Raw genomic sequence first — 72,089 nt, 5'->3', positions numbered from 1 at the left:
GCATGTCTCATCGGCCTACAAGCAGCCATCACACTTGGCATCAAGAGACTGAGGGTCCACGGCGATTCCTCACTCATCATCAATCAGGTATCCGGATCATGGAAAATCCAATCTGACAGCTTGGCTCCCTACCGAGCAAAGATCAATCAAGAGGTCGAGTTCTTCGACCAAGTCGACTACTTCCACTTGCCACGAGAGGAAAATCAATTTGCTGATGCCATGGCAAAACTCACCGCGCTCGTCAACATACCTGACGACATGACATCAATGCCCCTATGTGTCGAGAGAAGGAGCGAGCCAGCCCACATTTGTGCTGTTATCAACGACGAGGAAAGCCATGATGAACCTTGGTACCAAGCCATCCTCAATTACAAAACCAAAAACGAATTCCCTCCCAACTCTGATCAAAGAGGACAAAAAGCCATCCGTTTACTTGCATCACAATTCGTGATAAACCAGAATCAACTATACAAAAGAACACCCCAAGGAATTCTCCTCCTTTGCATTGATCATCACAAAGCCAAAAAAGTCATGGGAGAGGTTCACGACGGAGAATGTGGCCCTCACATGAGTACAATGATGCTTACACGGAAAATCATGCGGCTAGGTTACTACTGGACCACCATGGAAGCTGATTGCCGTAACTACGTCAAACATTGCCACAATTGCCAAATCTTCGCCAACATACAACACATACCACCATCCCTTTTATACACCATGACATCACCCTGGCCATTCTCAACCTGGGGCATCGACATCATCGGGAAAGTCAACCCGATAGGCACCAAGGGGCATTGCTTCGTCCTCGTCGCCATCGACTACTTTACCAAATGGGTAGAAGCACAGTCATATGCAGTCTTGACCGCCAAACATGTTGCCAAGTTCATTCAAAACAACATCATTTGCCGATATGGGGTACCCCCTGAAATCATCAGCGATCAAGGCTCTCACTTCCGGGCGGAAACTCAAGCTTTGATGGACAAGTAAAAGATCAAGCGACATCGATCATTCCCCTACCATCCCCAAACCAACGGAGCGGTGGAGGCAGCGAACAAAACTCTTGTCACCATTATCAAGAAAATGCAAGACAACTATCGCGATTGGCCGAGCAAACTCCCATTCGCACTCTGGGGATACCGAACCTCCATTCGAACACCGACAGGCGCCACACCCTTCTACCTAACATACGGTATGGAGGCGGTTCAACCGGTAGAGTTAGAGGTCCCATCTCTACGCATCCTACTGGAGAGTCAAGTCCCTGAGGCGGAATGGACCCGTCGAAGGTACGAACAACTCACTCTTCTAGACGAACGGCGACTCAACGCCTTGCACAACGTTCAGCTATACCAACGACGTATACATCGGGCATTCAACAAGAAGGTTAAACTCAGAAACATCCAGGAGGGCGACTTGGTCCTCAAGTCAGTTCGAGCTCCATTACCCGTCGATCCGAGGGGAAAATTCAAACCCAACTGGCCGGGCCATACCTGGTCAAGAAAATACTTTCGGGGGGCGCCGTGAGACTGAGTGACCTAGATGGGGAAGACTTTACAAACCCGACCAACCTAGACCAACTCAAGAAATACTACCCTTGAACCATAACAACCAACGACCTAGCCTATTTTTACAACTAGCAACGACCTCAACCCTTTTCAAGTCAAGTTCCTCAACGTGTTCTGATTTGAAATTGCATGTTTTTATCGAGTCTAAGCTACGACACCTTGCCCGTTTCGAATGTCCTTTGATCTGTTAAAGGCAACGTCCATTTGCACCAAAACAACCCCTGAACTACGAGCGTGGTTTGATTTCACCCCTTCAGGTGAATACGTAGGCAGTCCCTCTTATGCCTGAGGGATACAACCACAAAACCTAATTAAAATTCACAAAACATTTCGAACTACGATCATGGTTTGATTTCACCTCTCCCGGTGAATACGTAGGCAGTCCTTTCTTACACAAGAAGGATACAACCATTCCCACAATAAAAAACAACCATCCCCATACAAAAATCCCCACATACAAAAATCCCTATCAAAAAAGGAGAAAAGGGAAAACCATTCCCTTTCCCACAAAAATACAAAAATGAGCTTTTCTCCCTTTCCACAAAATACCACTTTCCCAAGTGCAAATGTTTGAGACGATTCAAATTGAATTGCCTTCACCAAATGGATGGAAGAAACAAGCGTTCGCAATTGTCGACACGAGCAATCCTCTTATTTAATTAATAATGGGAGGGCTTATAATTTCAACAAATAAAGCTCGACGAGTATACAACTTGTCAAAGCTAAGGTGTCAACTAACACACCTCACATAATAAAACTAGCACAACACACACAATAACTAGCTCGTACAACATAATAAAAACTCACAACAATAATACAATATAATAATAAAGTGGGTAATGGAGGTCTTCACTCTTCCATTCTACCCTTGCCTTTTCCCTCGGGGTACATCTTCCCCTTGTTCTTCTTGTTGGCCCGCCTAGCATGGCTTTCCTCCCCGGAACGGATCCTCAACTGATCCAAGACGGCGACAGCCTCCGGTCTAGCACAAGACCCTATATTCGACCCAAGACGAGCCAAGGCACGACCCACCATATTCTTGGGGCCGGAACTCCTCCTCTTCGGTGGTCTCATCACATCGGGAGTAGCTTCATCAACATACTCCTCAAAGAAGGCACGGTTGGCCTTGCCAACCTCTCGATACTTCAAATCGACAACGTCGTCCTTACGAAATTTGGATCTCTCTTCCAAGGACGGAGCACGTGACCACTTGACATAAGCGGGAGTCACCCATGTCGTGGCAGCGGGGTTTGGCACCTCCCAAAGTGGCCGAATGGCCCACCATCTTTCGAAGAACTCCACAAGCTCGGAGTTCCGGAAAATATTCTCTTGGACAAGAGTATCTTGAGCGGGCACCTTTTGTTGACGCCCCATTTGCCTCATGAGCCTTTCGGGATAAATGAAGGAAACAACCTTCAAGCCCACCACCATCAGAGAACGAGGACTAGCACCCGAAGCGGGCGACCCCGTGAAGGACCTCAAGTGCCACCACGGCACCACCCAACGGATATGAGGACCACCCTCCTCCGCCAATCTTGCGGCCCAATAGGCCTCGGTGGAAGCAAAACTATCCGGGTACAACTTCTTTCTCATGGTAAGGTGACGAAAGGAATAAGAAGAAGAATCAACCGGAGGCTCTACATACCATAGCCTCTCCAATAGCCACACTTGAAGGATCCTCGGGAACCGAAAGAGGGAGCTTCTCCGCAAGAACCTTCCTTGTCCAAGGCTTGGATAATCTCTCCAAGCACCAACCATGATGGATCTCTACCATGCTCCATTTGCTCAATCACGTGGATAAGGGTCATGCTACCATGGCATCTCGGCCCCTCCTTCTTCAAGACATCAACAAAGAGGTACACATGGACAAGGCAAAATGCAAGAGCCCTTCTCCTAGCCACCTCCGAGACATTTAACATCTAATCGGTTTGAAAAGATGTTGATAAGAGCCAACATATCCACACCATGTGGAGCAAGATGAAAGTTGATTTGGCTTGTTGACAAGCCCAACATGGAACAAAATTTCTCCTTGTAGGACAACCGAGTCGGAGGAAGCACCGGAACACAACCCAGCCACCCACCAATGGCTCCAACTTCTTCGGCAAGAGGACAAAGCACGCCTTTCGGGAACACGAAAACATGATGTTTCGAATCCCAAAACCGAGAACATGCTTCGAGAAATGAAGGTTGCACCTTGACTTGACGAAGCACCAACAATTGACCAACTCCCATGCAAGCGAGTTGATACTTTTCGGGAGGCGACAAATCCCGGCACCATTGTCGCAATGCGTTCTCAAAAGCATCCATGAAATATTTTTGTGGAAGAAGAAGAGCTTTTGTAGAGATGTTTTTGTGTTTCGGATGATGAAACAATGAAGCACAAACGTCCCTATTTATACAAAAATGATCAGCGCATTTTTCAGAAAAAGGGGAGAGCTGGCTTCCATCGCCAGGCTGCTCGCGCCTCTTTGGATCTTCCCCAGGATTCCTGCTGTTGACTTGTCTCTTTCAACTTGTGCTTTCTCCTGACACCTCAAACCTCCCGCCAGGAAGCTCGCACCTCTTCGGGATGATTCAGGATATTTTGTGTTTCCTCACACTCACATTTCCTTGTTTTCGCGTTTTACGAAATCCGACACGGTTTCCACGGCGCAGCTTTAAACATACGGATTTTTCTTTCTTTTTTTAAGGGGGGAAGGGCTAGTCGCCCCGATCCGCGATGGATCGTTTCCATGTCAGTCGAAATTCCGAAATTTTTTCGCTTTTTCGCAATTTTCCATTAAAAATCAAAATCGAAGATTGATAACACGATATCAATTTTCCTCAAAATTCAAGCACTCACAAATTCGAGTCTTGACCTCAAAAATCAAAAATCAAAAATCAAATATACTCGCAAAAATCCTTTTCTAAAATTCTTTCCTGACGGCTTGAGTTTGAATTTTTCGAGTCAATTTCAATAATTTCGACGCAATTTAATTCACAACATGAGTTAATTGCTCAAATTTTCAAGTCAATTCCTTTTGAATTCCGAACGTGACGATTTGTCACGGAATTTTCAAAATTCATTTCAAATTTCAAGTTTAACTACAAGTCATCTTGGTTAATTTTGGTTTTCAATCAAATGGTTCTACGTGTTTGCGTTTACGTATATGTGTTATCTGTTGCTTGTTTTCTACACTAACGACGCAGGAACTAGTGCAAAGCAAAAGGAGAGTTAACAGCCGACAGCGCTCCTCCGAAACACAACACAAAAAGCCAAAAATCACAAAATGAACCACAATCCAAAAACACATATATACAAACCGCCTGACGCAAAATGTAAATATGTACAGACAAGAGTCCAAGACACGGACAAACTACAATAACTACTCAGCATCTCCCGTCGGACCGGTCCTGGTCTCACTAGGGGTCGCCGTCAATGCAGACACCACCACCTGCTCAGGCTCCCTCTCCGGAGAACTCTCCAGCGTCTCCTCCTCCATCACGATGCGAACCTCCTCCGCCGTAGCCAACTGAGCCCTGAGGGAGGCAATCTCCGCGTCTCGACTCCGCAGCTCGTCCTCATGACGCCTCAAGTCCTGGTCCCGACAGATGATCCCCAGCTCCTGGCCCGCGATCATCGACCTGGCTGCCTCCAACTCAGCACGGACCCTAGCAAGCTCCGCCGGATTCGCAGCGCCCTACAAAACACAATAACAGATCTTCAAGATCTAAAAACATGAAATACAACACCAAACACAAAAAACAGCACACAAAAGTACCTGAGAAAGCCGAGCCTCCCTCGCAGCCAGGTCACCAGTAATAGCCCTCCTGCGGTTAGCCATCCGCCACAAGTCCTGGTGACCAACAGTCGTCACCTACAAAACAAAAATGTCCTTCAATACAATGTAAGGCAAAGTATAATGGGAGAAAGTGTTCAAGTCAGGAACTCACCCTCAGAACAATCAACTTCCCCTCCATGCCGGCATTGGTCACCTCGGCCGCCGCAGGTTTCGGTATGCGCAACTGAAGCTCCTCACCACCCGGCCCCTGAAAAGTGGTCTCCGTCGGGAAAGCTGGGGGCTGAGTCCTTATCAGCGGGTCGACTCCCTACCATTTGGATGCACATCAAAGATGACAAACCATCCTATCAAGAGAGGCAATAAAAACAAAAGAAAAGAGGAAAACATACCTCGATCGGGTACCAAGCAAGCCTCGATAACCGGAAGGTGTCGTAGTCGACGTCCCGCAAAGAATGACTCCTCCTTACCTCCCGACCGTGAAGGTGCTCCTCAACCTCATCAGGGGTCGACTCTTGGAACAACACCCTAGGCGGGTCAACCGGCACGACGAAAGTCTCGGTGAAGCACAGGCGAACTAAACGCTCGTCCAGGTACCAAACCGGCTCAATCGCCGTCTCCAAGTACAGGCGCAGGGAGCTGCGAGGCCGCAAACGCTCCCTGATGGCAGCAGGTACACCCGTGTAGTGCTCCCAAGGCCGCCCAACAAACTGCGTTCAAAACAAAGCTATTCAGCTAACTGGGGGCTTCATAAGCTACCTAGTCACCCTATCTCTATAAAGGAGAAGGGGGAAGGGAATAAGAACTTATATCAGCAACCCGAAGCTTGTTCACGCGACGCCTGCAGTCCTCGTAAGTCGACTTAATCGACTTCTTCCGAGCCACCGTCCAACCCCTCACAGCAGGGTAAGCCGAGGGAACACCGTCTGTAGTCCCCGGACGCAGAGGGGTGAAGTAAGCATACAACCAAGCCTGTAATCAAACACAACAAACACAAATAAGCCAATTTCCCAAAAATTGCCAAAACCAAAATCAAAATCAAAAAAAAAAAAAAAAATCGTACCTCAAAGATGAGGCCGGGACCAACCAAAGCAGGAGCACTACCCGCTCCCACTCTCTCCGGACGCACCGCCGCGTGCAAGTACCGGGTGACACTCGCCAAAGCCGGCGTAACCTGGTCAAACCGACCCAAAGTGTCAAGGTCGGTGAGGAGAGGAAGCACCTTGGTCGACAAGCGCTCACCTTTGTCGCCAAAGTACGTGGCACCCAAGAAGTACCACAACCACAGCCACGCCTCCTTCGTGTCGGCCTCAACCTCCGCCTCCGGGCTCGCCAACGATGCCGGAGCAACGGCGCCGGAGCAACACCTGCCAACATACGAGCTCGCGATCAAGTACGGAGTGACGTCGGAAGGCTCCGGCAAAGCATTACCGATCAAAGCAATGACCGCAGGAGAGGACACTCTCTCCGGCGTCTCGGTAAACTCAATGGACAACTCGCCACAGGGAAGGCCGGATACCATGGCAAAGTCCTCTAAGGTCACACCAACCTCCCCAAACTTCATGTGGAACGACGACGTCGTATCCCAGTACCGATCCAACATAGCGCGGATCAAACACAGGTTCGCCCTGATCGAAGACCTGTGAATGTCCCGCAAAGCGGCCACCAACGGCCCAAAAGCCGACCTTTCTATCAACGCCCTCGTCCCGGCTCGGAGAACGTCGTAGAAACCCAAGCAAGTGGAAAAGCCCGATAAAGTCCTCATGGTGCCAATCTCCCGAAATCAAAAACGGACAACGTCAGAATGCCTATTTATGCCCGACACTTCAAAAGTGACAAAATTCAATCGGGGAACACGACTCACCAAGCCCTTGTGAGCACGGTAGGAAAGGTGTCGGTCTAGTCGAAACAACAACTGGCTGCCGTCAAAACCCTCGGCCCAGTCAGGCGCCGCCCGTAAAAGCAACCCCCGCGGGGCCGTAACTCGCCTGGCTCTCAACTCGCGACGTCAGCATCGTCCTCGGCTGTCTCCGCTCTCCGCCTCTTATGGCCACGAGACTCAACGTGGTGGGTAGGGCCCAGCTCAACGACCCTGGCCACGTCCCGCAACGACCGTCTAGTCGCCCGAGGACGAGGCTCCCTCGAAGAAACCCTCCTCCCAGAGGTACCAGCCTCAGACCCACTCTGAGCTCTCCCAGTGACAGTGGCCCCAACAACGGACGCCTCATGCTCCTCGACGGCCCCTGAGGCCCCAGCAGTCCGCTCAGGAGGTCTTTCCTCCTCGGTGACGTCCTCCACGACCGCGGCAGGCGTGCTAACCGGAGTGCTATCCGGGCCCGTCCCGAACAACTCCTCAAAAGTCGCAGCCATGGACTCGGCCTGCCCCGAACACTCTCCTACAAACAAAAAAAACGTCAGCCAAATTTCGGCATTACGACGGCATGAAATGGATAAATCCAAACAAAAAAACCTGCAATGCAAAACAAGGGCAATCCCGCCCAAAATCCAACCAAACAAAATTCACAGCAAACAACACAAAAAACGACTCGCCCCTCTTTTCAAGCAAAAGACTAGTCAAAACCAAAAAACGGCACTTCAAGACCCCTACAGGGTCCGCCTACAAACCAAAATACAGTCCCGACGCAATGGGGTATTTTTCTACGACCCAAAAAGGCAATTCATACGCTAATTTGAGCCCAAACCGGTCAAAAGTTCAAAACGACCGCAAAAAGGCAAACGTGATTTTATCACGCCTCAAGGCGATCTAAATTACCAATAAGGTCCATTTCAAGGCAAACTGACTCAATTCAAGCCCAAACAGACGCTTATTTTGTCAGACGTAAGACCGTCACAAAAGGCAAAAATCCAATTTTGCCCACAATATCCAACGAAGGTCCATAAATGGCGAATACAGGTTTTCCCAACTACAATGCAACCTAGTGGGACCCACTACCCAAGAAAATAAACTTGGCATTGTGAAATGAGACGGTTTCTCGCCTCACTCACGTTTTTCGAGCATAGGGAGCGGGAACAGGGACTAAAATGCAAGCTAAAAGCACCCCTATACTCCTAAACAGGTTTCTAACCTAATGCAAACATCAATTTCACTCGAAATAGGCTCAATCAAAAACGCCCAATTCGATTTTCTAGGGTAAAATTCGCCCTAATTCAATCAAGCTAAGGATCAACAATTTTAAATGGAATCAAGAGGAAATATATACCTTGAGATGACATTGTTGATGATGGCACGAGTGGAAGCTAGCAAAGGTCCATCAAATGGCAATTTTTGCGGGTTTTGTGTCGAAAGGAAGAAGATGAAGTGAGGTTGATATGCGGACCAACCTCGCGTCTTTTACAGAAAAATAGGGAAGCCTCTTTGGTTCGCCAGGTGGCTCGCGCCTAAACCAGGCCTCCCCTTTGCTCTTTCAGCGGATTTTGGGCTTTAGCCCAATTTCCCGTGATAAACTTCAAGTTTTCTTTGACGATATTGGAAATCGTCATTTCCTCAAAGACAAACAAAAGCAAATAGTGAAAATTTGGATTTTCGCTATTTTCAAAAATTTCCAAGCAAACGGCGATCAAAACCGCCAATTTCAAAAATAATGGTGAAATCAAAATTCACCATTTTCCTTCAAAATTTCAAAAATAATAGCGAAAATTCAAAAACCGCTATTTCTCCAAATTTTAAGCGACGGCAATTAAAACCGTCATTTTCAAAATAATAGTTGGAAATTGAATTCACTATTCTCATCAAATGTCAACGGCGGCACATAAACCGTCATTTCAATCAATAGTGAAGATTCCATATTCACTATTCCCATAAAATGTCAACGGCGGCACATAAACCGTCATTTCAATCAATAGTGAAGATTCCAAATTCACTATTCTCATCAAATGTCAATGGCGGCACATAAACCGTCACTTCAATTAATAGTGAAGATTCCAAATTCACTATTTCTTACAAATGTCAATGGCGGCATATAAACCGTCACTTCAAACGCAATAACAAACTCAAATTTGCTATTTTCCTTCAAAATTAAAACAAACGGCGATCAAAACCGCCACTTCAAGTTCAAAGAGGAACGACGAATGGTGAAGATGCCAAATTCACTATTCTTTCAAATACCAGCAAGGGGCTTCCTCGCGGAACCCGCTCATTCCAAAAACAGTGATAGTGAAAATCCATACTCACTATTTCCTCAGCGGCATCACGAGTTCGCTACTTTCAAAACAAGCCCATTTGACGCGGCTATTCCCATGGTCCATTAACCGACCGTACCATTGGCTGGCGAGCCTTTGTCCGCAACCTTTCAAGGACAGATCCTGAAAATGCCTCGGGTACATTTCCTTACAATGGCTGGCGAGCCTTTGCCCGCAACCTTCCAAGGGCAGATCCCGAAGATGCCTCGGGTACATTTCCTTATCATTGGCTGGCTACCCTTTGTCCGCAACCCTTCAAGGACACATCCCGAAGATGCCTCGGGTACATTTCCTTACCATGGCTGGTGAGCCTTTGTCCGCAATCCTTCAAGGACACATCCCGAAGATGCCTCGGGTACATTTCCTTACCATTGGCTGGCGAGCCTTTGTCCGAAATCTTTCAAAGACAGATCCCGAAGATGCCTCGGGTACATTTCCTTGTCTTGGCTGGCGAGCCTTTGTCCGCAACCTTTCAAGGACAGATCCCGAAAATGCCTCGGGTACATTTCCATACCATTGGCTGGCGAGCCTTTTCTGCAACCTTTCAAGGACAGATCCCGAAGATGCCTCGGGTACATTTCCTTGTCACAGCTGGCGAGCCTTTGTCCGCAACCGTCCAAGGACAGATCCCGAAGATGCCTCGGGTAGATTTCCTTGCCAATGGCTGGCGAGCCTTTATCCGCAAACATGCGAAGACATATCCGAAGATGCCTCAGGTATGACTCCTTCTTATGGCTGGCGAGCCTTTGTACGTAGTCTAACGGACTTTAAACGACCCGCACGGATAGTTGACAGACTCTAAACTGTTCCCGATGATAGGTCCTCGGCTCGTACCCTCGAGTCGCCTTGGCGTCGCCCTTCCCGACGGCAGGTCCTTGGCCCGAATCCTTTCGAGCCGCCTCGATGTCGCTTGGGTCTCCAGGTTGTAATCTTCGATTGACCTTGGGGCTCTACTTTGACTTTTGCCCTGTCCAAGCCTCAGTTAAAGTGGGGGCTCTGTAGATACCCAGTATCTGATGAGACTCCAAGAAACACCCGATGATTATCATACTACAACATGTTTTGGAATCGCGACGTCTGATCGACAGTTTGTGTACAACTTTACGTCGGAAAACTTAAAACGATTTCGAAAATAAAACATTTCAAAATATTTCAAAAATACCTGGAGTATTTAATGTACGACGACGGGGTCGCAATGACACTAACTAGAGTTAAAACCGACACCGGACCAAAAACCGACTCAAAAATTCAAATCCCGACTCCAACAACGAGTCAAACCGAGTCAACCACAAAAAACCAAACTTTCCAAACCTTCTACCTTAAGTTTTCCCGGATTCATGTTGGTCAAGTACCAAACATGTGACTACAAAACCTAGGATAGAACAAATCATGATTGCGTTTGTTGTGAAAGTGACAACACAACTCGAAGAACCGCGACGTGGCTCGCGCCTCTTTGAGCAGCCCAAGTGGCCACGTCGCTCAAAACTCACACAACCACTCATTCTCCTATAAATACCCTTCAAATGTCACCCATTTGATAGTTACGCGAGTGTCCGCCCCCTCTTTTCCCCCTTAAAATACTCGACTCGACTTCTTAAGTCACAATCCGACGCGTATTTACGACCTACCGATCGTAAACACGAGCCTTACACATTGTTTGGTACCGTCATCGTGCATTAAATCACTTGACCGACCATTTCGACCACTATACCATCACTAAACTTTTAAAACACTCTTTTTACTTACCAAAACGGTTTTAAACCGAGTTTTTTCCGATCAAACGAGTTGTTACACTTACGTCGGTCACTCGCCATAACCAAACATGTAAGTATGAGGGTGTAAAAATCCTCTTTTATTATGTTTTCATTTGTTTCATGACTCTAACATGCTAAAACATGCATAACATGAACCAAAACATGGAATAAACGAGCCAAAACTGATTTTTGGTCTGAGGCAGAAGCCCCTTAGGTCGCCAACTAGCCTGCGCCTAAATGGGGTATTCAGACCAGAGATCAACCGTGTTTGTTCTCGTCATTTCCCTTAATCCATTTCTCATATTTGTAATCGGTTTTCACCATTTCAAGTATTTTCGAACCATTGTTACTTTATTTCACATGGTTTAACCATAAAGCATTTATCACCCTTGGTTCCTCATACCATGACGGTTAAATTCGTGTTTCGGTGATAATATTTGGTTAGTGACATTTAGAAGGTATTTTAAATACTTCTATTTCATTTATTTACATTTTCAAACAAACATATTAGTCATTAACACAAAGTCATCCTTGGTTCTACATACCATGCCGGATTTTAACACGGGTACGATGACGAGTATCGACTAATAACATTCAAATGGACTTAAAACAATTAGTCCATAATAATTTTCAAAACTATTCATGTCAAGTTTGTCAAATCGAACCTGACACCGAATATTATCAAAATAATGATGATTATTCGAGTCGAGTTCTTCAAATCAACAAATGCGGTCTAAACGACCCCTTCAAATCAAACCGGGTTCAAATAACCATTTTCAACACGTTTCATAACGTTTTCTAAAAGGTCAGAACACGGCACATAAACCATGGGCTAACCCACGCCTAAACAGGCTCCCCATTTCTCATTTTCAAAACCAGAGGGAGACCCCTTACACCGCCGGCTGGCTCGCGCCTCATATAGCCGTCAGGTACAGGGCCTGTTCCCTTCCAGCATTAGTCTAGGACGATCCCGACTCCGGTTAGCCCGGATATAGGACGGATTAGATGACTATTCAAAACCACACTTGCAAAATGCCTTACTAAGACAAATGGATCATGTTATGCACCCTAAACCTAATACGGTAAATGGATGTTTAATTTCCGTCTTGCATGCAAATCAACCATTAATTCAACTCGACATCTTATACTTGATACTTGGATTAAATCAACCGACTTAGAAAGCTCTCATATGTTAGGTTTAAATCATTGGATGCGCATTCATGCATTTAAACCGTTTTATCAACTTTTGCATTCAACCAACCAAGATCGATCAGTAGAGGCCGCTAAGCGCGGGCGGGATTGGGTGTCTGATTAAAGGGCTTCCCAATACGTACCTTCACCTCTTACTCATAAACTTTGGATAATGGACGACCTTATCCAGGGCGTACGAGAGTCATTCTAGAGATAAGATGCTAAAGAGGGACGATTTCCTTATCTTTAGTACCTATGTCAAACGCTGCTTTGTGCTTCGATTTGACCGAGGTATAAAGTGGATTTCGAACGGGTTCCAGGCATCCCACAAATACTTGGTGGCGACTCCGAACATCTCTAATCGTTTCGAGACCCTAAACGAGACGAAACCGACCGATCTAAAAACGATCCGGTCGAAAGCATCTTTACGCCGCCGAGTGTGGCTTTCAAAAAGACCGCTGTATGTCCACAGATCGAAGTGGGCTTGGAGGTGGGCCATGTCCACAAAGTGCACAACCGACGATAACTATGGACAACAATAAAAATATAAATGAGTTTTTTTTTTCCGTATAATTATACAATTACTTGTGACTATTTACAAAAGTAGTATTATAAATTGCACCTTCGAGTAATATAGAGTCTCCAAATTTTATGAAATACTATTAAAGTAATACGAAAATCTTACCCATAATTTATGTTTACGTATAATACTTTACTATAAGATCAATTTGATCTAAAATAGAAATTTAGTAATCCAATACAAAATTGATAACAGAGTGTGCAACAATTCTAGCACTATACCACTACTATATGGCTACATTCTTTTTTTTTTTCTTTTTTTTGATGACGAGGGGGTTGAATCCCCCCCGGGCCCCTGTATTCCTGCACCACCACATGGACCATGTTAGCCACCCCCTTCGGGGGCTGCAGTGGCCAAGTGATCATCCCCCTAGCTGGTAGTCGAACCAGGGACCTCTCAACTCCTGCATTTCTGCAAGCTTAAGGTTTAACTCGGTTACCACTGGACTAACACCACTTGGTTTTATGGCTACATTCGTATATGATGTTTCTTTATCCCTAAGCACAAATTGATAATACCAACGACATCTTCATGAATCTTTAATTTTGATAATTTAATTTAATGAAATAAAATCAAATCTGAAACTGCATTGTGACAAATTCAATGCGATTAATGGTTTAAAAGCAAAGTAAAATACACGAGACTTTATTAGTTATCATGGTTCTATTGATATGGTTAAGTATAAAATTGGTCAAGATTGAATGTATATGTTAAAAATTACTCCTTTGACTCCATCGTTTACCTTTGATTGATGTATAAAGTACTAAATTATAAGTTAGAACGTAGAGGCGGTGACTTGTGAGATAGAGCATCGTAGTGGGATGCAAATTTATGGGGTTGAGTAGAGAACTAACGATATTTGAATAAGATTGGGCATGAAGAAGGGTTATGGTCCTTATGGAGAAATAACTTTGGCATTTACTTTACCCATTGATAAAAGGATAAAATAAACACTAACTATTGCATGACACAAGCAAGTCTCAGTCCCACAGTGATACAGTTCTATTTTGCAAAAGGACAACTTTTATAAAAATATATGTTACTAAATTCATTAATTATAGGGAGTATTACATAAAGTGAAATAGCTAATTTCATTTTTCAACGCTATTTGCAATTAGTTGATCGAAAAAAATAATTCTCATACATGGTTAGAACTCCACACAAACAAATAGCATATAATTGTGATCTTGAATATATTTTCTTAATTTACATTGTACAGGACCGTGGATTACAAATAGGCTCGTGCATCGCACGGGCATTAAATCTAGTATATATATATAAAAGAGGCTTTTTTAAGGCAATTCTAGAGACTCCAAGTTTTTTAAAACACTCTAATTATAATAATAATATTGATCTAAAAAAATAACAGAATTTTTAAATATTAATCTAAAAAGATAACTTTTCTTTCATGAAAACTTTATCTCTTAAATTACCAATCACAGTTTTTTTTTATCTTTATATTATGTTAGCTGAATTAACGAAACTACTGCTTTCTACGATTGAAAACTATATATATATATATGCTATGTATTGTTCCCCACTTCCTCTTCGCCAATGACCTAGCACATATTTTGTATTCGTACAGCACATCAATTAATATTAATATGAATGCATGAGAGGTAATAGTTTTTTAAGACTAACCGAAGTTATTAGTAACGGAATTACGAGTAAGACGAGAGTCGCCAACAACTTGATCAAGGTGTAGATACCCAGTATCTGCTGAGACTCCAACAAACACCCGATGATTATCGGACTACAACATGTTTTGGGATCGCAGCGTTTGATCGACAGTTTGTGTACAACTTTACGTCGGAAAACTTAAAACGATTTCGAAAACAAAACATTTCAAAACATTTCAAAAATACCTAGAGTGTTTAATGCACGACGACGGGGTCGCAATGACGCTAACTAGAGTCAAAACCGACACCGGACCAAAAACCGACTCAAAAATTCAAAACTCGACTCCAACAACGAGTCAAACCGAGTCAAACACAAAAACCAAAATATCTCAAGCCTTCTATACTAAGTTTTCCCGGATTCATGTTGGTCAAGTACCAAACATGTGACTACAAAACCTAGGATAGAACAAATCATGATTGCGTTTGTTGTGATAGTGACAACACAACTCGAAGTGCCGCGACGTGGCTCGCGCCTTTTTGAGCAGCCCAGGTGGCCACGTCGCTCAAAACTCACACAACCACTCATTCTCCTATAAATACCCCTCAAATGCCACCCATTTGAGATTTACGCGAGTGTCCACCCCCTCTTTTCTCCCTTAAAATTCTCGACTCGACTTCTAAAGTCACAATCCGACGCGTGTTTACGACCTACCGATCGTAAACACGAGCCTTACACATTGTTTGGTACCGTCATCGTACATTAAACCACTTGTCCGACCACTTTGACCACTACACCATCACTAAACTTTTAAGAACACTCTTTTACTTACCAAAATGGTTTTAAACCGAGTTTTTTCCGATCAAACAAGTTGTTACACTTACGTCGGTCACTCGCCATAACCAAACATGTAAGTATGAGGGTGTAAAAATCCTCTTTTATTACGTTTTCATTTGTTTCATGACTTTAACATGCTAAAACATGCATAACATGAACCAAAACATGGAATAAATGAGCCAAAACTGATTTTTGGTCTGAGGCAGAAGCCCCTTAGGTCGCCAACAGGCTCGCGCCTAAATGGGGTACTCAGACCAGAGATCAACCGTGTTTGGTCTCGTCATTTCCCTTAACCCATTTTTCATATTTGTAATCGGTTTTTACCATTTCAAGTATTTTCGAAACCTTTTGTTTCATTTCACATGTTTTAACCATAAAGCATTTTTCACCCTTGGTTCTTCATACCATGACGGTTAAATCCGTGTTTCGGTGATAATATTTGGTTAATGACATTTAAGAGGTATTTTAAAGCCTTTTATTTCATTTCTTTACATTTTTCAAACAAACATATCAGTCACCAACACAAAGTCATCCTTGGTTCTATATATCATGCCGGATTTTAACCCGGGTACGATGATGAGTACCGACTAATTACATTCAAAATGGACTTAAAACAATTAGTCCATAATCATTTTCAAAACTATTCATGTCAAGCTTGTCAAAACCGAACCCGACACCGAATATTATCAAATAATGATGATTATTCGAGTCTAGTTCTTCAAATCGACAAATGCGGTCTAAACGACCCTTTCAAAATCAAACCAGGTTCAAATACCCATTTTCAACACATTTCATAACGTTTTATAAACAAGAACACGGCATACAGCCGTTGGCTAACCCGCGCCTCAAGCAGGCCTTTTCTTTCTCATTTTCAAAACCAGAGGGAGGCCTCTACACCGCCGGCTGGCTCGCACCTCTTATAGCCGTCTGGTACAGGGCCTGTTCCCTTCCAGCATTAGTCTAGGACGATCCCGACTCCGGTTAACCCGGATATAGGACGGATCAGATGACTATTTAAACCACATTTTCAAAATGCCTTACTAAGACAAATGGATCATGTTATGCACCCTAAACCTAATACGGTAAATGGATGTTTAATTTCCGTCTTGCATGCAAATCAATCATTAATCCAACTCGACATCTTATACTTGATACTTGGATTAAATCAACCGATTTAGAAAGCTCTCATATGTTAGGTTTAAATTATTGGATGCGCATTCATGCATTTAAACAGTTTTATCAACTTTTGCATTCAACCAACCAAGATCGATCAGTAGAGGCCGCTAAACGCGGGCGGGATTGGGTGTCTGATTAAAGGGCTTCCCAATACGTACCTTCACCTCTTACTCAAAAACTTTGGATAGTGGACGACCTTATCCAGGGCGTACGAGAGTCATTCTAGAGATAGGATGCTAAAGAGGGACGATTTCCTTATCTTTAGTACCTATGTCAAAACGCTGCTTTGTGCTTCGATTTGACCGAGGTATAAAGTGGAATTCGAACGGGTTCCAGGCATCTCATAAATGCTTGGTGGCGACTCCGAATATCTCTAATCGTTTCGAGACCCTTACCAAGACGAAACCGACCGATCTAAAAACGATCCGGTCGAAAGCATTTTTACGCCGCCGAGCGTGGCTTTCAAAAAGACCGCTGCATGTCCGCAGATCGAACCGGACCTGCAGGTGGGCCATGTCCACAGATTGACGACTCCGCTGGGGAAAACTAGGACACTTACGTCTTTGTGATCCCTAGATGGTGAGACTCGAACGAGGTCTTGGTTGGAATGCATGAATTGATATTACGGACACGGTCAGGTTCCTTGTCCGGGCCTACAACCTAACCCTTTTCGACCAATTGGCTCGTCCCGTCGGCGTGAGTTTTCTCATCCCCGCGTTTCGAATCCCGATTGAGTCAAGCATACCATTGACGTTACACATTTCTGTTTCATCAAAGAGCTTTCATCACTTTCGAGCACGAGGCTAGAGCACCCTCCTTACACATTTTGTTTGGATTGGTATCCCTCTCGCAAATCGGGGTTTGATTGCTTGGTGTGTAACCCACCCTTTTAAGCCAAAACCCGTGTCAGCATGATGCATAATATAATGAAACTGTGACTGATTATGTGCTACTTGATCATAAGTCCTTCCGTGTCATTTTCGAACTTTCAAATCACCTTTTACGCCGTTATAATGGCCGTTTCAAACCTCGGTCTTTCGCCGACCGATGCACGCCTTTCTAGGCCGTCGTAATGACGATTTTCAAACCCAGTTTTGTATAACCATTTGAACACGCCTTTCTAGGCCGTCGTAATGACGATTTTCAAACTCGGTTTTGTATAACCATTTCAACACGCCTTTCTAGGCCGTCGTAATGACGATTTTCAAACTCGGTTTTGTATAACCATTTCAACACGCCTTTCTAGGCCGTCGTAATGACGATTTTCAAACTCGGTTTTGTATAACCATTTCAACACGCCTTTCTAGGCCGTCGTAATGATGATTTTCAAACTCGGTTTTGAATAACCATTTCAACACGCCTTTCTAGGCCGTCGTAATGACGATTTTCAAACCCGGTTTTGTATAACCATTTCAACACGCCTTTCTAGGCCGTCGTAATGACGATTTTCAAACTCGCTTTTGTATAACCATTTTAACACGCCTTTTTAGGCCGTCGTAATGACTATTTTCAAACCCGGTTTTGTATAACCATTTCAAAATCACCTTTTTACGCCGTTATAATCGCCGCATCTAGACACGGATTTTAAACCGTTTCGCGCCGACAATGGCTCTTTCAAAACCCGAGAAAAGCACACACCCTTTTCTCTAAACACTTTCGGGATCCCGAGGACCGTACACCGTCCCCGAGACCTCTTCAAACATTTCAAATTCGATTTTCAAAACATACAATTTTGAATTTCAAAACCGTCTTGGGAAACAATGCACTGTTCTCCGAGCCGACTCAAACTCAAACCGTCTTTTGCAAATAAACTTAAGACAACCCTTTTCAACTGATCGACTTGCGGAGATTTCTATCTTCGGAAGCCGCCCACTAAAGCGACAAATGAATCTTTGTGAAAATTTCTATTTTCGAAAACTTCAGCCCACCATTCTAATTCCGCCTCGTGTCTATCGAGTAAAAGCAAACGTACTTATGCGTCTTTACTTATGAGTCGTCTCACCACGAGACCCGTCCAATGGCGTCACGCCGTCATGTTGGACTCGTGTCAAAGGTTCGGTCAAACACCGTCACGTCAAAAATCGAGTCAGCACCGAGGGACCACACACGGTCACCCTCGTCTTGTTGAGTCCGATCTTGGTCTCGTCCTCTATGTTGTCTGCGTTCAGTCTTGGAACCGTGTCGGATTGAGTTGTAATGTGAGCCATTTTTCTGCCTCAGAGCCATGGCCCCGTCTTCAGCTTTGTCCAACAACAATAATGATAACAACAGAGATGTCACAACCGATCGCCTAGCCCGCTTACCGCTCTTAAGGTCACCCTGGATCGCGTCGAGACCCGTACGACGCCCGGAGAACAAGGAAATTGGGGAACATTATACCCCACCTCGACGAGACCGAGAAGAGGTGAAACTTCGGAAGAACAACTCCTAGCCCCGGGTAACAACATCCACCTTGAAAATAACCGAAGGTTCGAACTCGTTGGGGACCAACACGACAACTTCACCCTAACTGATGTGCCTAAGTTCAAGGGAGTGGAGGACCCACTCAACCACATCCGTGCTTTCAAAGACTACATGGCTATTAAGGGGGTCAAATAGGAACTTTTTACCAGGATCTTCCCATCCTCTTTGGAGCCGATTCCTCGCCAATGGTACTACTCCTTGGACCCGAAAAACCTTACCACCTGGGATGAGATCGCAGTTGAGTTTGCCAAACAGTACGCCGACAATGTCGAGATCCAGGCCAACACCCGAACTCTCGAGGTATTAACCCAAAACGACAAGGAGGGGTTCACTGAGTTCCTAACCCGTTGGAGGAGGGTGAGTACTCAGTTGGTTAGTAAGCCGAGTGAATCAACTCTAGTGGAGAAATTTGTCAACAACCTCCGCCCGGTTTATGCCAACCTGCTGAGGTATCAAAATATCAAAACTTTTCAAGATCTGCAGATTCTGGGGACACGTATTGAGGACGACCTCCGAAAGGGTGTCTTAGAAAAGACCACAGACAAGGGTTATCAAGGATCCACCTCAACCGGATCTCGCCCTTACGGTCAGACAAACAAGATTGATGAGGTTAACCTCGTCGAACCATCTACCAAGAAAATTGAACGCCCCCAGAGAGTGTTCACCAACATAGGGTTAACTTATGCAAGTGCCCTGAAAAGGCTCATGGACCAAGGGAAGCTACAACCGATCGGGCCCACCCCGGACGCGGCCGACGCCAAGAAATCCCGATTTTGGAATCCCAACGCCTACTGCCAGTATCATCGAGGGAAAGGGCATGATACCAAAAATTGCTTCAAACTCAAGCACGTCATTCAAGACATGATTGAGAAGGGAGATTTGCCTATACCCCCACCAACTAAGCCGAACAACAAGACGAATCCTCTGGGAATTCACGCCATCTCTGACGATGAGCCGACCCTAGACTGCTCTCATCTCATCTTGCCAATTGACGACGAGGTGAATGTTCTGGAAAAGGACCCTTCGAGACGGAGTGTTCGTATTCGATCTTTGCCATTTTGCTCACTATGTTTAAGCAAGTTGAGGAGGCCATTGCCGAGCTTTCGAGAGAATCACCCGACTCGACGACGCCTACCGTCGACTCATCTTCAATCTCCCACCCACGTCCGAGGGAGAATTCCCCAAGCATTCAAAACTACCCACCCCAGGATGGATTGCTCCCGCGACCATTCTGGCATAGACCCCACGAAAATCACCTTCAAAATAACCACCTTCACGAGAATTACCCTCAAAATAACTACCCCCACAAAAATCGCCCTCACAAAAATATTCCCCACAAGAACTACCCACCGAGGAATACCCCTCCAAGGTATCCTCGAGACCCTGAAATTAACGGCATATGGCGGGATGATGTTGAGGATGTCTATGTCGTCCCAGGAAAGGAGAAGCGGACGAAGGAAATCGGACATCTCACCCGGTCCGGACGTCCCTATCAGAATCCGAGCAACCCAGCGGTCGTTCCAACAACGAATGACCAAATCGTCCCGGAAGCGGACACTCAACCAAAGGCTCCTGAGAACTCAATACTGAAACAACTTCAGAAAGCAAAGGCCGAGATTTCAATTTGGCAACTGATCGCAACGTCTTTTGAGCATCGGCAGGCCTGCGCCGCAGCCTTGAGAAAATTAATCGTGCCCTCCACCTCTTCCCTAGAAGAAATAGTGGCACACATGACAAGAGACGCCCGATCCGAGCAACCCGGTCGTCTTCTCCAACGAGGATATCCCCTGTTCGAGCCAACCATAACCTCGGCCCCGTACATCACTGTGCAATGCCTCCAAAAGAATGTACCAATGGTCCTTGTGGATGACGGTTCCGCCGTGAATGTCATCCCTCTCAAAACTGCCCACAGGCTGGGTATTAAGGAATCTAATTTAATCCCAACGAATCAAGGAGTACGCGCCTACGACGGCACTCGTCGCAAGGTCGCTGGGCTTCTCACTTTAGCCGTCGCAACTAGGCCACTGGAAAGACAAACCAGTTTCCAAGTGGTCCTCATCGACGCATCCTTCAACATGCTCCTGGGACGTCCCTGGATTCACGCCGTCAAGGCGGTCACCTCAACGCTCCACCAAAAGATCAGGGTCCCCTTCAACGGGAAAACGATCACGATCCCCGCTTCCCCAATCAAAACTGTCATGAGAAGAGGGGTAGCCTCCCAAGCCATTGAGGAGGACGACAATGAAATGTGGGGTTTCCAAGCCGTGAACGCCATAACTGATGAACTAACAACCTCTGAATATGACCCGTTCGCCAACCTCACGATCAACCGTATCATGATACGTCAGGGTTATTTTCCGGGTTTGCCACTCAATCCGCTAAAGGACCCATTGCCTCCCTTGAAACAGGCTAAGGTCCCCAACATTCCCTTTGGGCTGGGATACGAACCTACTGACAAAGACATCCAGGAGATGAACCTCCTAATCCGTAAACGCAAGAAGCACGGGGTTATCCTCCGTCCCTACCACCTGACTCTCAACGGATACTTTGTCCCCGAGGGAGAGTCTCAACTCTACCACGGCTTTCCAGAGCCTATCTATGACTCTGTGGCCAGGGCTAGATACCCGGGAGTAGAAGTCTTCCAGGACTGCTACTTCATACCCGACAACATCGAAGCCTCGTCAACTGAGTCCAAACCGTCACCGTGCCTCGACGGACAAGCTGTCACACTACTCTTGGGGAAGATAACATCAAACGCCTCGACTATGAGGACATCATCAACATCGCCCTGAAAGACAATCAATTTGATCCAACCGCCTTGATCTTTGATACTGACCCGGAGAAAGCCACCCAGGGCTGGAGGAAAACCATCAAGTAGACCGATCGCCAAGGCCGCATTCTCAAGATCACAACTGGAGAAGGCCCTATGTTCAAGGAGGGAAGTGATGAAGGATCCGAGTCTGAGTCCGAGTCGGAGTTAGAGTCTGTTATAGCTCCTAACTCTCCAGATGTCCCAGTCAAGGTCCCCTTCCCACTGTTTTATCACAAAGTCGTGGCTGATTTAGAGGCTGAGTCTACTAGGGTCACCCCCACTCCAATGAAAGGTGACAACCTGGAGCCTGTTCCAGGGGCCAGTTCCTCTGTCGTGTCGCCTCTGACTGACCACGAGATGTCTGTCGTCTCCAAGCTTTTCGCTCGTGTCAACTTAATGAACGCTAAGTTTGCTTATGACTCGTCTCACTTTAACTACAATGCAATTCTGAATGATTATGAGGAATTTGACTTGAGTGACTACCCACCTCACTTAGCCAAAGAACTTGAAAAACGGGAAACCAGAACCCCCATCATTGAGGAAATCGAGCCTATTAACGTAGGAACCGACAATACACCTCAAGAACTTAGGATAGGGACAACCCTGGACTCCTCGGAAAGACAGCAGTTCATTGACCTCCTCCACGAATACAATGACGTGTTCACCTGGTCTTACAGAGACATGCCTGGAATTGACAGAGAAATTGCAGAGCACCGGATACCCATCAAACCCGGGGCTAAACATGTGAAACAGAAGCTACGCCGGATGCGACCTGAGTGGGCCCTAAAAATCAAAGAAGAGGTGGACAAACAGTTCAAGGCTGGGTTCATCAAAGTGTCTGAATACTCTGACTGGGTAGCCAACATTTTGCCGGTACCAAAGAAAGACGGACGAATTCGGGTTTGCGTCGACTTCAGGGATCTGAACAAGGCAAGTCCAAAAGACGACTTCCCTTTGCCACATGTTGACATTCTTGTAGACAACACTGCCGAACATGCTCTCCTATCATTCATGGACGGGTATGCCGGGTACAACCAGATTAAAATGGCTGAGGAAGACATGCACAAAACTGCGTTCACTACACAGTGGGGTACATATTGCTACACGGTCATGTCTTTCGGCCTCATCAACGCCGGAGCAACCTATCAAAGAACCGCTACCACTCTCCTACATGATATGATGCACAAGGAGGTAGAGGTATATGTCGATGACATGATCGTCAAATCAAAAGAACGGGACGGCCACATCAATTCCCTCCTAAATTCTTCGCTCGTCTTCGGAAATATAACATGAGACTAAATCCTCCGAAGTGTGCATTCGGGGTCACCTCCGGAAAACTCTTGGGACATGTCACAAGAAAAGAGGCATTGAGATTGATCCAACCAAAATCAAAGCCCTTCAACAAATACCTCGGCCTAAGAACGGAAGGAGATTCGGGGATTTCTCGGTCGGGTCCAAGACATCACCGGTTCATCGCCAAGCTCACTATGATTTGTGAACCGATATTCAAGAAGTTTCGCGCCTCCGATCACACCGATTGGGACGACGATCGTCGAGAAGCGTTCGACAGATAAAGGAAATCCTATCCAAACCTCCCGTCCTCATGCCACCTCAACAGGGATTCCTCTATCCTTATACCCGACCGTAACCAACACACCATGGGAGCAATGCTAGCACAAACAGTTGGCAACGAAGCGCGAGCCATCTATTACATCAAAGAAAAAGTTCATTGAGTACGAGACGAGGTATACCCAACTGGAAAAGACATGCCTTGCCCTAGTTTGGTCAACAAAGAAGCTGCGGCATTACATGCTCAGCTACTCGGTCCACATCTACTCCAAGATGGACCCAGTCAAATACATCTTCGAAAAACCCATACTAAACGGAAGGTCGTCTAGGTGGACACCGATCTTTGTCCGAGTTTAACCTCAAGTTCGTACCCCTCAAGGTTATCAAGGGAAGAGCAGTTGCCGATTTCCTAGCAGAAAATCCCGTCAGCGAGGATCCAACGACCGACACATGGTCACTTCCTGACGAAGACATCCTTTGTGCCGAATCCGATGCATGGGACATATACTTTGATGGTGCATCTAATCTGAGAGGCTTCGGGGTAGGAATCCTTCTAATTTCACCAGAGGGAGAACATGTTCCAATCTCGGTCAAGCTAGACTTCGCCGTCACCAACAATGCCACTGAATATGAAGCATGTCTCATCGGCCTACAAGCTGCCGTCACACTTGGCATCAAGAGATTGAGGGTCCATGGCGATTCCTCACTCATCATCAATCAGGTATCCGGATCATGGAAAATCCGATCTGACAGCCTAGCTCCTTACCAAGCGAAGATCAGTCAAGAGGCCGAGTTCTTCGACCAAGTCGACTACTTCCACTTGCCGCGAGAGGAAAATCAATTTGCTGACGCCCTGGAAAAACTTGCCGCGCTCGTCAACATACCTGACGACATGACATCGATGCCCCTTTGTGTCGAGAGAAGGAGCGAGCCAGCTCATGTTTGTGCCATTATCGACGACGAGGAAAGCCATGATGAACCTTGGTACCAAGCCATCCTCAATTACAAAACCAAAAATGAATTCCCTCCTAACTCTGATCAAAGAGGACAAAGAGCCATCCGTTTACTTGCATCACAATTCGTGATAAACCAAAATCAGCTCTACAAAAGAACACCCCAAGAAATTCTCCTCCTTTGAATTGACCATCACGAAGCCAAGAAAGTCATGGGAGAGGTTCACGACGGAGAATGTGGCCCTCACATGAGTGCAATGATGCTTACACGGAAAATCATGCGGCTAGGTTATTACTGGACAACCATGGAAGCCGATTGCCGTAACTACGTCAAACATTGCCACAATTGCCAAATATTCGCCAATATACAACATATACCACCATCCCTTTTATACACCATGACATCACCCTGGCCATTCTCAACCTGGGGCATCGACATCATCGGGAAAGTCAACCCGATAGGCACCAAGAGGCATTGTTTCGTCCTCGTCGCCATCGACTAGTTCACCAAATGGGTGGAAGCACAGTCATATGCAGTCTTGACCGCCAAACAAGTGGCCAAGTTCATTCAAAACAACATCATTTGCCGATATGGGGTACCCCATGAAATCATCAGCGATCAAGGCTCTCACTTCCGGGGCGGAAACTCAAGCCATGCTGGACAAATACAAGATCAAACGACATCGATCATCCCCCTACCGTCCCCAAACCAACGGAGCGGTGGAGGCAGCGAACAAAACTCTTGTTACCATTATCAAGAAAATGCAAGACAACTACCGCGATTGGCCGAGCAAACTCCCATTCGCACTCTGGGGATACCGAACCTCTATTCGAACACCGACAGGCGCCACACCCTTCTACCTAGCATACGGTATGGAGGCGGTTCAACCGGTGGAGTTAGAGGTCCCTTCTCTAAGCATCCTACTGGAGAGTCAAGTCCCTGAGGCGGAATGGACCCGTCGAAGGTACGAACAACTCACTCTTCTAGACGAACGGCGACTCAACGCCTTGCACAACGTCCAGCTATACCAACGACGTATACAACGGGCATTCAACAAGAAGGTCAAACCCGAAACATCCGGAGGGCGACTTGGTCCTCAAGTCGGTTCGAGCACCATTACCCGTCGATCCGAGGGGAAAATTCAAACCCAATCGGGCCGGGCCATACCTGGTCAAGATGATACTTTCGGGGCGCGGTGAGACGAGTGACCTAGACTGGGAGGACTTTACAAACCCGACCAACCTAGACCAACTCAAGAAATACTACCCTTGAACTCCATCAACCAACAAATAGCCTAGTTTTGCAACTAGCACCGACCTCAACCCTTTTCAAGTCAAGTTCCTCAATATGTTCTGATTTGAAATTGCATGTTTTATCGAGTCTAAGCTGCGGCACCTTGCCCGTTTCGAATGTCCTTTGATCCGTCGAAGGCAACGTCCATTTGCACTACAAAAACAAACCCCCTGAACTACGAGCATGGTTTGATTTCACCTCTTCAGGTGAATACGTAGGCAGTCCCTCTTATGCTTGAGGGATACAACCACAAAACCCAATTCAAATTCACAAAACATTTCGAACTACGATCATGGTTTGATTTCACCTCTCCAAGTGGATACGTAGGCAGTCCTTTCTTACACAAGAAGGATACAACCATTCCCACAATAAAAAAACATTACCCACACACAAAAAAACATCCCCATCAAAAAAGGAGAAAAGGAAAAACCATTCCCTTTCCCCACAAAATACAAAAATGAGCCTTTCTCCCTTTCCACAAAATACCACTTTCCCAAGTGCAATTGTTTGGGACGATTCAAATCGAATTGACTTTACCAAATGGATGGAAGAAACAAGCGTTCACAACTTTCGACACGAGCAATCCTCTTATTTAATTAATAATGGGAGGGATTACAATTTCAACAACAAATAAGGCTCGACGAGTCTACAACTTGCCAAGGCTAAGGTGTCCACTAACACGCCTCACATAGTAAAACTAGCACAAAACACACAATAACTAGCTAGTACAACATAATAAAAACTCACAACAATAATACAACATAATAATAAAGTGGGTAATAGAGGTCTTCAGTCTTCCATTCTACCCTTGCCTTTTCCTTCGGGGTACATCTTCCCCTTGTTCTTCTTGTTGGCCCGCCTAGCATGAACTTCTTCCTCGGAACGGATCCTAAACGAATCTAAGACGGCGACGGCCTCCGGTCTAGCACAAGACCCCATGTTCGACCCAAGGCGAGCCAATGCACGGCCCACCATACTCTTGGGGCCGGAACTCCTCCTCTTCGGTGGTCTCATCACATCGGGAGTAGCTCCATCAACATACTCCACAAAGAAGGCACGGTTGGCCTTGCCAACCTCTTGGTACTTCAAGTCGACAACCTCGTCCTTACAAAAATTGGATCTCTCTTCCAAGGACGGAGCACGTGACCACTTGACATAAGCAGAAGTCACCCATGTCGTGGCAACGGGGTTTGGTACCTCCCAAAGCGGCCGAGTGGCCCACCACCTTTCAAAGAACTCCACGAGCTCGGAGTTCCGAAAAACATTCTCTTGGACAAGAGTATCTTGAGCGGGCACCTTTTGTTGACGCCCCATTTGCCTCATGAGCCTTTCGGGATAAATGAAGGAAACAACCTTCAAACCCACAACCATTAAAGAACGAGGACTAGCACCCGAAGCGAGCAACCCCGTGAAGGACCTCAAGTGCCACCACGGCACCACCCAACGGATATGAGGACCACCTTCCTCCGCCAATCTTGCGGCCCAATAGGCCTCGGTGGAAGCAAAACTATCCGGGTACAACTTCTTTCTCATGGTAAGATGACGGAAGGAATAAGAAGAAGGATTAACCGGAGGATCTACATACCTTAGCCTCTCCAATAGCCACACTTGGAGGATCCTTGTCGATCCAAAAGAGGGAGCTTCTCCACAAGAGCCTTCCTTGTCCAAAGCTTGGATAATATCTCCAAGCACCAACCATGATGGATCTCAACCATGCTCCATTTGCTCAATCACACGGATAAGGGTCATGCTACCATGGCATCTTGGCCTCTCCTTCTTCAAGACATCAACAAAGAGGTACACATGGATGAGGCAAAATGCAAGAGCCCTTCTCCTAGCCACCTCCGAGACATTAGCATCTAACCGATTCGAGAAGACGTTGATAAGAGCCAATTTATCCACACCATGTGGAGCAAGAATAAAGTTGACTTGGCTTGTTGACAAGCCCAACATGGAACGGAATTTCTCCTTGTAGCACAACCGAGTCGGAGGAAGCACTGGAGCACAACCCGGCCACCCACCAATGGCTCCAACTTCCTCGGCAAGAGGACAAAGCTCGCCTTTCGGGAAAACGAAAACATGATGTTTCGAATCCCAAAACCGAGAACACGCTTCAAGAAACGAGGGTTGCACCTTGACTTGACGAAGCACCAACAATTGACCAACTCCCATACAATCGAGTTGATACTTCTCGGGAGGCGAAAAATCCCGGCACCATTGTCGCAATGCGTTCTCCAAAGCATCCATGAAATATTTTTGTGGAAGAAGAAGAGGTTTTTTAGAGATGATTTTGTGTTTCGGATGATGAAACAATGAAGCGCAAACGTCTCTATTTATACAAAATGATCAGCGCATTTTTCAGAAAAAGAGGAGAGCCGGCTTCCATCGCCAAGACGCTCGCGCCTCTTTGAGGCTTCCCCAGGACTCCCGCTGTTGACTTGTCTCTTTCAACATGTGTTTTCTCCTGACACCTCAAACCTCCCGCCAGGAACCTCGCGCCTCTTCGGGATGATCCGGGAAATTTTGTGTTTCTTCACACTCACATTTCCTTGTTTTCGCGTTTTACGAAATCCGACACGGTTTCCATGACGCAGCTTTAAACATACGGATTTTTCTTTCTTTTTTTAAGGGGGGAAGGGCTAGTCGCCCCGATCCGCGACGGATCGTTTCCATGTAAGTCGAACTTCCGATTTTTTTTTGCTTTTTCGCAATTTTTCCGACAAAAAATCAAAAGCGAGGATTGATAACACGACATCAATTTTCCTCAAAAATTCAAGCACTCACAAATTCGAGTCTTGACCTCAAAAACCAAAAATCAAAAATACTCACAAAAATCCTTTTCTAAAAATTCTTACCTGACGGTTTGAGTTTGAGTTTTTTCGAGTCAACTTCGATAATTTCGACGCAATTTAATTCACGACACGAGTTAATTGCTCAAATTTTCAAATCAATTCCTTTTGAATTCCGAACGTGACGATTTTGTCACGGAATTTTCAAAATTCGTTTCAAAATTTCAATTTTAACTTCAAGTCATCTTGGTTAATTTTGATTTTTAAATGCTTTACGTGTTTCAATCAAATGCTTCTACGTGTTTACGTTTATGCGTACGTGCTATCTGTTGCCTGTTTTTCTACACTAACGATGCAGGAACTGGTGCAAAGCAAATGGAGAATCAACAGCCGACAAGCGCTCCTCCGAAACACAACACAAAAAAGCCAAAAATCACAAAACAAACCACAATCCAAAAACACATATATACAAACCGCCTCACGCAAAATGTAAATATGTACAGGCAAGAGTCCAAGACACGGACAAGCTACAACAACTACTCGACGTCTCCCATCGGACCAGTCCTGGTCTCACTAGGAGTCGCCGCCAACGCAGACATCACCACCAGCTCAGACTCCTCTCCGGAACTCTCCGGCGTCTCACGCTCCATCTCGACGTGAAGCTCCTCCGCCGCAGCCAATCGAGCCTTCGAGAGGCAATCTCCGCGTCTCGGCTCCGCAGCTCGTCCTCGTGACGCCTCAAGTCCTGGTCCCGACGGATGATCCCCATCTCCTGGCCTGCGATCGTCGACCTGGCTGCCTCCAACTCAACACGGACCAGAGCAAGCTCCACCGGATCCACTGTGCCCTGCCAAACACAATAACAGATCCTCAAGATCTAAAAACGTGAAATACAACACCAAATATACAAAAGCAACACACAAAACGTACCTGAGAAAGCCGAGCCTCCCTCCTAGCCAGGTCACCAGCAAATGCTCTCCAGCGGTTAACCATCCGCCACAAGTTCTGGTGGCTAACAGTCGTCACTTACAAAACAAAAATGTCCTTCAATACAAGGCAAAGTATAATGGGAGAAAGTGTTCAGGTGAGGAACTCACCCTCAGAACAGTCAACCTCCACTCCATGCCAACATCGGCCACCTCGGCCACCGCGGCTCCGTAAGCGCAATCAAGCTCCTCGCCACCTCGGCCCCCGAAAAGTGGTCTCCGTCGGGAAAGTGGGCCGAGTCCTCATCGCCGGTCGACTCCTCCCTGCCATTTGGATCCACATCAAAAATGACAAACCCTCCTATCAAGGGAGGCAATGAAAACAAATAAAAGAGGAAAACATACCTCGATCGGGTACCAAGCAAGCCTCGACAACCGGAAGGTGTCGTAGTCGGCGTCCCGCAGCAACATCTCCTCACCTCCTCGACCGTGAAGGTGCTCCTCAACCTCATCAGGAGTCGACTCCTGGAACAACACCCCAGGCGGGTCAACCAAAGACGCCGAAAGTCTCGGTAAAGCACTGGCGAACTAGACGCTCGCCCAAGTACCAAACCGGCTCAATCGCCGTCTCCAGGTACAGGCGCAGGGAGCTGCGAGGTCGCAAACGCTCCGTGACGGCAGCCGACATTCCGTGTAGTGCTCCCAAGGCCGCCCAACAAACTGCATTCAAAACCAAGCTACTCAGCTAACTGGGGGCTTCATAAGCTACCTAGTCATCCTATATCTATCCAACTCTATAAAGGAGAAGGGGAAGAGAGCAAGAACTTACATCAGCAATCCGAAGCTTGTTCACGCGACGCCTGCAGTCCTCGTAGGTCGACTTAGTCGACCTCTTCCGACTCACCGTCCAACCCCTCACAAAAGCAGGTGTTTAGCCGGGGAACACCGCCTGTAGTCCCCGGACGCAGAGGAGTGAAGTAAGCATACAACCAAGCCTGTAATCAAACACAGCAAACACAAATTAGCCAATTTCTCAAAAATTGCCAAAGTCAAAATCAAAATCAAAGTAAAAAAAAACTACCAAAAAAAAGCACTCGTACCTCAAAGATGAGGTCGGGACCAACCAGAGCAGGGGCACTACCCGCTCCCACTGTCTCCGGACGCACCGCCGCGTGCAAGTACCGGGTGAAACTCGCCAAAGCCGGCGTAACCCAGTCAAACCGACCCAAAGCGTCAAGGTCGGCAAGAAGAGGAAGCACCTTGGTCGACAAGCGCTCGCCCTTGTCGCCAAAGTACGTGGCACCCAAGAAATACCACAACCACAGCCGCGCCTCCCTCGCGTCGGCCTCAGTCTCTGCCTCCGGGCTCGTCAACGGCGCCGGAACAACACCTGCCACCCTCTCAGTGAAGTGGTCCTTCACGTAAGAACTCGCAATCAAGTACGGAGTGACGTCGGAAGGCTCCAGCAAAGCAGTACCAATCAAAGCAGTGACCGCAGAAGAGGATACTCTCTCCGGAGTCGCGGTAAACTCAATGGGCAGCTCACCACAGGGAAGGCCGGACACCATGGCAAAGTCCTCCAGAGTCACGCCAACCTCCCCAAACTCCATGTGGAACGACGACGTCGTGTCCCAGTACCGGTCCAACATAGCGCGGATCAAACACAGGTTTGACCTAATCGAGGACCTGTGAATGTCCCGCCAAGCGGCCACCAACGGCCCAAACGCCGACCTATACACGGTGTTGAGGTCTACTTTAGACGACTCAAACCATGGTGTGGTCGTCAGATTTACAAGACCCCTGCTGCTCTGCGACGAAACCGTAACTCGAATCGAATTTTCCATTTCTAAAATTCATTCCCTTAATTGTAAAATATAATCATTCGACTATTATAGTATGAAATTTACATTTGAATTACAAATAATACATGCTGATTTTCCAGAATTTGCAATTGAATTATACTACTCCATTGATTACTATATACCTAATTACAACAGTTAATGAATTAGAAATTAAAAAGAGTAATTCGTCTTAATTGTTACTATTGTTGTTCCTGACTCTTAATTGTTGCTGTTGACGCCAAATGGTTAAGCAATTTCAGAAGTCTGGTGGGGGAACATGGGAAGGGAAACGTAGGTTGTGACTTGTGAGTAGGATGTTCATTATTTTACAACTTTATTAAATCTACAAACCTTATTGCATGAATCCTCATGAAGAATATGACTATTATGCATCATCAACAAAGATGTACTTCCACGTGAAACCAGCACATTAAGAATTATTTTTGAAAACATATTATTGGTGTGGTTAAAAGGAAACTACAAACGCACTTAAAAGGAAACATTAAGAATCATTTCCGATGAAATTTTTTATTTAATTCACATTAGATCTAAACTACGAGTAACAAACTAACAACGATGCTAAGCTTAGACATGGAGGTCTATGCATTGTAATTGTAGTTGTATGTGAATTGATCTTCTCGTGAGTTTAAGGCATAAATATTTTTTTTTTTTGTGTTTTGATCTCATAGAAACTCTAATCTGTAGCAATTATTAGTGAATAGTGTGATGTATTTTCCTACATATGTAAAACAATATCTATTTAATTTATACTCTGTATTGACAAGGCCGTTAATGAAAACGATTAATACGAACAATACAACATTTTGTCAAGGCTTCAAGTAATAAAGAGTTATTGACCAAACCAATAGATTGTTTATTCGTTTTTGTGAGAATAATAATAAATGGGAGAAGATAAAAACAAGTTTTAGTATTTGTTTTACAAGATAATACGAATTAACATATGGGATTGGACGGGTAGTAGAATTTGATAATGCCCCAAACAAGAGTATATATCGATACCTACTATACATTGCTAATTTATGAAAAGGTTAATATCTTTAAAATATAAGAACAATTATTCAAATCTTTATCACTTATTTACGAACTACTTTTACATTGAAAAAATTTAGTCAATTGTGTATTTGTATTATATGTAAATGGTTCTTCCCATGCAACTTACAATGTCTTACCTTTCCAATTAATGTAGAATGTATTTAGTTCAAATATTTCCGTAGAAATATAAAAGACTTATTTATGTGCAAATATCTTTCCACCATGCATGGAACAAACTAATTGTGGAATCTTATCAAATAACTCATCTTTCCTAAACATGGTCCTATTTTCGATTTTTATCTAAAGAGTTTGCATATCAATACTATATATTAATTCCAGAAACCAAGGGACTTCAATGTAATTAAAGAAACTTATACAAATTAATTATAGTATATAGTTTTAAATTACTAGCACCGTGTGATGGACCCGATTAAGGGATCTCAATGCAAATATTATATAGTTTGGGTTAAAACTAAATTATATAGAAGCTTGGTAATTTTCCTAAACATGGTCAATTTCCTGAAAATAAAATAATTAATTAAGATGGTCAATTTCCTTAAAATAAAATAATTAATTAAGATAGTCAATTTCAAGGAGAGTAAAAGAAAGAAGATGTTTGGTAATTTTCCTAAATATTTATAGAAGACTAGGAGATGGTCAATTTCCTTAAAATAAAATAATTAATTAGTATAAACATGCACACCTATGATACTAATTATTATCATCATAAAATTATATATTAAATTTAAAATCAACTTTATAATTTATTAGATGTATAGAGATGTTAATTATTTAACATACAAAAATATAATAAGCAGGTTATAAATAATTCAAGTTAGATTCCATAATATATAATACTGCATACTTCTTTCGATATGATTTAATGCATATATGTAATATATTTATGTAAATATATAAAAAATTGCATGCTTAAGTAGTAAAAGTAATGTCATCAGTAAAAAAAAAAAGAATTGTAGTAACATTGAATAAAGTTATATGATAGTATGAGTAATTCTACCGTCCTCCCGGAGGTCGGTACTCCTCACACACAAGTCATTATAATATTCCACTTGGTGGAATGTGTTTGTGTGAGGAGTCAGTACCTCTCCCGGAGGACGATAGAATTTTTGTGATAGTAATTACTCATTTAAATAGTAAAGGTAACAATATTATCAACGAGATTAGTGAGAGTGGTAGAAACAACAACGGGAGTAGTGAAATAATCAATATTAATGCGGCAATAATGAAAGTAACAATAATTACGGCGGGAGTAGTGAAATTATAAATATTAATGCAGGATTAGTGACAGTAACAATAATTACGGCGGGAGTAGTGAAAGTAACAATAATTACGGGCATGTAGTGAAATGTTATTGATATTTTTTCATTAATAAGAGTAAAATATTAATAGCGGGAATAGTGAATTTGTCTCAAAATTTATTTCATCGTAATTTTAGGATATGTTATAAAAAATATATTAATGATAAATTTATGAGTTATGCAACTTTAAATAATTTTATTTAATGAGAAAATTTTTTTAATGGAAGTAGAGGTAGCCCGGGCGAAGCCGGGCACCAATACTAGTACATACAATACTTGGATGAATTCCAACTAATCCACTGCTTTGGGGGGGTAAAAATATTAATCTATAACAAGTGGATAGTTTTTGGTGTAGGTATAGACAATGTTTCAATAGGTAGGAGTGCAACTATTTTTAGTCATACTAAATTTCAGTGCCATATAGTGTGTAACTATTTTCAGTCATAACAAATTTTAGTACCCGTGCAACGCACGGGCACAAAATCTAGTAATGTTATATTTTATAATTCCTACTCCCTAGACTTGTTCTCTTTCTTCTTCTTTTGAGATTTACAATTCCCACACATTTCTCTTTCTTCTTTTCTCTATCAAATCATCACCCTTATCTTACTTCTTAAAGAATTACAATTTGATTTATGAAAAGAAAGAACTATAATTTGAAAATCTACCAACAAACGATACAAGTATGAAGAAGAGGTATAATTACCAACCCATCTACTACAGATGGGTAGCCTTCAAAAAAAGTATGAAGAAGAGGTATGGGATTTGTTTTGTTCTATTTTGCTTATTTTTCTAAACAATTTTTTTTTTATCATCTTAAAGCTTGAACTTTGGATATTTTCTGGAAAAAAAAATGCACCTCCTTTATTTTTATTCATTTTAATGGGTTTTCTTCTTCCTTTTCGTTGATTATCATCAGTTTAATTCTTCTTCTTTTTTCAATTTTTTTTCTTTTTAATCTATTATAAATCATCTTAAAGTAAAATACTCGGGTGGTGATTATTATACTTATATAAATACGGTTTAGCATTCTTTTGTTTTTGATTTTATAATCACATATTAAGGTTTATGAGATACTTGGTGTTGATTATTGTGTTTTGTTAAGGTTCTCGATGAGTTAAATCTGATCTGTCATCATTTTCGTGTCATCCCCTTTATTAAACAAAGGGTCAACCACAAAGCTGAGTTGTCAGTCTGTGGTTGAATGTTGACTATTCAAAGGTCTTTTGCACTTCCGAAATTTCAGGAAGCACGTTCATGCTATCAATTTAATTAGATGACTTCAATGTTTCTTACTCAAAATTGTTCAATTATAATACAAGATTACATCAGTTTGAATTATTAATGCAATTACAATAGCAACAATTCAAATTACGATAAATACAACTTAAATATATAAATTTCTGACATAATACACTTGAGGGTAAATTGTAATTTAAAACAATTATAATTGATATTTACATATAATTGGAATTGCTCGGAATTTAATTTAGAGAATTGTCTAAATAATAATTAACACGTGATTACAAATTTACAATGTATTTATACCGTCCGTAAAATTTAACGTCAGGAAAAAAAATTAGAATCATGAGACTATTAAAATAATTTGATTAAACCGACTCATCAATTTAGCAGAAATAACCAAGAATAATATAATCTAATCTCCAAAAACACATTGTAATGTTAGCAGAAAAATCCAAAAATTAATGGAAGAGGAACATGAAAAATGAAAAAAATGTTTAAATGGCAGAAATAAATTTAACAACTACTCCGTATCTTTTATCGGGGAAAATATTAAGGGAGTGCTTAAACATGCTTAAAATACCTGAAAAATGAGTTTTTTTTAAAGTGTTAAAACAAAAATAATAATTTATCACACCAAAAATTACAGATCTACAATATTGAACTCCTTAAAATACAAAACAAATGCAAGGAGTTCATATCAATTCGGTGAGCATACAGGCAAATGTAAAAAAAAAAAAACATTAAAAAGAATCAGACCAACGAAAATCTTGCTTCTTTAATTGGTGATAGAGATTGAAAATTTAGAGAGAGGGGAAATGAGAGAATAGGAGTGTGAGAGGAGAGGGAGTTTGAGAAAGAATCAATGGTTAGACGAGATTTGAGGCGAGGATGAGAGGATAATGAGTGAGGCTGCCATGAGGAGATGGAGTTTGAGAAAGAATCAGATTGATTTAGTAATTGTCTGTCACTAATGAATACTATATCTATTATCTATGTGAATGAAAAGGCAGTATAGGGTTTGCAATTAGGAAGTAATTTATCGACAATGGGCTACTTGACGTTGGGTCACTTAATGAATCAGTGGATTGATCATTCTTTTGAGAATTTAGACTATGAACATTTGTTCGAGAAACCAAATTTTATGGAAGTCCAAATAATTTCATATTCACATTATTCAGGGTAATAATTAAATGACCCGATCGGCCCAAAATCTTACAAATCAGAACCACTCAAACCCGAATTAACCCAACTCAATCCTGACACGGTTGACCAGTTTGCGATATCTACTACTCCCTCCGATTCACTAACATCTTACACATTTACTTAACCGGTAAGTCACAATGATCTTCCGCTTTCCTTTTTTGTCTATCAATTTGTGGTTAATATTACATGTAACCCCACATTCTCTCTCCTACTTTCATTTTCCACCACATACTATCATTCCACTAAATATAGCAATATGGAAGAAGATAGATAATAGGAGGGAGTAATAACTAACAAAATAAAAAGGAAAAAATGCAATTGAAAAAGTAACCACCTCTTATGTCGGAGGTCTCACAATACTGTACTGTTGTTATTGTCAGACCGTCTGATAAGAGAATTTGTCTTACATTTGTTGGTGGTTGTAAAAAGAGTAAGTTTAAATCAGTTAAATACAAAATCATACTCCGTTTGATAAACATTTCCTCACATATATGGTTGCACGGGTCAAGTTAAGGCCAAATAAAGGTCGGATCCACACCATTTTACTCAACTATTTATTTTCATTAAAAATATATGATTATTTTTAGTTTTCATAATTATTTAGTTTAATACGGAGTATATGATATTAGTAAGACTACACATTAGCTGATTTAATATATTCAGTATCGCGTTAGTATAAAAAATATTTATCAGTTGTTACACGTACATGACAAGAAATTACATTATTTATATGTTAACCACTTGAGTAATCATGTGATAAACTATGGTTTAAAACAAATATAAACATATTTATCTCAAAATTCAAAAAGTCAATACATAATACATACTATGTATTTTGAGAATTATAGTTAAATACAAATCTTGAATAAATTTATCTATTTACCGATCAGGTGAAGATTGACTCTAATAATGAGGATTATTAATAGGTTAGATTATCTTTTTGAGTTCGAGTTGGACAAACGGTGTTTCGATAGTACTAAGGTTGTTATTATTATATATTATATTTGTCTAGAAGAGTTTTGTATAAACTATATTGTACGGAGTATATAATAATGTGATTGTACATGGTAGTTTTTCCAGAATTCGTAGCTTTATTTACATAAAGTGTATAGATCATTTTTAACACTTTGATATTTTTTTTAGTATGTTCCTCTTAAGACGGTCTCAACATAAGATGAATACATATAAACATTTTAAAAAGTGTCTATTTAATAATAAAATATTTTAAGAAGTAACTAAAACTATCACATTTTAACAAAAAAAAAATATTGATGATAACATTTTTATTAGGAAATATTTACATTTTTATCGTAAAATAGTCACAATAATTACTTGGCAAATTAACCCTAATTACCATTTACGCTTATTGTAAGACCCTGTTTGGTAAACATCAAATTAATTTCAGCATAAGTAGATTATCAATGGCAGACAAAAGGTTTGACTAGCATATTATAATTAGCAGAATTAATTTGAGTGTTTGGTAATTGACAGATTACGATTAGTAGATTGTCAGTTTTGTTTGTAAAATGGAGAAAAATTTCCTATGCTAACCAATATGCTGGGGTGAGCAGCATATTTGTAAAACAACATATTGACCCCCAAATATGTTGTTTCAATATGCTGTTTGCCAAACACTAAAATTAGCATATTGATTGGCCAAACATGCTAAAACCCCTGAATATGCTAAAAATTAACCAATATGTCATTTACCAAACAACTCCTAAATGAAATTTGTATTACACATTTAAAATCTGAAATATTATTTGTTTTAGAACTCAACTTAATTGAACAATAAAATAAATCATGAATAATTTATACTTTTAATAACAAATTTTAAAACAGCATGCCCGTGCAATTTGCACGGTTTAAAACTAGTTTGTGTACAAATTTTAGACCATTAAAATTGTTTTGTCTTGTTGGTGATGTTTGTGATCATTTTATTGCATGATGTTACTATCTACGATGACAATATATAATACACATTTTTTCATCTTTTTTTTTTTTTTTACAAATATGTGACTACTTAATGCTTTTTTTGTATACATTTTGCATAATTTTGTGACCTCTATAATTGTATGTGCAATTATTGATTGATGTGACTCATATTTGAGCACATTTAGTCCCCGAATTAACCTCGTTCCTATGCTTTTTAGCACATATTTAGGTCATTTATTGTCTTTAGTTTTCTATTTTGCATATTCTTTGAGGTTTTGTCTCCTTGGTAGGAAAGGATTGCTAACCTTGCATTTATGAGGCGAAATGGAGTTAAATTGACCACATCTAATGACCAAGCATCAAAGAGAAGACCAACACTAGAGGCCTAAGTAGATAATAAAGTGAAATGGGAAATGACGAAAGGATCATGTCATCCCTAACACGATCCTTGCGGATTGTTGGGGAGCTAAAGAAGAGAAGCAGTCTGTACAGGAATCCGACCGGATCAAGCACGATCCGGGCGTCTCACAACACCAAGATCAGGGCGTCTTGTTCCCAGGACGAGCGGCTTGCAGCTCCAGGAGCCGAGCGTCTCCCATAAGATCCGAGCGGATCACAAGTCAGAAGAGCCCGTGCCACACCACAGGACGGGCGGATCGTGGTAAGACTAGCTAGGGGATCCACTCATTTCCCTCGAGAGGAGCATTTCCTCAACTTTTCTTAGGGTCTTAATAGTCATTTAAGCCCTTAGTAACCCTAATCCTTGTACCTAATCTTTAGTATAAATACCCCTTGTACTACCTAGATTAGAGGCATCTCTTAATAATATCTTAATCAATTCCTAATCACTTCTTAACCATCTCTTAATCAAGTTGTAATTCTCTCAAATTAGTCTTAATTTAGTTGTAATACAATTTCTCAATATTAATCACATCTTAATCTTTCCTTAATTTCTCTATTGTTCTTCCTTTATTTTGGGTAATTAGAAGATTATTTGGGTTTATTTGGAGGATTGACAACCTTCCATCAATCATCAAGTACTTCTATTATTCTTTGCTTTATTATTTGGAATCATCTCCATAGGTATAATTCTCTCTTAATCTTGTTTAATTAGTGTTAATCACTTTCATTTATTCATCATGTTTTGCTTTGTTAGTTTGATTGACAACCTTATTAACATGTTGAACTTGATAATGAGTGAGTAGATTCCTTAGCTAGGGTTAATGGGTAACTAGGGAAAATAAACATGGGGAATGATTCATGCTTAATCTAATGTGTTTTCATAATTAAATTGCTTGCTTGTTGTGATTTCAACTTATGCACATGTTATGTTTGATGAAATGCGAGCCTATGAATCCTTGCATTTTTTACCATCACCTATCTTTTCAATGAAGCTTGTAAGCTTATACACCAACTCGAGCCTCATTAGACCATGCATATAGTTGGATAGGAAGGATTAAGTTGACTTGTAGGTGTTTTACAATCTAATCGATTCGGCTCCGGGACCCAAACCTTCTTAGGGATTTTAAGCTTATACACCAACTCAGTCCCATCACAACAATAAGTGTTTGCTATATAATTGAGAACATGTTTGTATGATCAACTCCCATGAATCCCCTATGAACCCATGACACCGTAGTGCTTTTAATCAATTGTTTACATCTGATTTTAATTGCCTTGCTTGTTTTCATTACTTTACTTTCATCTTGTTAATTAGTTTAGACCAATTCCATCTCAACCCAAGTTGTGACACCCTAAGACATAGCTATTTGCAATTGAGAATCCTACATCAATACCCGTCCCTTGGGATCCGACCTTTACTTACCTCTTTACTAAGAGTAGTTTGTGAAGTTATAAATATTGTTTTGGTTGGTAGCTTTTGACGATGAATTTAAACCGAACCATTGATGTTTCAGATTTTCTAATCGAGCTAATGGTTGAGAAGCGAAGAGAATTATAAAATATGCAGAAGAGACTCTCAAAAATTGCATCAATTTCATGTCCCTTATTTCAATAGTAATTTTTGTATCATATATAACCAATTTTACTTATTATGTAATCATTTTAGGAACCAATTTTACCTATACATGTGTTATGAGCAATCTTCTATTTATGTACTGTCATATGGTCTTTTTTTAATCACGTTAAGAAATATTTAATCTTTTATTTCAATGATAACATTCTAAGCTTTTGTGGCAACATATATTTCATGACTATTAATTATGTGGTGAATATATATATATATATATATATATATATATATATATATATAGAGAGAGAGAGAGAGAGAGAGAGAGAGAGAGAGAGAGAGAGAGAGAGAGAGAGAGAGAGAGAGAGAGAGAGAGAGAGAGAGAGAGGGGGAGACAAGTTCATATAAGTCTCTCATTTATTTTGAGTCCCTAAGTCCTCACTACATCTCTTGGATCTTCCAATATTGATGGTTGAGATTGAAAGCAAGAAACACACTTAACACTAATTAATTCGACTTTCTCTCTCTAGCTTTAATTATACATTCACTAATTGATTATTCTACCCAATTAACACTATCTTTTGCCTTCTTATATTTTCAAGTTTTTACAAATTTTATTTTTTTTTGAGAGAAAGTTTGTACAAATTTTATGACGCTTTTACTATTTTAAAAGTGTAACTCTAACAAAAAAAAGTGTAATTTTAACAAAAAGAAAGCGGTTTTGACGGATATTATTTTGAAATTTAAAATTTTGAAGCAAGTTTACGACAAATTTTGCGTTTTACGATAAATTTGAAATTTTGAAGCAAGTTTACGTCATATTTTGAGAAATATTATTTTTTTTTTCAAATTTTAACACAACTCATTGGAAATTGAGTGATTTATAAGTAGTGTAACTTTTATCTTTTAGAAGTGTAACTTTAGTCCATTAAAGTGTAATTTTAGTCCATTAAAGTGTAATTTTAGTCCATAAGTGTAACTTTAGTGCATTAAATTGTAATTTTAGTCCAGAAGTGTAACTTTAGTCAATTAAAGTGTAATTTTAGTCCATTAAATTGTAATTTTAGTCCATTGAGAGTGTATCTCCAGTCCATATTTAAAGTGTAACTTTAATCCATTGAGAGTGTAACTTAGTCCTTTGAGAGTGTAACTTCAGTCCATTGAAAGTATAACTTTAGTCCTTGAGAGGGTACCCTTAATAGAGATAAGTGTAACTCTAATGGAGATAAGTGTCATTTTAATAGATAAAAGTGTAATTTTAATGGAAAAAAGTGTAACTTTAATAATAGAGAAAAATGGAGCTTTAACAGAAAAAAGTGTAACTTTAATAGAAAAAAGTGTAATTTTAATAGATAAAAGTGTAATTTTAAGGGATAAAAGTGTAACTTTAATAATAGAGAAAAATGTAATTTTAACAGAAAAAATGTAACTTTAATAGAAAAAAGTGTAACTTTAATGGAAAAAAGTGTAACTTTAATGAGTATAACTTTAATAGAGAAAAATGTAATTTTCATAGAGAAAACTATAATTTTAATAAGTGTAACTTTAACAGAAAAAAGTGTAATTTTAATAGAAAAAAGTGTAATTTTAATAGAAAAAAATTTAATTTTAATGGAAAAAGTGTAATACGGTATTTCTAATAAGAAATCTGAAAAAGAAAAAGGAATAAAAAAATAAGGACACACAACAACACCCAACATCTAACAAAATAAATAACAAAAATAATAACTTTGAAAAAGAAAAAAAAGGAACGACATCTAAAAAAAAAAGGAACGACATCTAAAAAAAAAGGGAACGACATCTTAACCGATCTGAAAACAAACAACCCTACCACAACTAATCCCACCAGCCAACCACCACCAACTCTCCCACCACCATCACAACACCATACGACGGCAACAACACCACCAAACAACAACCACACACATCCAGATCTCGAAAAAAAGGAGAAGAGAAAGTGCGTGGCGGCGACAGCAGGTGAGGGCGTCGATCTTCGTGGATAGTGCAACCGGCATCGTGGTGTGGTGGGGACCGCCAGATCTACGGCCTTAGAGTTAGAGTTATGGTGGTTGATTGCGAGAATGGTGGTGGAGTGCGGTAGGGTAGTTCGTGAGATATGAGGCCGGGGAGGGAGGTCGAGGTGGGGTAGGGAAGTTCGTGGTGGTGAAGGCGCGTTGTCCGTGAAAGCGGCTCAGATCTGGAAAAAAAAAAGAGCAGGGGGGTGGTGGGTGGGCGGCTGGTGGTCGGTGTGGCAAGGGGGAAGGAGAGAGAGGAGTGGGGTGAGCGGTTGGTGGTCGGTTGAGGGAGGTTGTTGTGGTCGGTGGCAGCAGGCGGGGGTGTGGGGATTGGTGGTGGTGGTCGTGTGGTAGGTGGTGGTGGCCGGAGGGGTTGGGTAGGGAGAGAGTAATTTTTTTTATTTTTTTTGGATTTTGAATTTTATGGATTTTGAGAGTGAGAGGATTTTAGAGAGAGAGTGTATGAAGGAAATTGTGTGGATGAGAGATAAGTAGGTGGGAGGAAAATGTATATATATTGAATTAGTGGTTAATTAGGATTAATTAGTGTGGGTAGTGAGAGAGTGGGTTTAATTAGCTTTAATCTCCTTTTTTCTTGTGTAAATCTCAGCCTTCCATTTCCCTCATCCAAGGGCTCTACGGAGGACTTATGGACTCAAGGGAAAGAGGAGGACTTACATGATCCTAATACTATATATATATATATATATATATATATATATATATATATATATATATATATATATATATATATATATATATATATATATATATATATATATATATATATATATATATATATAGAGAGAGAGAGAGAGAGATAGGATCTTGAGAGTCTAGGTTATTAGGGTGAGTCCGTCCTACCATCCCTAGCCGTTTGATCATGTCAATCTGATGGCTGAGATTTAATCTAAGCTTAATATTGTTTATAAAAACAAATTTTACGACTAATTTGTGTCATAATTCTTACGCAACTTTCTCTCTCTTCTTTCTCTCTCTTTGCTTTTCTCTCACGCTAATCATCACTTTCACGATCAACTTCGTTTTCTGGTGAATTATGTTTCATCATATTGCAGTATTTGATTACTTTTCTTCAATTGTTCATATTGTTCTTACACAATTCATTATTTGCTTTATTACTAGGTTTACGCGTTTACTTCGATCAACATATATGTTTTCAGTCTTCGATTCCTTTCGATTTAGGTAATTTCTGTTCTTATTGTACAATTGTTATTCAATTTCGGTTTCCTTTTCATCTAATTGCTTGCATATTAGGTTTTTAAATGATTCACGCTTCTTCATCACTGCTTTTTCGTTTTTTGCAGGTCTCTGTTTTCTTGTCGACTGTTCCTTCTACTCCATTGATTCGCGTATTAATTGAAGATGACATTCATCCAGGTATTACTATAATTCCTTTGTTTTTCGAATTTAAATCGTTTTATTGTGTCTGCATGTGTATTTTAACCGGCTTTACCTTTATATTTTAGTATTTTACATTTATTTCAGCTTATCCTGTTCTGAATTACGTTTGTTCCTGTCTGTTCCTGTCTATTATTTCTTTTTTTAATTTAATTTTTTCCTATCCACATGTTTACTAACTGTAACATATAATTTAATTCACTATAACAAATTTATTCTGAATTACGCGTTGTTTTTTGTTTATGTGTTTGCATTTTAAATTTTAGTTACATATTTTGACATGTGAAATTACTATAACAGATAGGCTATATCGCTGTAACAGATTCTATGTCACTATAATATGTATGCTATATTACTGTAACATGCGATAAAAGACTATAACATATGTAATATCTCATGTTAACATCATTTTGCTCTTAGTATAACATCATCATAATGTTGCTGTTACATCATTATCAAACAATGTACTTTAGTATGATTATTTTAACAGATTCCATGTCACTATAATATGTATGCTATATTACTGTAACATGTTATAAATGACTATAACATATGTAATCATTACTGGAATAGCAAACCATATCCCTATAACACCCATTTCATGTCACTGTCACTGTCACATGTTTTATTTTAATAATATTAATACACTGTAATCTTCCTTTTAATGTGCTATATGTAGTCTCTTATTTTCTATTATCATTTTGTTTTATTCAGAAGTCCAATCTTGTCGTGATTCTGTTTTTACTCCAACGTGCACATCACACCCAACAAAAATACATCCACTTCAAGTGAGCTACACTCCTGGTGGTAGTCAGAGATGGACTAGGCTAGTTGAGGAGGGTTTCACACCTAAGCTATCTATGCATTTTGTTGATTATGATTCAGCAATGTGTTTTTATGTTGTGTATGCAATTTCCTGTGGGTTTGAACCAAGGCTGCATACCACAAAATGTACCCGTTCTGTTGAATTACTTAGGAAATCGATTGTTTGTAATCGTCAAGGCTTTAGAGATAATAAGAGGAAACTGAAGTGTCCTGCTCAAGAGGTTGATACTGATTCTACTGTTAAGACTCAAGGTTCAAGGAATGTTAAAGTTACTAGGGTTGGTTGTCCAGCAATGATGAGAGTGGAAGCGGTGGAGGGTGGAGGTTATAGAGTCGATCAATTTGTTGCTGTTCATAATCATCGTCTTCTTTCTGTTATAGACAAAGAGTTCCATAAAGTTGTCAGGCATCTTTCTGGTTTCCAAAAAAAGTAAATAATTGATAATTCAAAGTTGAATATTGGGGTAGACAGGAGTTTTCAACTTTGCAAAGTATATGCAGATGGTTATGCTAATGTTGGAGCGACTTTGACAGATTTTAAGAATTTTGCAAGGGAGTCAAATGCTATATAAGTTTACAGGATGCAACTCTTTTCATCAATCACCTTGAAGAGTTAAAAAAAATGAAACCTGGTTTTTATTTTGCGTATGAGGTTGATGATGATAAGTGTTTGAGCGGGTGTTTTGGGCGATCTTTGAGTGTAGGAGGAATTATTCTATATTTGGGGATGCGCTTAGCTATGACGCTACTTATGGAACCAATAAATATCGTATGAAATTCACCCCGTTTACTGGAGTTGATCACCATAAACGGTCTGTTACGTTTGCATGTGCTTTACTTGATCATGAGGATGAACATTATTTTGCTTGGTGTTTCAAAAAAATTTTGGACTGTATGGATCAAAAAGAACCATTATGTCTCGTAACAGACCAAGACCCTGGGATGTTACTTGCCATTCCTAAAGTCTTCAAAACAACCCGTCATCATTTTTGCATGTGGCACATTATGGAAAAAGTCAGTGCTAAAGTGGGTGCAATCACATGCAAAGAAACTGATTTCCTATCTCGTTTGAATTCTGTTGTGTGGGATTCTAGTTTAGAACCAGTGGAGTTTGAACAGAGGTGGCTTGAAGTTATGAAGGACTTCGACCTTGGTGGCCATAAATGGCTTTCTAGTATGTTTCGTGATAAGCATCTCTGGATTCCAGCATTTTTTAGGGACATGCCAATGGGAGGCCTATTAAGGACAACTCAGAGATCCGAGAGTGCAAATTCCTTCTTTAAGCGTTATCAGAATCACTATGGAACTTTGGTTGAGTTCTGGTTGCGTTATGAAACAGCCATTGAACAACAGCGTTACTTACAAAAATGTCTAGACAAGGACAGTGAGCACAGTTTACCAGTTACTACTCCATCGCCGACTAAGTTTGAGTTACATGCTGCATCTGTCTATACTCATAAAGTTTTTTATGATGTGCAAGTTGAATTGAAGCACACTTCCATCTGCGGGCTTGCTGGTATGCCTTTGAATGGGGACATTCGTGTATATGATGTAAATGATGAGCTGAGACATACTACATTTCAGGTCTTTTACACTGCCACAACAGAAGATGTTAAGTGTACTTGCAAACTTTTTGAAAGTAAAGGTTTACTTTGCGACATGTTTTTGGGTTTTGTCGCTAACCTTCAAAAGCATTCCCGGAAAATACATTGTCCCTCGCTGGTGCAAGGTTTCTTATAGAAATCCTTATTCAATTCTCCCTGGGAATCTCGTCGAGGATTGTGAGCCTGCATGATGTTATTAACATGGAGATTTCTAATGTGTGGTCGAGTTTTATTCTACAATGGCTATTGCAAAACTCTTTCGTAGATCGAATTAAAGAGTTAGCCGCAAATTTGAAGGCTTTTAGAGAGGAAGTCGATCTGCATCATCGAGGTATTATCCAAGGAGAAAGAGATAGAGCAATTGTTGGGCTTCACTAATTCTTCAGAAGTTACAATCTTACCACCAAAAATCTCAAATAACAAGGGCAAATGGAAAAGGCTTTTGTCTACCGGGAAGGAGGCTATTGCGAAATCACGAAGCCCAAAAGATCGTGCGCTGCCGCAAAGAAATGGTGAACCATGACAAACGCAATTGTCCTAAAAAGGATATATATTCGGTATTCTCTCTTTTTTTGTTTCCCTTGTTACATGTTTATATATCTTTTGAAATTTGTTTTACTAAACATCATTTACTTGTTTTTATTTTCAACAGGACACTTCTGAAGAGGATGTTTGAGTCTTGGTGATGCAGCAGCATGGACATTAAGTCAATTCCATTTTAGACATTACTTTACTTTGTTGTTTAGACATTACTTTACTTTGTTGTTTGTTTTTTCAGATAAGAACATTTACACAGTTTATGTAATTGTTTGAGACATGGTTACTTCAATAAAAAAAGTAGAACATTTACGCAGTTTCTGTTTGCAATAATTTTTTTGCCAACAAGTTATAATTCTATTACAAACGTCATCTCGTTTCACAGTAACACCATTTTCCTTTAACTGGAACATCAAGACACTATTATCAGAATAAAATTACTTGAACAGTCGATTACTTTACAAAGTAACATCAAAAACTTGTTACTATAACATGTCAATATACTCACTGTCACAACGTGATCTTGTTTCACATTAACACCATTTCCCTTGAACTATATAACATCAGCATATTATTACTTTCTGTTTAACATCAAAAACTTGTTACTATAACATGTCATTATAATCACTGTCACAACGTGATCATGTTTCACATTAACACCATTTCCCTTGAACTATATAACATCAGCACATTATTACTTTCTGTGTAACATCAAAAACTTGTTACTATAACATGTCAATATAATCACTGTCACAACGTGATCTTGTTTCACATTAACACCATTTCCCTTGAACTATATAACATCAGCACATTCACTACTACAGATACAGCCTATAACAACGGGTAAAAACCGTTGTAAAAACAAAAAGCGGACGTTGTTAAAGCGGCCGTTGTAGAAGGTATTTACAACGGTTTGGTTATTTAATGAAACCGTTGTCTAAAGTATTCACCACGGTTAAAAGCCGTTGTTGTTGGGTGTTCTCCGTTGTGGAAAGTGTTTCAAAAATTCGGAGGGAATAATATAACAACGGTTGTCGTATGTATAACCGTTGTTGTAACTTTCCCTCCAAAATTGTGAAGTCTTTTGACAACGGGTTTATGCTACATACCCGTTGTTGAAATTTTTAGTAACAACGGTTCTTAGTTTAATACCCGTTGTTGTAATTTTACCTCCAAAATTGTGAAGACTTTTAACAACGGTTCTTCGATTAAAACCTGTTGTTGAATATTATGCGCGGGTATTTGTGAAAGTCATTCACAACGGTGTTATTTTTATTAACCGTTGTGAAAGGCTTCACAACGGTTTTTTTTAGTAACCGTTTTTATTACGAACTCCTAATGTTTTGAAAAATTAAATTTGTTTCTGCCATTCAAAAACCTCGCATATATCAACAAGACATATACCAAAGACAAAGATAAATCACACTGGGTTCATCGAACTCAATAGATTCAATTCAAACACAATAAAGATCATATATATATATATATATATATATATATATATATATATATATATATATATATATATATATATATATATATATAATTACAAGGAGTTGAATTTACATGAACTAATCATTCCCTAACTTCAACAAAAAATTTACTAATAAGTTGATCTAAACTATGAGTATCATGCATTTCTATATTCTAAGACGTAGTTGCCCCACATGTCTCTTACCTCGTCTATATCTATACTTGAGTACTTGCTCAATCTGTTGTGACGGGTTGATTGCATACTCATGGAAAAAACAAAGAGAAGACATTATGGTATATATAGCAAAGCAGCAAGACAACATTAGAAACATCATGGTATATATAGCAGCAAGCAAGACAACATTAGCTCTAATTTAAAAAAAAGTAATAAACACATTATTAAATTACTAACCTTTTCTGGAATAATGAGATATCTTCGCCTAATAATCTCCAACATGAACCGACAAGCGTAGTATCCACATTGTATGCTATCTGGCTGGCGAGGGGCCTATTATTACATAAAAAAAAAAACAGACGAGGGAAGGCTCACATCAGAATCTTGAACTTTAGGTATTGTATTAGTATTAAACACAGATTTTGCACTTAATGTTATTGTATTTGAGCACGTACCCCTGTTATCGTAATAAAATCAGGGCCAACATCAGAATCTTTCGTGGGTTGATCCTGCTCGTTTGCTCTTTTCTTCTCAAAGTCCCTTTTTTTAAAAAATAAAAAAGGAGGCAGAAACTCTTTTTTTTAGGGGCAAAAATATGAAAGAGCTTTTTTCTATAAATAAAAATTGAAAATGTTATTATAAATAAATCAGTATTATAAACTTACATATTAATCAAGCGCTTAAAAGTCTCGTTTGGTTGATGATGTAAAGAGTCCAACCAGAAAACTTTATTCCTTGTCGGCATGATGGCTGCTAGCACCCAATGAGTCCTACATCAAGAGACATCATCATTATTAACAAGTACATATATTAGTTATGAAAATGCAATTGTAGGGGGAAACGTAATATTAATTTGTTTATTACCCTTTTCCATTATAAGCGCCAAAAATCAGCTTCTTGGTTGTCGCCAATTGCTGAGCAATATAATCTACCCGTTCTTGGAACGAGAAATCCGCAATAAATAAAGATAAAATAAAGGGGCACAGGAATCCGTATTGATCAGATGGAATATTCTTCTCGGGGATCACTCTCAATTTTAATATCCTACATTATTACGGTATTAATTCCGGTATTTAAAACACTATCTAGTAGTCAATATTAGAATATGAAATTATTTATTAAGAAACTTACTTCATCCAAACAAATACGTGTTGGATATCAATCTGGTCTAGGCCAGCCCATACGGCTATCATATCCCATGATAGAAGTGCTTGGCGCTCAACCCCTAGAATATCCTCCTCGAGCGGAATAACTATCAATTGCTTGGTGGCTATGCGATGGGCAGCCTCCTCATGCAGTTTCCTCATCGTCACCGTTCTTACATATCTCATGTAATCCTTCCCTTTATATTGTGTGTCTTTTAAACTCCTAACTTTCAATGATGAGCTAGTAGTAGCAGGTAAGACTGGGGACTTAGGCTTATCAGTCTTTTTTGTCCCCTACACAAAATTACCATGCTTTTTATAAATACAGAAAAAATATAAATAAAGGGAGCGAGGTTTTTAAAAAAATGGAGAAGTTAATTAAATACCTCATCAAGTTGTTGTCTCGACGAGGTCGTTGGCATGTCTGTGGACTTAGGCTTATCCGCCAAAGCCGGCTTTTTTGTTCCCTACAAAAAAAAATAACATATAAATTTAACATATCAAAACATTCAACAATTAAAAATTTAACATATATATAAAGGTATTTCTTCTAACCCCAACTGCTTTCCGCTTCTGAGGCGGAGACGTCCGAGCCAAGTAGATGTGAGTTTCAGGCCATTGGATGAAACTTCCAAGTGCATCTCCCGAATGGTAATGTCGTCACGAACGGGACAGTTGCAAGTTTTCATGGCCTGGTAAGACTGTAGTTATCTCTACTTTGGTATGATTCGGCAAAAGTTTTTCGCCATGAACTACGCTTTCATTGCATTTGGTGTGCATTTCTACGAGACCCCGGCCAACACGCACATGTGGCTTTTCGGTTTTAGGGTCAAGAAGAATAATCGCCTCTTTGTTTGCGGCCCAAGAATATACACATACATTATTATATCTTTGTAAAACGCTTGAAAGATTCAAAGATTTTGCAAAAACGCTTTCTATCTCGGGCCGATTTTTGCACAAACTTCAAAGATTCATATAAATTTAACTAATTAAACACTTCATGCATACCTTACTGAAAACAGGAACTGACTTGAAGGGGATGTATGCTGTTTTCCATCAGCCGTCTTCTCAAGTTGCATCTCCTTTTCAGACCCATTATTTACCTAATAAAATTAACCAATGGCACCATGTCAGAAGTTATAGCATTAGAGCTGGCAGGGAACACACCCCCTGATCTTACCCAAAAAAAAAAGAAAAGAAAAATAAGGAAGTATTAGGTACCTGATCGGCTTTAGTTGTTACAACTTCAGAAGCATTATTAGGTACCTGATCTTTCTGAATCTCGTTGACCGATACTTCCTTCTCATGTATTGCCAAGGTAGTAGCGGCCTCTTGACCAATCTGTTGTACCTTATTATTACCCCCTTTAGAAATGACATCCTCCTTAATCTTCACTTCATCTTCGGAAAGCTTACCTCCAGCATTCAGCTTTAGTAGCACGGATGCCATTAACTGAAGCTGCTTGCCAAGAATGTAATGTGTCAGCAATTTTTATCCCAACAATAACATGTGAATTGAACTTAAATGAAAATAATAGAATAAATGTTACCATGTCAGCCTTCTCAGACTTAGTCTTCCTTTTCTTCTTTATCTGGGCAGTTTTCCCATAATATTTCGTTACTCCAACCTGTAACGGGACGCCCCTTAAACGACCTGGATGTTCGAGTCGGCCGATCGCTCTAGCAAGAACGTCATTACGACCACTGGGAGTGAATTTCCCTTCTTCTACCTCTTTCAATACGTTGTCCTATAATATATTAAATAAACTTCAAATTATATTTGTGACTAAAATAATAAAGTTAGTAATGAACTCGTCTTAATAAAATAATGCTTACTATGTTGGCCAACACTTCCTCATCATATTTGTCATGCGACCGGGATCCTTTAGGCGTGTGCCCTTCTTTATAAGTTACATGCCGATCCACCTCTTTCACTCCCTTTGCCACCTACACATTAACATGGTAACATTTATACACGTAAATGTGTATCAATGCAAGTCCAAGTGTGATTAAAAAAATAAAGTCTCACAGGGGAATAATGCATGCTACTTACGAGGTTCTCTTCTATCTTTCTCAGAATCGCCTCGAGAACCATACCATTTCCCCTTCTTGCATGAAATGTTAGCACGATTTCTTCCGCTAACGGCCTTCAAATAATTATATAAAAGCGCAAGTAGATGAGATAATAAAAAGATTATATAAAGGACTCATTAATTAAAAAAATGATAGGTAAATCGTTAAAAGGCGAGGATATTTAACCCAAATTTCTCAAAGTAGTTCTCATCTTTTTGAAAAGATCCCATTGTTCCTGGTTGATGGTGGGACACTTGTTTTCCGGTGGGCTCTTACGCATCTCCCCGTTGCCTTGTCCACATACAACCAATCCCTAGCAACGTCACACCTCCACCGCTTTGTGGACATCCGCCCTTTATGCATTAAATACGGATCATGGCTTTCATCGGGTATAATAAAGCCTTCCTTTACACGAGCCAAGTATAACTCCGCCAATTTTGGATTCAAATTTCTAAAATCATCTAAATGGATAGGCACAAACTGTCTTGTGCATGTACCAATCCAACTGGAGAAAAGACCCGCATTTGGACCAAAAGAGGGAAACCCATCTCACTCCATGTTATTTTGAACTACTGTTTAGCGGCTATAGTCGCAAGGACTTTCTGGCACTTCGTAGCACCCCTCTCACCAGGCTTATTATCACCAGGCTTATTATTCTTTTGACTTCTTTTACGTTTTTCACCCATGATAATCCTAAAACCCAAATATGAATGATATAGGAAATGAACAACTTAACAACGTACATGCAGAGTATTATCTAAAACCCTAAACCCCAATAGGAATGAAAATTTAAAACAACGGATTGAGCTTCTAAAATCCTAAACCCTAATAAGAGGAGTGAAGTAGATGATGCGGGATGATAAAGATAACAAAGAAGACGAAAAACAAACAGATGCATGAAAAAGAAACAAGATGATCGTCTTAAAACCCTAATGACGAAACACAAAATTAAAGTGAACATACCTGATGATGATGATAAAGAGAACGAGCAGGATGATAAGGGAAGGCAACGGAATCAAGGCGTCGGAAATTGGGCGACGGCCGCAACGAAATGTAGAAAGCGAGGAAGAGAGAAGAATTAACTCAGAATACCAACGGTTGAACTAATAATGTTGTGTGTGTTTGTGTGCATGCTGTATGGGTTTCTAAATTAGTTTTTTATTAAGACAAACTATTGACAACGGGTGCTCAAAGAAAAACCGTTGTTATATGTTAATAACAACGGGTCAATAAAAGTCAACCGTTGTCAAAAGTTTATTACAACGGTTAAAATATACCCGTTGTAATATATTTTCACCAAATTTGTGCCAAAATGAAATATGTCAAAAAAATCATTAGACAACGGGTAGAGGTACTACACCCGTTGTTGAAAGTATTAACAACGGGTAATTTAAATATAACCGTTGTTATTGTTGAACCTTTTTCTTTTTTAAAATTACTGTAATTCCATTACAGTCCAAACTCAGAATAATACATACTCGTAATGTTAAAGCACCATATACTACAACATTATTCAAAGAATTTCAACACCAGAATCCACATCTAATAATAAGATCAAGAAAATAAGACAACACCAAAGATGCATGTATACCGCATATCTAAGCTACAAGATTTACCATGCCATGCAAATTTGGGAATTTTTATTTAACAATATAATGACCATTATTGATTTACCAATAAATTAAACCATCAAATTATTGGTCTGAAAATGACTCAAAATGTTGGTCGTCCATATCACTGTGTCCTGATGAACTATCTCAGGATCGGGGACGTTTCTTGGATGTCATAGTTTCTTCGCTAACCCAAATACCTTCACCATGGTCATCACGCATATAGATGCTTTCAGTGTCCTCATGATCGTGTCAACATCGTCGAAATAAGATACAAAGGGGTAGACTGATCCATTCCCTCAAAAACGACATCCTGATCATCATCACCATTATCGGATGAACTACTCCTTCTACTCCTTATAGACAAAAGATAATGACCACTTCTTATCCATAGGATCGGTGACATAGAACACTTGTTTAGCTTGGGATGCCATTATGAAAGGATCATCCTTATTATTGCCAACTTTACCCGTTGATCAACGTAAATCCCATCTTATCCTTTCGGACACAATGGATGTTGTTATCAACCCAGTTACATCGAAACAAAGGCATTGTGAAATCAATGTAATCTAGTACCAATATTTCTTGAATAACACCATAATAAAGGCATTTTCCACAAATAGGCTTTTTATCTTTTGAAGTAGCAAAGTGCATTGCCTCAAATTCAGAACTCACACCACTATTTTACATTGTGCTCAACTCATCTTGCCCGCGAGTGTAAAAAGTATATCCATTAATGGCAAAACTGTTGTAAAAGGTGACCCTGGCATTTGGACCTAAACCAAGACGTAGTAACCTAGGAGAGATGTCATCACCAGTTTGATCAAGATACATCGTAAGACAATATTCCTAAACCACTCGGGAAACGTCTTCGTATGCTCGTTCGCAATCCACTTCTCGGTCTTGTTTTGGTGATCGTATTTGAGCTCATCTTTGTGTTGTTGAATATAAGGTTGCACCTCATCTTCGTTGTTTAGCACATACATGTGTGCTAAATGCAACATTTCACGTGCCACAATTTTTTCAACCCGGCCCCTAATACCTTTTCCGGTCATCCAGTCACTATGACGATTCTTAGGAACGCCAATCAACTCCTCAGGGGAGAGATGAGCGTAACAATATGAAAGGGCTTTTGATGTTCGACGAATAACCATGTGGCACTTTAATTCCATTCAAGCATGCACATAACTCTTTTCTCTCATTCCGTGAAAGGGTAAAAGCTGCTGGCGGTAAAAATGTACGATTACCTCTCTTCTGTGGTGCCAACTCTAGCCTAATACCCATCATTTTCATATCTTCCCTAGCTGCGGCGTTATCCTTTGTTTTACCAGGAACATTCAGAAGGGTATTGATAATATTATCACAGACATTTTTCTCAATGTGCATGAAATCGAGGCAATGTCTGACCTCCAAGTCAGGCCAATATGGAAGTTTATCAAAAAATATGAATCTTTTCTTATACCCACGAGTAGACAATTTAGAGCCGCTCTTCTTCCCATAATCTATCTCAATATGCTTTACTTTCTGATAAACTTCATGCCCACTCAAAATTCTAGGAGGTTGACGAAGTTCTTGTCTTCCATTGAATGCTTTCTGCATCTTGCGATAACAATGCTCATGATACAAGAACCTCCTATTTCCCATATACACATACTTACGAGAAGACTTCAAGTATTCAGACTCGATATCCTCCCCACACAATGGACAAGCCTCTTTCCCATGAACTGTGTGCCGGAAAGGTCGCCATAAGTCGGATAGTCGTTATTGTGCACAATAACATCGCTCTCAAATTGAAAGTTTCGTTCTTATATGCATCAAATATTTCTATCCCACTATCCCACAACAATCGCAAATCATCTAGAAGAGGTTCCAAATATACATCTATATCATTTCCAGGTTGTTTAGGGCCGGAAATTAACAACGACAACATCAAATACTTTCTTTTCATGCACACATATGGAGGTAAGTTATAAATGACCAACACTACGGCCAAGTACTATGTTGGCTACTCATGTTTCCGTGTGGGTTCATTCCATCGAGTGACAGTGCTAGACGTAATTTTCTAGGTTCATTGCCGAACTCGGGATACTTAGCGTCGAACGATTTCCATTGCTTACCATCTGCCGGGTGTCTTAGCTTTCCATCATTGATTCTTCCCTTTCATGCCAAGTTAACATTTTTGCATCATCGGGATTCGCATAAATCCTTATGACTCTTGGTATCAATGGAAAATACCACAACACCTTAGCCGGGATCCCTTCCTTATCCTTATAACGCCACTCCAAACATTTAGGGCAATTGGTTAAGTTTTGATATAATTTCCGATACAATATGCAATCATTTGGACATGCATGTATTTTTTCATATTTCATACCCACTCCTCTTATTAGTTTTTTCGCCTCATATGTCTTAACAGGTAGAACATTACCATCAGGAAGCAACTCCTTTATCAAGGCTAAAAAACTAGTGAAACACGTGTCACTCACCCCATTTGTCCCCTTGATATTATACAACTTCACCACACAGTGACATTTTTGTGAACTTACAACCAGGATACGAGGTGCTTCGACTCACACAACTTCTCATACATGTTGTTAAGGTCATCCCAATTACTAGTGTCATCACCTACATCTTCAAAAGCAATCGACTCATCATCATTCTCTTCATTATCTATAGACCCAACATTCAACTTCTCTACTTCCAACTCTTCCAACTCAAAAAACTCGGCAAACTCAGGATCATCAGTTAGCCTTTCGTGTACCTCAACATCATCTTCTTCAGAGTTATTCTCTTCCTCTAATGATTCCCCATGAAAAATCCAAAGTGTATAGGATTGACTAAATCTCCACTTTTCTAGGTGTATTTTAACGTCCGGAAAAGCCATATAGCTAATATTACCACATCTTTCACAAGGACATGCAATACTAGAAGAACCTTTCAAATTGTTCGAAACGAATTCATAAAATTCATCTAAACCATCCTTGTAGGTGCGGTCACTCATATTTGCATCAATCATCCAATAAAATACAATAATAGGCAAACAAATAAACGAAATTCAGGAAAGCAATTAAGCTAAATTATCAACAAATTAGATAATAACCCAAAAAATCCTATATCTATAAGCGTTGCTAAGAAACATATATATACCTGATTGATAAACACGATGAGGGAGAGAAGACGTACGTGACAACGATGGACGGAGATGAAGACAGAGAGACGATCAGGGAGGAATGGAGGATGATATAGTAGCAGTATTAGCTTGTGTTTGTGTTTGTAGCGTATAGCAGAATAAAGCAATATGTTGTTCTTAAGATTTTCATAATATTAATAACAACGGTTATTGACTCTACAACCGTTGTTAAAAAGTATTAAAAACGGGTTATAATATAACCGTTGTGATTACTTTTCACTAATTTGGCGCCAAACCATTAACAACGGTTAAAATTTAACCGTTGTTATTAGTTTTTTCATTAACAACGGTTGTTTACGTATGACCCGTTGTTAAAACCAATAACAACGGTTAACAACACAGAACCGTTGTAATTAAGTTTGGTAAAATTCGCGGAATCAATTCTACAACGTGTTTTGATGATTTTCGTGAATAAGCGTTGTTAAAGGGCCGTTGTGGTTGCCTGTATTTGTAGTAGTGATTATTACTTTCTGTGTAACATCAAAAACTTGTTACTATAACATGTCAATATAATCACTGTCACAACGGCTATTTCATTTTGGCAAATTTCATTTTCAATTATCTTGTTTTCACAATAACATCATTTGTTCATCACTGTAACATCAGAACACAATTACAGTAACAAACTATTTTAACAACCATAATAAACTGTTACTCGTCTTTACATGTCTTAACTATTTCACTACCATTTCTCCTCCTTAACATAAACTTCATTTCTTTGCAAAGCATTTCCGTGTATCTTGGGCTGTTTTTTTCTTGGGATAACCTTCTCTCCTTGCTACCTGTTTTCGCCTCCTCCCATACGTAGCAAATGTGTGTTGTGAACCACTGCCATTCTTTGCATTCTCATTTTCGTTCCTACATTAATTACAAGATTGACAGTTATTGAAATGTATTAATCCATTCAAAATACATTTTATTCTGTAGATATAAGAAATTACCCAAGTTGTTGCACCATCGGCCTTCCATGTAAGACAGGCATCTCGGTTAGGACAGTGTTTGCAGCAGCAGTTTCACCTTCACTCTTTTTCTTCTCATTCAACGTATCCCTTCTACGCTTAATCTCAGGCCAGAGTTCTGCTTTTTTACTTGTAAATGCCTCAACTTTCTTGATCACTTAAGCTCGTTTCTTATTTATGTCTGCCAAGACCAATGAGGCTGCCATTTCAGTACAAAATATGCGCCTCGTAATCTTTTTCTGCAACTCTGATGCATACGGTTCACCCTTATACGCAATCATATGCATCATTAAAAAGCATCCCGATTCCTCATCAGTGACATCAGGCGACCGCCATGGCAATTTTGTCTCATTGATCATGAATCCTGCTATCTCCTCTGCGCCTTTCACTCCTTTCATTTCCAAATAGTCACTCAATACACCAGCCTGCACACAAAGGTCACACAACGCATATTTAACTAGTATTTTTAAGAAGTCAGAAAGTGTTGTGTAAAAGGGGAGATAGGCTACAGTTACATACCACAACTCTTGCAATATTGTAAACTTTGCTATTTTTCCATGATTTATGAATCAGGCAGTCGAGCACTTCAATTATCTACTTTGACATATTGATACATATACAAAAGTAGTGGTTTTCAGCAACTATTGGTATGAAAATCAGTTCAGCATTGATGTGGCATACTGCGTTATCATCTATAAACTGATTCCAACAATCATACACACTATTGGCCTGTGTATCAACCTGTGTACCATTGGCTTCTCTTTCAACCAGTGCATTGACTTCCTCCTAACATATGAATAATAAAAGTCATCAATGCAAATTCATCTAGTGAAACAAATACATCTATTTAGTGAAAACAGACTAAGGCATTCAGTGTATCAGATTTAACCACTTAGTGTAACAGACTTATACATATAGTGTAACAGCCTTATGCATTTAGTGTAACAGCTTTGTACAGAACTGTAACAAAATTATTTATCTAGTGTAACAGATTTACCATGTGATTTATGCCAAAAAACATGATTGTTTTTGTTCCTTGCTCAGTGTTTGCTATGTTATTCAGCAGCATAGACCAACATTCTACCACATTTGGATTGAGATGTACTGTTGGCATCAGTGTTTGTATCTCTTGTCTCTGCAATGTCTTTGTCGCATTGTATTCCACCACGCATTCACTATTTCCAAAAATAGCAGTAAACAGATTATAAATAAAATTATAACCAGTTTTAAAAAAATTAAAAGCATTCATTTTTCAATACCTTTGATCCAATATGTAGTCATCCAAGAAGCAATAGTCAGCCACTTCTTTTCTCTTATTTAAAATTAAAGAGAACAAGCTTTTATTATTTCGCATAAATCTTGCCACCACTTCAGCTTTAGGTTCTGGTTCTCCACAGTATAATGTGCATCCAATGCCATCTGATGTTCCATTTTTATGACTACCCAATACTGATATAGGGGTCTTCAAATAGTCATCATAGTTTTGCTGTATTTTTGCCGATGGTGTTGACCATGCAACCTCTTCTTCTTTTCCTGTTTTCCAGCACACACAGTCAATTCTTTAAATATATATGGTAGACTATGCAAAATACTATTAATAAAGAGGTTTACTATTTACTTACTTCTTGCTTCTTCTTCAGCCGCTTTCCTACGCTACTCAACAAGGACTGGCAGTAAACTCTCTCTTTCATTCTTTATTTCTTCACACTTTTCCAGCAGTTTATCTCTTGTACTGTTAATCTCACTCATAATAAGTATCGCCAATAACTCTGCGCGATATAGAATCCTCGATGTTGCATTGCCAAGGTCACAATCGAAAAGCTCGCCTATGTAAAACAACATGTGAAACATCAAAAACACTCCACAGTCCACATTGTCATACAATTCCTTACACTTCCACTTGAACAACACGTTTCTCATTTCAAAACTTTCAACCATTTGCCCCTTTTGAACACCATTTTCAACAAGAAATGTTCCAAACATGTGAGCCTGCAGAACAACAGTAGAAATTAAGTGATTTCATGTGAATGTGCACAAAATAGATTAATTTGTATTACAAAGGGTCTAGCATCCGTACTGTTATCTTCGCCATGTCGACATATTCATTTTCGGTAAAGATCCCTTCATACTCTCTATTGTCTAAGTAGTCAATCTTCTTGTCAATGAAATTTATACAAGCACAAAAGAAGTGCTTCTTAAATATCATTGGAATGAATATCTACCAACACATCAAGAAACAAAATATTTTAGATTCTGCAGTAGTACATAATTAATACTGCGTGATTTGAAAACGTTTTATACTGTTTCTCTTACCATGTCGGCGTCCAAATTCAATTTGTTTTTGCAACAATTTCCCCATCCTCTCCATGCATTGAATAATTCTGTCACATATCCTGCTCTTTTCCCATCAATTTCCTTATCCTCATCTTCTGTTTGTAGTACTCTAAGGATTTGTTCCTGAAAAATTGCATTGTAACATATGTTTGCCAATATAACATAGTCTAACAATTAGTATAACAGAGATACTCCTTAGAGTAACATACCATATGATTAATACCAAAGTATACTCTGGAGGGTTCATCAGTCAATATTTTCCTTACAATGAGTTCATTAAGCATAATTGACCAACATTCTATTATTGATGTTGTTATCAGCTCATCGGCCATCATACTTTTTGCATCATCCTTTGACAGGAAGTGGAGTATTCCATATGTTGCTAGCCTTTCACTATTTAAACAAAAACAGTGTTGTTTTATTAAAATTATAATAATGTAAATATGTAAGAAATAGAAATGTGTACTTAATCATTGATGTAGTTGTGGTCCATTAGATAACAATAGTCTACTACCTCCTTCCTCAGTCGAAGCATAGGTCTCATTATGTCACTGTTTTCAATCATGTACTCTGACAACAGTACAGTCTCATCGTCTGCATCAAAACAGTTGAGTAAACATCCGAAATCATAATCTACTAAATCCATGCATTTTTCTTCTCTGTTTGTGTGTAGTAGATATGAATGTTTATCAGTTGCTCTGTCTTCCACGTCGTCTGAAAGTTCATTTTCTGGTCCATCGTTGCCACTGACCAGTGGACTTTGTGTATTGTCTTTGTTCTGAGTACCAGGTTCTGACACGTAACTGAAATCACTGCTGTTCGTATTCTGAGATGTTGGCAAGTCCTTTTTGTTTGTTCTTATGTCGTCCAACGTTTCTTTATCCTTTGCATTTGTAACGTCATTGTTCAGCATGATGTCATCCAAGTTATTATCAATATTTTCGTGATTCTCGCTTCCCGTTCCACCGTTGTGTTCTTCATTATCCATTGACTTGTTGAATACATTTACCAATTCTTCATACTCTTCAAAAGAAGGTATATCAAGGCTTTTTGCATGCTTCGTTCTCCTCACCAGCTCATCTATATAAGCATGGTATACATGATTGTTGTACAGTTGCTGAGTTGCTGTTTGAGTAACTTGTGTTGCCGATGCTGCATTCCTTGTCTCAGAAATATTTGGACCTGTCGGTGCCCGTACTTTTTCCTTGAACATCCTCATACGTTCAACATTCCTTGCATGGAAAAGATCAGAATCCCTTTTCATCTCAAGGAAAAGCAAATGAATGTCCTGTTACATAATCCTCATATTAACATCATTTTGCTCTTACTATAACATCATCATAATGTTACTGTTACCTAGGTAGCACCAAAATGGACACGGACACGGGACACGGACACGACACGGACACGTGACACGACATCTCTTGAAATTTAGGACACGGGACACGTTATTTAAATTTAATAAAATATATATTTTATAATTATAAACGTTCGATTTTATTTTTATAAAAGTATTTGATATTAAATTTAAATAAGTGAAGCTAAAACTTGCCTTGATTATAACTCATTTTCATTTACTATCCAAACGAATCTTTTAATCAATCTCTTTCGATAGCTCATTTCACGCTTAAAGAACATCATTCACCACAAATGATGTCCAAATGTCATGGACACGCGTCGGACACGGCCGAAATACCATGGACACGCGTCAGACACGTGCCCGAATAAATGTAGAAAGTTAGACACGGCTTTATAGGTGTCCGACACATTTCGACGTGTGTCCGAGGAGTGTCGGTGTCCGACACGGTGTCGGACACGGGACGGCTGATTAGGAGAAGTGTCCGTGCTACCTAGACTGTTACATCATAATCAAACAATGTGATTTAGTATGCTATTACTATAAGTTGATAAACATTAAAAATTTAATTTAAAATAACTTACATCAATGGCCTTCTTCTTTAGCTGTTCGTCTGATTCAATCCCAGGAGGCAGCTCCATTGCTACATAAACTTTTCCCCTTTCTAAGACAGATCCCCGACTTCCATCCTTTTCTACTATTTTTTCAGCATCATTTTCATGTTTTTGGAGGCATATTGGATAATTTGTCTTTGATACGGTTCCATCTCCCAAGTATCCTACACTTTTCTCATCAGATACTCTTTTCTTGAGCTTTGTGTCTGTCCAATGCTGAATCAAGGGAAGTTCAGTGGGCTGTACTTCTCCTCTAAACTCTATTTTGTGCATATATGCTAGCATGAGGAACATAGTGCACACGCAGAGTGTCTTGTTACCACCTTTAAATTCTTCCACTCCTTTAACCAATTTATCAAATACATACTTGCACCAATTCATATTTTTGATTTCATCAACATCTTGTACAGCGTTCAACAGTTTGAAATCAAGTATATGACTTGTAGTCGGTGCTAAGAAGGTGCACAAACTATAAAGCACAAACACCCGTTTGAAGTCATCTCCATTGTCGTCTGTTTCTTTTAATCTGTCTGATAGGTGGTTTATCTTGATCATTTCCGTAGTGCCTCCTAATCTAAACCTGGTACGCCACTCTTCCTTCAGAGGTTCTTCTGCCGACGCTTTACAACGCCCAATCGGTGTAAATTCAACTTCTTTACCTCCCCTAGGTAACATGAAAAAGTCATGTACATCGTCCATCGTCAGAATAAACTCCTTCGTTCTTGAAGCTTTGAACAGAAAGCTGTTTTGATTGAATGCAGATATCACCCATTTTAATATTCCCTTTGGAAATTCGTTATTTTCAATTCTAACAGGCCCCCAAACCCAATGTCTTTAACTGCTTGCTTCTGCTCATCTGTGAGCTTGTTAATAATGTCGACCAAAGTTGTCGATCGACATTTAATTACGAATTCCACAGGCCTGTAATGTAAATATTATATGTTACAGTAAAGTAATACAGCAACAAAATTAAAAACATTTACTAATTGAAGGGAACAAATATTTAACAATGTAAACAATCTTAGGCAACAAATTTATTTACTGTAACATACGTATTGGACAATAGTAAAAGTTTAAAAACCGTTCCAGATTAAATTTCATAACAGTTTAAACGTCATAATAAGTAACTATAACAATCATATTTAGTTATTATAACATACATACTCAATTACTATAACATGTAAAAACATGAGTGTACCATTTCAAAAAATATCACCAATAGTTCCTCATTATAACATACATTATCAGTTACTATAACAGAAGGTAAAATAAGTTAACAGAAACACTACATACTTTTGTTTCCTTTTAGGCTTTTCTGCATTATCAACAATGTCGTGATTCGCACTGGTTTTTGCTAATTCTTTATCGATATTTCTCTTCAGTGTCACTTTCAATTTCTTCCTACTAGCAGTTGGATCTTCTTCGCCTACTTCCTTGTTTTTTCGTTTCCCCTTCTTTGTTTTAGGACTTGAATCTGCTTCTTTACTTTTTTTCGCCATGTCCTTCTACGATTCCTGCATTTTAAACTAAAATCAATAAATAACCTAAACAATAATAAGTAACTATAACATTGCTAAAATTAATTCGTCAAACTCGCATATTATCGCCCATTGTTACATACGAACATCAATAAATAACCTAAATCAATTGATATAGGTCAGTTACCTTCAAAAACACATCATAATCCTAAAATTAATAACCTAAATCGTAATTACATAATGAAAAATATAGTTAAAGCTTGAATTTACCTATATCAGTTGATTATTGTTCTTTAATTTAGTAGCAACTGGTAATAAATTTGTGTGATAGTTATCTTGTTGTTTTTGCGTTGTCATTTTGGGGGTAAAACGGTTGACAGTGTTGTGAAGAGGAGAGAGAGAAAAAAAATCTAATTTTTGAAACCAGGCGTGATAATTTTGGGGTTTTGTTCATCCGTTAAAACTGACGTGTCACATGCAACGTGGCATGATCCTGTGCTTCCATTGTCTTTGATCGGACGGTCTGAAATGGTAGGACGGACTTATTTAAAACCCTAGACTCACCGGATCTTTGCTGTATATATATATATATATATATATATATATATATATATATAGAGAGAGAGAGAGAGAGAGAGAGAGAGAGAGAGAAAGGTTCTCATAAGGCCCTTACATCTTATGAGTCCCTAAGTCCTTATAAGGACCTTAGGATGGAAGGGATGGAGGGATGAGATTACATCTCATTCAAGGGTCACAAATGAACCTCCCTAATCTCCCTCCCTAATTCTGTATAACTCCTCCTAATTTTGTACAACTCTTCCACCATTCTAATCTCCCAACTCACTTCCTCATTCACTCATCCTCTCTCATTTCTCACATTCACTCTTTCTCTCTCATTTTCTCCCACCCTCTCTAAACAAAAAAAAAAAAACCAAGTTGATACAAAAAAAAACCCAAACTAAATCAAAACCAAAAAAATAACCAAAAAAAACCACTCCACCTCCACCTCCACCTCCATCACCCTCACCAGCCGTCCCCGACACCACCACCCGACCTCCCTTCTTCCCGGCCCACCACCACCCGACCTCCCTCCCTTCTTCCCAGCCACTCCATCCGACCTCCCTTCTCCCAGCCCACCACCCGACCTCCCTCCTCCCAGCCCACCATACCACCATCCGACCTCCCTTCCCACCTCCCTCCCTCCATCAACCAACAACAACAACGCCAACAACCAGCAACAACAACCAACAACATCCCGACCACCCTCTGCCGGCAGCCACAACTCGCCCACCACCACCCGACACTGGATCTATTCCCTCCTTGCCGCCGCCTTTCTCCCTCCCTGATGCCGCCTTTCTCTCTCCCTGATGCCGCCTCACCTTTCTCCCTTTCTCCTTTTTCCTTTCTCCCTCCCTGCTCTTCCTTTCTCCTTGTTGTCGTTTTTTTTTTTTTTTTGTGTTTTGTTTAGATCTCGGTTGTGTTGTCCTTATTTCTTGTTTTTTTTTTTTTTTTTGTCTTTTTACAATTATAAACGAGGTGTGTGTTATTGTGGCGGTGGTTGGTCGGGTTTTCGTTTATTGTTTATTGTTTTTTGTTATTTTGTTATTTGGTTATTTTTGTTATTTTTGTTTTTGTTATTTTTGTTTTTTGTTTTTGTTTTCAGATTCACGCCTCACCGCCAGATCTTTGTTTTTGTTATTTTTTTTATTTTGTTATTTGGTTGTTATTGTTTTTTGGTTTTCTTATTGTTTTTTGGTTTTTGTTATTTGGTTGTTATTGTTATTTGAATTTATTTTTTTCAGATTTACCTTTTTTATTTATGTTTATAATTTGTTATTGTCATGGATCATTCATACTATTAACCTCTAAAGTTATACATTGTATAAATTGAAGTTACCCAAATTTTGGACTAAAGTTATACATCTTATTATTAAAGTTATACACTGCGTGCATTAAAGTTATACAAACGATATATAAATTTTTCAAATTTAAATATTTAAATTTTTAGATCTGACGTTTTTTATTTCAATTATTGTTATTGTATTGTATTTCATTGTTAATTTTTTTTGATGAATCTATGATAAAATTGTTGGTTTTTTTAGTTTCTAATCTATGATAAAATTATATAAAACTCCAATTAATTTATACGTTTGTTGGACTAAAGTTATACGATTTTGGACTAAAGTTATACGATTTTGTACTAAAGTTACACAATTTTAGACTAAAGTTACACAAATTTTGGACTAAAGTTATATAAAACTCCAATTAATTTATCGAAAATGACTAAAGTTATACAAAAATGGATTAAAGTTATACAAAAATGGACTGAAGTTATACAAATATAGACTAAAGTTATACAAATATGGACAAATATGGACTAAAGTTATTCAAATAAGGACTAAAGTTATACAAAAATGGACTAAAGTTATACCAAAATGGACTAAAGTTATACAAAGTTGGATTAAAGTTATACGATTTTGGACTAAAGTTATACAAAATTATACGATTTTGGACTAAAGTTATAAGATTTTGGACTAAAGTTATACAAATTTGGTTTAAAGTTATACAAATAAGGACTAAAGTTATACAAAAATGGACTAAAGTTATACCAAAATGGACAAAAGTTATACAAAAATGGACAAAAGTTATACAAAAATTGATAACTTTAGTCAATTTTTGTATAACTTTAGTCCATATTTGTATAACTTTAGTCAATTTTTGTATAACTTTAGTCCATTTTTGTATAACTTTAGTCCTTATTTGTATAACTTTAGTCCATATTTGTATAACTTTAGTCCATTTTTGTATAACTTTAGGCCTTATTTGTATAACTTTAGTCAATTTTTGTATAACTTCAGTCCATTTTTGTATAACTTTAGTCAATTTTTGTATAACTTTAGTCAATTTTTTGTATAACTTTAGTCAATTTTTGTATAACTTTAGTCCTTATTTGTATAACTTTAGTCCATATTTGTATAACTTTAGTCCATTTTTATATAACTTTAGTCCATATTTGTACATCTTTAGTCCTTATTTGTATAACTTTAGTCATATTTGTATGACTTTAGTCAATTTTTGTATAACTTCAGTCCTTTTTTGTATAACTTTAGTCCATTTTTGTATAACTTTAATCAATTTTTGTATAATTTTAGTCAATTTTTGTATAACTTTAGTCTATAACAGTATAACTTTTGCCCATAATGTGTAACTTTAGTTATTTTATATCATTTTTATATAAAAATGTCAAATATAAGATTAAAATCAACAAATTATAAGAATTTTTATATAGCTAAGATTAAAACAACAAATTTTATGAAAAATATTTTAGTAGATCTTAGATGAAAAAAAAGTATCTCATAAAAAAAACGAGATTTAAAACCCGAAATCTTAAAAAATGAATAAAAAATGAGAAGTAACAAAATAAAAGACAACAAAAAAAATGAATGGAAAAAACAACTCAAAACATAAAAATAAACACCAAACGAAAAAAAAACTAGGTGGCGGTGGTGCGGTGGTGCGGTGGTGCGGTGGCGGCGGTGGTGGGTGGTGAGTTGGTGTCGGGTGGGGTGGTGGTGGGTGGTGGTGAATGAAGATGAGAGGAGTGGGTGATTTATTTGGGTTTTGATTTTTTGGGATTTTGGGGTTTTTTAGAGAGGCGAGAAAAGTGAGATGTAGAGAGAGGAGGAGGAGTTGTGATAATGAAATGATAAATGATTAGTGAGGTTGGTTTATTGAATTGATGAGTTAATTAGAGAAAAGGTGGAGGGATTAATTTGTAGCCACATATTGACATCAAATCCTAGCCTTCCATTGCCTAGATCCAATGGCCCTTAGAAGGACTTATAGACTCAAATATATATGGTGGCCTTAGTTGATCTCTTCTCTCTCTCTCTCTCTCTCTCTCTCTCTCTCTCTCTCTCTCTATATATATATATATATATATATATATATATATATATATATATATATATATATATATAGATAGAGAGAGAGAAAGAAAGTTCTTATAAGTCCTTCATATGTTTTGAGTCCATGAGTCCTTTCCACAATCCTTGGATCATGCATGGTGGAAAGTTGGGATTGAAAGCAAGAAACACACTTAACACTAATTAATTCACTTCTCTCTCTAGTTTTGGTAATTCATTCACTATTCATTATCATACACAATTAACACCACCTTTTGGCTTATACTTCAAAATTTATGAAAAATTTGTTAACATTTTTCCTGTTTCGGTTTTTTTCGTTTTTTTTTCGAGACAAGTTTTCGACATTTTAGGATTTTACGAGTGTAATTCTAACAGCAAAAAGTGTAATTTTAAGGAATGTTTACGAGAATTTTGCGTTTTTCAAGTTTAACTTCAGTCTTTTTCGAGTGATTTTGACGAATAATATTTTGAATTTTTGTAATTTTATCACAAGTTATTGTAATTTTAGCATTTTACGAGTGTTATTTTAACGACAAAAAGTGTTATTTTAGTGATTTAGTCCAGGTAAGTGTAATTTCAGTCCAATGAGATAGTTATTTTAGTCCAGGAGAATGTAATTTTAGTCCAGGAGAGTGTAATTTTAGTCCAGAAAAGTATAATTCCAGTCCACTGAGAGTGTAACATTAGTCCAGGTAAGTGTAATTTCAGTCCAATGAGATTGTTATTTTAGTGTAGGAAAGTGTAATTTTAGTCCAAGAAAGTGTAATTTTAGTTCAGAAAGTATAATTTCAGTCCACTGAGAATGTAATAATTTTAGTCCATTGAGAGTATAACATTAGTCCAATGAGAGTATAACCATGTCCATTTAAAGTGTAATTTTAATAGAAAAAAGTGTAATTTTAATAGATAAAAGTGTAATTTTAATGGAGAAAAGTGTAATTTTAACAAAAAAAGTGTAATTTTAACAGAAAAAAGTGTAATTTTAAGAAAAAAAGTGTAATTTTAACAGAAAAAAGTGTAATTTTAATGGAGAAAAGTGTAATTTTAACAAAAAAAAGTGTAATTTTAATAGAAAAAAGTGTAACTTTAATAATAGAGAAAAATATAACTTTAAAAGAAAAAAGTGTAATTTTAATATACTTAAAATAACACATGAAAGGAAGAAGAGGGGGAAAATGCCCATAATTTAACTAATAACACCAAATCTGAAAAACAAATTAAAAAAAATCCAAAAAACAAAACAAAAACAAAATCACATCTATCGACACAACAAAACCAAAAAAAATAGAAAAGAAAAATCAAAGAAAACAAAACGCACAAACAACCAAAATCAAAGGAAACATCAACACTCTTAGATCCGAAAATGAAAAAAGAAACAAAAAAATTTAAAACACACAAAAACCATCTTAAATCTGAAACGAGCCGAAGAAAAGACGACTTGTTGTCGTGATTTGCGTGGGACAGCCCGATGGTGGTGGGGGACAGATCCGAAAACAAAAAAGGGGAGGAGGTGGTGTGGTTGGTGGAGGTCGTAATGGTGGAAAAGAGGTTGACGGGGGAGTTGTGGGGGTTGTGGTGGTAGCGACTTTGGTGGTGTTGTGGTGGAGGATGTGAGATGGTGAGCGTGGGTGGTGGCTGGTGGGTGAGGCTGTGAGGAGGTGAGGGTGGTGGTGTCGGTATGGAGGGTGGGGGTGGGGGTCGGTAGTGGGGCTGGTGGAGGTGGGTGGTAGAGGAATATGGAGGGATTTTTTTAGATTTTGAATTTTTTTGGATTTTGAGAAATGAGAGGTATTTGAGAGATAAAGTGACTGAAATTGTGTTGATGAGAGATAAGTAACTATAAAAATAAATATATAGTAAATTAGTTTTTAATTAGGTGGATTAGTGAGGGTAGAGTGAGAAAGTGTTAAATTGGCTAATTAATCACCTTTTTTCCCTTTTAATCTCAACCATTCATCTCTTTCATCTAATAGCCCTAAAGAGGACTTATGGACTCACATGTAAGAGAAGGACTTACATGATCCTAATACTATATATATATATATATATATATATATATATATATATATATATATATATATATATATATATATATATATATATATATATATATATATATATATATATATATATATATATATATATATATATATATATATATATAGAGAGAGAGAGAGAGAGAGAGAGAGAGAGAGAGAGAGAGAGAGAGAAGGGTTCTTATAAGGCCCTTATATCATATAAGGCCCTAAGTCTTTATAAGAACCCTTGGATGAAGGGATTGAATGGATGAGATAAGGAGATAAGGGGCCTTTTTTAGAGCAAAAAAAAAAAGAAAATGCTTGTTGTATGAGAGAGGGTCCACATGTCACTGTTTGTGTACTTCTTCCAGTACAATCCCGCGGACAAAAGGATTAAACAAACACAAATAATTCATTTTGCATGCTTTCGCTCTTCATTCACCATTCAAAACCTCTCAATAAGCAAAACCCATAAAAATCACCATACAAACGATCCTAAATCCTGTAAAATCCAATATAAATCATCAAAAAAATAAGAGAAATTTCATTCCAACTGTAAAACTACTTCATGTTGCCGTTAAATTTCACTCGCTTTGTTGAAGATAAATAAATTGTCATTGTTCATCAGAGAAAGGCGCTCAAAATGACAGTCAGTGTTTGTGAAATGGATCATATGCAGATTGAAGTTGCCGTCGATGGTGAGTTATTTGCTTTCTTATTTGTGTCTTGGTTATTGTTGTAGCTTGATGTTCAAGAATAAAGTGCTATATGTAATTTTGGATTGATATTCATTATTGTAGTTTGTTGTAGCTTGTTGTTATTTCATTTGTGTTCATTATTCTTAATGGTGTTGTACTTTCATGGTGTTCATCAGATTTGTTCTTTCATTTTGGTAGCTTGTTGTTCATGGCAAAAAATGATGGAAATTTAAAAGCTTGATAAAGAACGAATTATAATTTCAGTGGGTTTAAGTAAAACTCTGACCCGTATATGTATAACTTCAATAATACAGTTTGTGTACTCATGCAGTTCTTATATTCATCGTGTTATAACTCCACTGGTTTTTTGTAAAACTCTTTGACAATTTCCTGCAGTTTCAAGTAACAGAGTAATTCTAACCCTAAATTTTGCATAAAAAATATTACTAAACAACCAATTTTGATATAGTTATTCATGTTATAGCTTAAGTTATACATTTATTAAGTGAAGTTATAGGATGTGGAGGGTTATACATTCTCTACTTAGAGTTGTACATTATATGATTAGAGTTATATAGTCTGTGTATAGAGTTGTACATTATATGTTGTAGAGTTTTCATTATATGCTAAGAGTTATACATTGTATGACTGGATTTATACATTATATGCCTAGAGTTTTTTTTTTTGGTAAAAGGTAAGTATATATATATATATATATATATATATATATATATATATATATATATATATATATATATATATATATATATATAAAAATCAAACCAAATTACATCATCGAGTAGGAGTATTTGTTGCGTATAACCTACTTAACATACAAAAACAGGGCCAAAATCTATCACATGAAAAATAAAACATAGAAGAGTTACGCCTCAATACTTGCGATCCAATCAGCCTCCCGTCTTGAGAGATTGCCTTTGTTCCTTGCCCAAAACCGAGTAAGGACCTCCTTGATGATATTCCTGACAAGTACAGCAGGGTAGAGAACATACGCTGAGATCCTTGCCTTGTTCCGAGCCCTCCAAATAGCATAAGTCATAGCTACATAAACAGCACAAATATTACTTTTCTGCAACCTTGTACCTCCATGACCACGATTAAACCAGCTGCTAAGTGTATCAACAGGCACATTGATATTAAGTCTTTGCTGCAGCAGGGAGATGCATTTGAAAGAGTATGGACAATTATAGAAGATATGTTGATGAGTCTCATCAGCAAGACCACAAAGAAAGCAACGGGTATCCACTCTAGCCCCCATTCGAACAAGTCTATCATTAGTCATAAGCCGTCCTTGAATTGCAGCCCAATAGATAAAGGAAGTCTTAGGCACATTCAAGTGATTCCAACAAGCAAATCTCCAAATAACGTTAGGTTTAGCATTTCTTAACCAATGGTAACCTTCCTGAACTCTATAATCAGTGTCCCCCCCAAGCCATTTACCATTAGAGTAAGCAGGTGCAAAAACTTTGAAAAGAGAAGCAATCTTTTTCCACGACCAGCTACAATCACTAGAAGGTTCATAGCTGGTCCAATATGCTCCTTTCATATAAACATGATTCACCCACTTCACCCACAAGTGATCCTTTTTAGATGCAATCCACCACACATATTTGCCTAAAAGAGCTTTGTTCCACAGTTTGGATGCTTTAATGCCCAGCCCGCCTTCCTCTTTTGGAGTGCAACAAGTATCCCAGTTAATATTAGGAGCTTTAAGGTAGTTCTCATTACCACCCCAAAGGTAATTCCTACATACAGCATCAATCTTGTTAAGGATACCATTGGGAATGAGAAAGATGGAGGACCAATAAGAATGAAGCCCAGTCAAGACAGAGTTAACCAACACCAATCTCCCAGAGTAGCTTAAATGTCTAGCTCCCCAGGATCTAATCCTAGTAGTAATCTTATCAATGAGCTTCATACCTTCATTTTTAGTAAGTTTCTTAGAGGATATAGGTACACCAAGGTATCTAAAAGGAAGCAAACCTTTCTTAAAACCTGAGATTTGTAAGATACCATCAGTTACCCCAGAGGCCATCCCATTAAAAAAAATCTCAGATTTATCTCTATTAAGGCGTAAGCCTGAAGCAACAGAGAAAGTAGAGAAAGCCCTTAGAAGCCACATTATAGAGGATTCATCACCTTTGGAAAAATATAAAAGGTCGTCAGCAAAAAGGAGATGATTGAGCTGTAGTGAACCACACATAGGATGAAATTTGAAGTTCTGCTGCTGTCCAATTACCCTCAAAATCCTAGATAAATACTCCATACAAATTGTGAAAAGTAAAGGGGAGAGAGGATCCCCTTGTCTCAGCCCTCTATTACCTTTGAAGAAGCCAAAAGAATTACCATTTAAGGACAAAGAGTAGGAAGTAGAAGAAACACACATCATAACCAAATCAATGAAATGCTTAGGAAAATTCAAGGCAACTAGCATCTGAAGTAAAAATTCCCACTCAAAAGTATCATAAGCTTTTTTTAAATCAATTTTGATAAGGCAGCGGGGAGAGACAACTTTTCTCTTATATAGTCTCACAATATCCTGGCAAATCAAGACG

The 72,089-nt window shown here is 39.3% G+C and overlaps 1 protein-coding gene across 1 annotated transcript; it reads left to right on the top strand.

Annotated features, from left to right (window-relative positions):
- The first annotated feature begins 29,642 nt into the window (after positions 1-29,642).
- Positions 29,643-46,066, top strand: LOC141617561 (protein FAR1-RELATED SEQUENCE 5-like). The gene is made up of 4 exons (XM_074434747.1): positions 29,643-29,660; positions 43,408-43,480; positions 44,216-44,756; positions 45,031-46,066. The coding sequence occupies exons 1-4, from the start codon at positions 29,643-29,645 to the stop codon at positions 46,064-46,066; spliced, it is 1,668 nt and encodes a 555-aa protein (XP_074290848.1).
- Positions 46,067-72,089: the final 26,023 nt, after the last annotated feature.

This window comes from Silene latifolia, chromosome X (genome assembly GCF_048544455.1).
Source record: "Silene latifolia isolate original U9 population chromosome X, ASM4854445v1, whole genome shotgun sequence".
NCBI classification, from domain to species: domain Eukaryota; kingdom Viridiplantae; phylum Streptophyta; class Magnoliopsida; order Caryophyllales; family Caryophyllaceae; genus Silene; species Silene latifolia.
The sequence above is the reverse complement of the archived record's forward strand: the minus strand, read 5'-3'. Positions and strand labels throughout refer to the sequence as shown.

Coding starts and splice junctions, on each gene's coding strand:
- LOC141617561 (XM_074434747.1), top strand. Junction 43,481..44,215: donor TGAAGATGACATTCATCCAG/GTATTACTATAA, acceptor TGTTTTATTCAG/AAGTCCAATCTTGTCGTGAT. Junction 44,757..45,030: donor CTTTCTGGTTTCCAAAAAAA/GTAAATAATTGA, acceptor CTTTGAGTGTAG/GAGGAATTATTCTATATTTG.